This window comes from Hevea brasiliensis, chromosome 1, assembly GCF_030052815.1.
Source record: "Hevea brasiliensis isolate MT/VB/25A 57/8 chromosome 1, ASM3005281v1, whole genome shotgun sequence".
Classification (NCBI taxonomy): domain Eukaryota; kingdom Viridiplantae; phylum Streptophyta; class Magnoliopsida; order Malpighiales; family Euphorbiaceae; genus Hevea; species Hevea brasiliensis.
This window is the reverse complement of record NC_079493.1, coordinates 87,020,626-87,092,714: the sequence shown is the minus strand read 5'-3', so window position 1 is coordinate 87,092,714 and position 72,089 is coordinate 87,020,626. Positions and strand designations below refer to the sequence as shown.

General features: G+C 35.2%; 1 protein-coding gene across 3 annotated transcripts; it reads right to left on the bottom strand.

Annotated features, from left to right (window-relative positions):
- Positions 1–21,583: 21,583 nt before the first annotated feature.
- On the bottom strand, positions 21,584–64,831 carry LOC131179308 (uncharacterized). Of its 3 annotated transcripts, none has more exons than XM_058145849.1 (11): positions 64,618–64,828; positions 61,443–64,013; positions 61,133–61,265; positions 60,946–61,034; positions 53,374–53,618; positions 51,818–51,904; positions 24,021–24,120; positions 23,449–23,650; positions 23,222–23,366; positions 22,152–22,206; positions 21,584–22,046 (listed from the first exon to the last, which is right to left on the bottom strand). In XM_058145849.1, exons 1-11 carry the CDS (start codon positions 64,708–64,710, stop codon positions 21,846–21,848), a joined length of 3,921 nt encoding a protein of 1,306 aa, XP_058001832.1. In that variant the 5' UTR covers positions 64,711–64,828; the 3' UTR covers positions 21,584–21,845. The 3 variants fall into 3 exon arrangements, 2 of the variants coding, with proteins under 2 accessions (XP_058001832.1, XP_058001834.1); XM_058145851.1 differs by having other exon boundaries at positions 64,660–64,828; XR_009148307.1 differs by lacking the exons at positions 21,584–22,046; positions 22,152–22,206; positions 23,222–23,366 and having other exon boundaries at positions 23,612–23,650; positions 53,381–53,618; positions 64,618–64,831.
- Positions 64,832–72,089: the final 7,258 nt, after the last annotated feature.

Sequence of the window (72,089 nt, the reverse complement as noted above, 5' to 3'; positions counted from 1 at the left end):
TGCCATCCTATAAGGAGCAATGGAAATGGGTGTTGTACCGGCGTTGTCTCAATAGCAAATTCAACTTCCCTTTCTCGTGGCAAACCGGGCAACTCTTCAGAAATACCTGCAGGAAGTCTCTCACTGTGGGTATGTCACTCGAGTTTGGCTTAGCACCTAGCATCCACCACATGTGCTAGGTAGGCTTCACAGCCTTTTCTCATCATTCTTCTTGCAACTGTGGCTGAGATGACATTGGACAAGAAATCTGTCCTTTCCCCCACAACTGTGATCTCATTACCCTCTGAAGTTTTTAGAGAAATTCTCTTCAATTTGCAATTAACTATTGCCTGATGACGTGACAACGGTCCATTCCCAATATCACGTCAAACTCATGGAAGGGTAACTCAATTAGGTCTGCCGAGAATTCATACCCTTGAATCCTTAACGGGCAACCCTTGTATACTTTATTCAACACTACACTGTGGCCCAATGGATTAGTGACCAGAATGTCTTGGTCACTCTCCCCTACTAGTATCCCCATTTCTACAGGTAGGTTGATGCAAATGTAGGAATGAGTGGATCCTGGATCCACCAATGCATGCACAGGAGTATTGTAGAGGGAGAACGTATCCCTGATGACGTCCGGGGCATCTTGCTCCTCCTGAGCTCTCAGGGCATAATTTCTTGCTGGTGGTCTGCTGTCAGGCCTCTCCGCTGGCTCAGATGCAGGCCTCTGTGATGGTCCAACAGCCTCAGATTTACCAGATTTTCTACCTCTCTGTGGTGCAGGAGCAGGTCTGTCTGCTTGTGTTGGAGTAGTTGCAGTGGTTCTGCATGGACAATTTCTCAGCTGATGCTCTGTCGACCCACATCTCAAGCAGGCACCAGTTACTCTCCAACACTCCCCCTTGTGCCATTTAAGGCAGTGTGGACATGCAAAAGATGTTGGGGCTGGTCCCCTGAACCCCATCCCTGGAGAGCTGCCCACTGATGGTGTGGACTGACCTCTCCTAGGGGTGAACTGTGGCCTGGGCCCGAGGTGACCACGACCATGTGGTGAGCTGAACTCGTGCGGTGGACCCTTGAACTTCTTTCCAAATGCGTGAGCCGAGCTAGACCGACGGTCCCCTCTTCTGTCTCTCCCTTCTAGTCCGCTCCCGATTTTCACTTTTTCAACTCTTATTGCAGCTTCCACTAGCTTGCTAAATTGCAGTGATTCCCAAGGCAGTGAGCTGGATCTTGATGTTGTCATTTAGTCCCTCTTCAAATCTCTTGCACCTTTCAGCTTCATTAGGGACTATCTCCCTTCCATAGCGGCTCAATCGAACAAATTCCTTCTCATACTCGGCCGCGACAACCGCCTGCCTCAGTTAATGAACTCTCTTCTTCTCTCTTCCGGTATACAGTACCCACATATTTCTTCTTGAATTCGAGAGAAAGAAGTCCCAAGTTCTGACTTTTGCACTTCACTGAACACGATGTCCCACCATTCGTAGGCATCGTCTTGTAACAAGGATACAAGACTTCTAAGTTACGCTGCTGGGTGCGATGGAGTTGTTTTAAGACTTTGCCGTTCTGCTCAACCAATTTTTGCAATGAGTCATCTTCCCTCTTGCCGAAGAAATCCACCGCCCCAAACTTTCTTAGCCTTTCCAGGTGTGATTTCTGCTGTGGAGCTGGTGGTAGTGGTGGTGGTGCTGGCATTACTCCGGCCATTTGTCTAAAGAAGTCGGCCATTTGTTGGAACATGGCCTGTGGAGGCTGAGCAGGCTCTGCCTGAGCTGGCGGAGTAGGTTCTCCCCTACCCCCAGTCTCAGCTGCTACCGGTGGAGCATGACTCTCCACTTCCTCCTCAACTGCCCTCTGAGATGAAGGGTCCATATCCTATTCAAAATAAGAAAAACAAATAGATCTGCATTAGTGTCACCTCGACTCTTACAAATGCAATGCATGGTATGGACTCAATCTAGGCCCAGAAATGCCTAAACCGTGCTCTGATACCACTAAATGTGACACCCCTTACCCGTGTACAGTATACCCGAGTAAATAATGCCACACGGTGTATCGGCACACTCTAATATACCTTAATTAATTTATATCATGCTTTTGCATATAATTTATAAAATATACTTTATTTAAGCCATTTAGCAAAATTTTTATTTATTTGAGGTTCCGAAAATTTTATAGAAAATCCGGCGGAGTACCGGCTAAAAATGGAGAAAACAGTTCTTCGGAACCTGTTAAAAACACTTCCAATAAACAAATTCATTCATTCTCAACTCCAACATCATCACAAAACTCAATATCAAGATCTCAATAATTTTTCAATTTCAGGTCTCAATAACCTTTTCATTTCTCAAACATCCCTTTCTCAGGGTTCTCATATATAAACAACAATTAAATACTCAAATTACTTCCATACATAACCATAAATCTTTATTATTTACATGAACCTCAAAATACATTACATAAATCCCAAATACATGTGAGAAAATAAAAATTTAATTACAAAATGACAAAATGACAAAATGACTTCTAGTGTCCTACCAATGCACTGTAGGTGACGAGGTGACACGGACACTGTGCAGAACTGCAGGATGGACTCACCCAGTCTGTGGTCTACTGGGCTCATGATCAGGATCTCCAGTACCTACCCGTGGCAAAAGCAACGCGCTAAGCAATAATGCTTAGTGGTGCTATAATATAATAGAAGAAAATAGCAAGAAAATGAATATGTATAGAATGTGTATGCTTTCTTTGTTTGGTATTGGTATAACCATTATTACGTTAACGTTGTTCACTTTTATTCATTTGGTTGCCCCAAGTAAGCCTACACTAGGCAGACTGGATAACGGGTAAGCGCCTTTGGGTACCTAGTACCTCGGGCCGTCACACCATCGGTCACATATGCATCTCCCGGTGTGCATGAGCGCTAACAAGTCGTAAATAATATCGAGCACAAGGCCAAGTCTCAATACAAAGTCGAATGGCTACAAGCCATGAAATCCTGAATGGCATATTGCCATGTGCGATCGCTAATCGAACCCTAGTGGCATGCCAAACTATCCAAACCAATCTTGTTAGGTATACTAGGGCATTTGAAACTTTTAAATTCTTCAATTTGTGAATTTCAAATTTTTAGTGTCACTATTCACCTTATTGGTCAACAAAAATGTTGACTTTCAGAATAAAAATATGTACATTGACTTTGGCACTCCCGACATACCACATTTGGCATTCCAAACTTGTTGGCATTAAGCATTTATACCATTTCAAAGTTTAAACCAACACAAGCAGAATTTTCAGTTTTTGTGAGTCAACTTCACTGTTCCATTGGACACTGTTGCTGTGGGAATTTGAAGAAATGTAAAACATGAAAGTTGTTCCTTATTTTGTCTAGTTGAATTTCCTTTTTTGAATCACTCCATTTGGAGTTTTGTAGCTCTAGATATGGTCCAAAAACCACAGCTGGCCGGATTACCATTCTGCAGAAATTACCATATCTACAGTAACATGAACAGTGACTGCCACTGCCATTTGGGTTAGGTTCTGGCCATAATTTGGGGTAGGTTCCTTCATGAAAGTTGTTTGTATATGTCTTAACTTATTGCTGTAAAAATTTCAGGTCAATTGACCAAATCTACAGTGAGTTATGGCCAAATGAACAGTTACTATTCATTTGGTCAATTCTGCAGGGGCTGTTGCAGTGTGTCCGGATTGGGGCCAAGTTTTGGTCCCCTTGCTTTGGTCTTTTGGGCATGGTTTCTTCAGCAAAAATGTGCCATTATAAGCCTAGTTTCATGTCCAATTGGCCAAACATCAATTGGACTAACACAGCCAAGGTTATGGCTGTGTAATTGGACTGAAATTTTAGTCCATTTCTGCTGTCCTAGGGCAGCTTACACCTTGACTTTGCCATACCATTTTTCAGTCCAAATTGTGGTCAACATACCTCAAATGGTCACTTATTGACCATTAGAGTGTTCTTTAACAGTTTGATAAGCCAAGTCAATTTTTACTTCTCAAAACCCTAGCTTCCAACCCATGAATCATGCAACACATCCCAATTAAGGTCATCAATCATTCATATGTCATTTTCTAAGCTTGTGTTTAGATTTTAGCCTAATAAAACTCATCAATTCCTCATCCTATAAGTGCTGCCCGAAATTTGCTTCTCAATTTCACACATGATTTTCTTCAATTTCTTAATTATTTATTCATTTTCAAACTAAATTTCAATAAGTAAACAAGATTAGGAAGTTAATATGCACTAACCTCTTAGTGAGCAGAATTTTTTCTCATCAAATCTGAAATTTTCCTTTACTTTCTTAACTTTTCTTAGTAACCAAACACTTCCCCAATAGGTGTAGACAATTTTTAATGAAGGCAATTTAGGTTTTAATGGTGAGAATTCATGGGAATGAAAGAGAGAAGAAAGAAAATTTTCATAGAGAGAGATGAGAGATTTTCGGCTAAGCTCTTTGTGGAAGAAGATGTGCAGATTTTTAATTTCATTTTCAGCCTTTTTTGTGTTTAAGTGTATTTGGTGAAAGGTGATTGGTGGAAGAGGTTTTAATTGCATCATGGTGATGTCATAAGTCCCATTTTCATTCATTTTCTTTTCTTTTCTCCACTACTCATCTTCAATTTAATTTCTAGTAATGTTTATTTATATTTTATGTCATATTAATTATTTACTCAACTGGACAAGTCGGCCAAAAATCACCTCTGAAGGCGAAAAATCACTTTCTCCTCAGTCTGTTTCACCAGGTCTGGCCCTACCAGCTTATCTTCGCCCAATTCAGTCCAGCACACTGGAGTTCTACATTTTCTCCCATACAGTGCTTCATATCGGGCCATTTGAATGCTAGCTTGGTAGCTATTGTTGTATGCAAACTCCGCCAGTGGGAGATATCTATCCCAACTTCCCTCAAACTCAATGACACAACTCCTCAGCATATCCTCAAGGACCTGACATATATTTCATGTTATTGTTATCATTTCAATTCAATATTTGTATCAATTTCATTGGTTTCAATTGTTTACCTGGATTACTCTTTCTGATTGCCCATCCGTCTGAGGATGGAAAGTTGTGCTGAAGTGGAGTTGTGTACCCAAGGATTCATGCAACTTCTTCCAAAATCTCGATGTAAACCTTGGGTCTCGATCAGATATGATGGAAAGTGGAATTCCATGCAGTCTAACTATCTCACTGATATACAATTCTGCTAACTTCTCCAGTGAGTAGTCAGTCCTAACTGGCAGAAAGTGTGCTGACTTGGTCAATCTATCAACTATCACCCATGCTGCATCATGTTTCTTCTGGGTGAGAGGTAGACCACTTACAAAATCCATGGTGACCCGATCCCACTTCCATTCAGGTATGCGTATAGGCTGTAGCAAACCCGATGGAACTTGATGTTTTGCCTTGACTTGCTGACATGTCGAGCATTTAGTCACATAGTCAGCTATGTCTTTCTTTATACCAGGCCACCAATACTGAAGCTTCAGATCATGATACATCTTTGTACTTCCTGGGTGCATAGCATATACACTAGTGTGTGCCTCTTTTAGAATATTGACCTTCAATTCCCCATCATCTGGTACACACAGTCTTCCTTTGTAATACAGACACCCATTTACCTTCACCTCATAATCAGTTGCTTTTCCTTCTGGGATTTTGCTCATAATGGCCGTTAATTTTCCATCTGCCATTTGCCCATCCAAAATCTGCTGTAGCAGGTTTGGCCTCACTTGCAACTCAGCCAAAATAGCTCCATCTCGAATCAAAGTTAGACGGGCATTCAATGATCTCAAAGCTGTGATGGACTTTCTGCTCAAAGCATCAGCAACTACATTTGCCTTCCCAGGATGATAGTCAATTACACAGTCATAATCCTTCAGGAACTCAATCCATCGCCTCTGTCTAAGGTTGAGCTCCTTCTGGGTTGGCAAGTATTTTAGGCTTTTGTGGTCTGTGTAAATGTAGCATTTTTCACCATACAGGTAATGCCTCCATATCTTCAGTGCGAAGATAATTGCAGCAAGCTCTAGATCGTGAGTAGGATAATTCTGTTCATGTGGCCTTAGCTGCCTGGAAGCATAAGCGACCACCTTCCCTTCTTGCAGGTGTCTTTGGAGACATCTCTTTAGAAAGATGGATACCATGTCTCACTGGTAACAATCCTCTCTTGGAATCAAGCATGTTAAACCTCTTTAACACCTTTTCCAAGTATAGACTTTGGGATAAACCAATTATTCTTTTTGCTCTATCTCTATAGATGCGAATCCCAAGAATATAGGTTGCCTCCCCTAAGTCTTTCATGGAGAATGTATTTGACAACCATACCTTTATAGTCGTCAACATACCTGTGTCATTACCCATCAACAGTATGTCATCCACATATAAGACAAGGAAAGTGATAGCACTGTCACTAACCTTCTTATATACACATGGCTCATCCTCATTTTTGATAAAACCAAAGGATTTAATGGCTTCATCAAAACGAATGTTCCAACTCCTTGAAGCTTGTTTCAACCCATAAATGGATTGCTTTAGCTTGCATACCTTGGAACCATCTTGGGATTCAAATCCCTTAGGTTGTTCCATGGAAATGTTTTCTTCAATGTATCCATTGAGAAAAGGCTTTGACATCCATCCGCCAAATCTCATAATCATAGTACGCAGCTATTGCTAATAAAATCCTAATTGATTTAAGCATGGCAACAAAGCAGAAAGTCTCCTCATAGTCGATTCCTTGCCTTTGGCGAAACCCTTTCGCTATTAGCCTTGCCTTATAGGTCTCTACCTTTCCATCAGAACCAATTTTCTTCTTGAAAACCCATTTGTTCCCTATAGGTATAATACCTTCAGGTGGGTCAACAAGATCCCAAACTTGATTCTTATACATGGAATCAATCTCGGATTTCATAGCATCAATCCATTTTGAAGAGTCTATATCTGATATAGCTTCTTCATAGGTAAGTGGATCATCTCCATGATCTACTTCTTCATGAGTAGACAACTCTTGTTCTTCTTCATGAAGAAAACCATATCTCACCGTGGGTGAGATACCCTGGTTGTTCTACGAGGAACAGTGTAGATGTTTCATCAATGGGTATAGGTTGACTAGATGGATCTATATCCATCCGATGCGTTGGTTGATCGAATTCTCCAATTCTAACTCTATTTGCCTTCCTTTGCCTCCTTCTTGAACAAACCGTTGTTCAAGAAATGTGGCATCTCTACTTATCACAACCTTTTGTGAAGTAGACAAATAAAAATAATATCCAAAACTATCTTTTGGATATCCAACAAATTGACCTTTTTACGATCTGGTCTCCAATTTATCGTTGTTGACTTTTGATATAAGTTGGACAACTCCAAATTTTAACATGCTTAAGACTTGGTTTTCTTCCATGCCATATCTCATAAGGTGTGGAAGAAAGCGATTTTGATGGAATCCTATTCGAATATACAAAGTGATTCTAATGCAAATCCCCAAAAGGAGATTGGCATATCGGTATAGCTCATCATACTACGTACCATATCCAATAGGTACGATTTCTCCTTCGGATACACCATTCAACTGTGGCGTTCTTGGAGAGTCACCGAGAAACAATGCCATGCTCTCTCAAGTATTCATCAAATTCGATTTCAAATATTCACCTCCACGATCGATCGAAGAGCTTTAATACTCTTTCCTGTTTGATTTTCTACTTCAGATTTAAATTCTTTGAACTTTTCAAAAGATTCATGTTTGTATTTCATCAAATACAAATACCCAAACCTTGATTTATCATCAGTAAAGGTAATAAAATAATGAAAGCCCCCTCTAGCCATTTCTTTAAATGGACCACATACATCACTATGTATTAGCTCCAAAATATTTTCAGCTCTTAGCCCTTGTCCAACAAAGGGTGATCTAGTCATTTTGCCCTGAAGGCAAGATTCAAAAGTTGGAGTAGGCTCAGAGCCCAATGAGGATAGAATCCCCATTTTCTCCAGTTTTGCAATCCTATCTTCTACAACATGACATAACCTTAAGTGCCAAATATATTTTGAACTTGAGTTGGTTTTCACCATGGCATTGTATTTTTTTTTAGATTGCTATACTCTTGCTAGTGGAAACACTTTCTTACTGGTAATGGAAACACTTTCCTATTGGCAATGGAAACACTTTCCTGTTGGCAGTGGAAACACTTTCCTTTGCCTTTGTCAGCTTTGGTCTTTCCTTTCAATTTAGCTATTTTCTTGGAAGGATCAGGAATCTGAGGTTTCTTTTTCTTATTGCCCTTCTTCTTGTTGGACTTTCCAGAAAAAGATGCAATCAAAGCTACCTCTTTTCCTTTATTGCTGGCATATTCTTTTGGGCAATAACCGATGTTGAGTAAACCAGCTAAGGTGCATTCTGTTTAGTCATATGAAAATTTGTCACAAAATTCCCAAAGACTCGGGAAGGATCAAGGATCAAATCCGTCTATAGTTGGAAATCCATGTTGAAGTCGAGATGTTCCAACTGCTCAATCAGCCGAATCATCTTGTGGACATGATCCCCAACATTCTGTCCCTCAGACATCCTCATACGGAATAGCTATCTAGATATCTTATATCTAGCATTCCTGCTGTGCTCACCATACAACTCTTGTAGGTGAAGGAGGATCTCACTCGCACTCTGCATGTTCTCATGTTGCTTCTGTAACTCATTACTCATTGAAGCAAGCATGTAACACTTAGCTCTCATATCATGCTCCTTCCACTTGTCCAAAGTTTCATGTTCCTCTTGTGTGGTCTCTGGAGGTAAGGGACCAGGAACATTTGAATCTAGAACATATCCTATATGTTCAAGGTTCAGGACAAGTTTCAAATTTCTTAGCCAATCAGACAGATTAGGTCCTGTCAACCTATTGTGATCAAGTATGCTTGCAAGGATATTGGATGGTGGTGGTTGTTTTGTGCTCATTTTTATCAAAAAATTAACTGCATAAAATAACTAGATTAATTAGTAAATGTATCATGTAATTAACCAAAATGATTATGGTCTTTTAATCAAATTGGTCCTCCCACTAACTTAGCGAATCCTACACTTCCAAAGTAGGAAACGGAAATCCTAGTTGGATGGATTTCTAGTGGGTGATTGAATTCTTATAATTCTATTGATCATCCTCAGGTACATCCATTATTGGAATTACAATAAACTATAAGTGAGCAACTCCTTGCCCATCACATCTCATGTGAGGTTCAATCATTTACCTAGCCCCATAATGCTTAAAATCTCAGGTACATCTATTATTGACTTATCTTGCATTAGTTAAGTTGATCCCATTGAGCCAGTAATTATGCAAATAATTTTAATGTCCTCAGGTACATCCAATATTGGCCACTAAACCATTTACATATTTACAACATCTCATGCTTAACAATTATTCTTAAGAAAATCTCTTAAATTAATTGCATCTTATGCAACTATTTAAAATTTCTTAAAATAATTGCCCCAATGGAGGGCCTGTGTTATAATTACTTTAATTATAGCATTTCTAACTTAATCATTTGTTTGGAAGATTTTATGGTCATTCTAATTACTATTAAGGTCTCACTTTGCACATTATCCATTTAGCATGCATATATCATATAATTGCATACATTCCCATACATCTCATGCATTCATGGATAAGCAGTAAATATGGTATGATCATGGACTTTCTAAGGGATTCAATTCTGAGCCACCAAGAATTGAATCAGGACATTCCTAGGTGCATTTCATTCATTCATTTTACAAGAGTTGCTGAAGGAGTACATAATCAACACTTGATCTTGAATTCCTCCCACTGGTCCCACCAATGCTCTTGACCTCCTTGAACTTCTTGCAATCCAATATTACATAGTAATCCTTGGCATACCAAGGCAAATTTACAAGAACTTAAATAAATGAAATTACAACCCAAAAATTATTACAAACTTAATAATACATGCCCAAAATAAATTAAAATAAATTAATTAATTTACAATCCCAAAGAAACATAAAAGAAATAAATCCAATCACATTGGTCTTTTATAGTCCATGATCATCCATCATGCATATCACTATTTAACAATTAAATAAAACATACATACTTAAATTAAATTGAATATCTCATATTCAACTTAAAAATCCAGATTTGAATATGATTCAAATAAATTTAAAAATTCAGATTTGAATCTCATTCAAACAAATTTAAAAATTTAGATTTGAATCACATTCAAACAACTTCAAAATTTCAGATTTGAATCACATTCAAACATTTTTTAAAAAATCAGATTTGAATCACATTCAAACATTTTTTAAAAAATCAGATCTGAATTTTATTCAATCAATTTTAAAAAATCAGATTTAAATATGATTCAAATAACTTTAAAAATTCAGATTTGAATCACATTCAAATAACTTTTAAAATTCAGATTTGAATCACATTCAAACAATTTTTAAAATTCTGATTTGAATCAAAATTTAATTGTGTGATAAAAACTACTAATTAAACACTTTAATTAGTCAAAGAATAGGCCTTAGATCATACAACAATTGCAGAATTAAAAGCCAAACCTTAAACCACCCATGGAAGCCAAACCATGCGCACCATTGATGGTGTTTTTTTTTCAAGTATGCCACCAACTTGCTTTGCAACCAGCAATGAACTTTTGATCTCATGATCAAACACACAATTAAATCATATAATCAACAATCTAAATGGAAAATATAGTGGCTCTGATACCAATTGAAGGAACGGAAGCGTGAAAAACACAAGTTTATACCATTGAATTCAAAAATTTTCACCTAGGGTCACATGCATTATGCAAGATTTTTTTTTATCTATTTGATTTCAATGATAAACAACATATTAAAACTCTTTTAATATGTTTTTGGATCTGTATTTGCCATTTAAGATTTTAAAATTAATCAAATTAATTTTAGAACCCTAGATTAAATCAAGAACAATTACACTAACCTCTTGATGCAATTGCAGCGTGTGCGCCTTTGATTCGTCTTGAGACACCGGATGTTGTTATCCCTCTAGCTTGTCCACACCAAGAACACCTATGGCAGCCCTTGAACAGCTTCTAAAGCCTTTTCTATTAGTTAGAAATTCAAGTTCTGCCTTTTAAGAGATTAGAGATGTAAACAGGACACTAGAAACAATTTCTAGTGTTCTTAATTCAAGAGATTGATGGCTAATCTCTTTGAATTGATGAGAGATGAAGAAGAATAGAGGGAGGGCTGCAAAATGGCGTGACAAAGGAGTGTGGCTGCTGGTTGTATTTTATTTTCTCATAACAATACTTAAATAGCTAGGTTAACACATTAAACCCTTGCCACATGTCACCCTTTGATTAGCTCTAGGTTTAAGTGACCCAATCACATTGTGCCAAGTGTCAAACCTATATTTAATCTTGATTTTAATCATCTTACATGATTAAAAAAAAACATTTGGCAAGCTTATGTGTTATGCCATGTGTCACCATCTCATGGTGCCACGTGTCACACTGCAAAATGACCAAAATGCCCCTGTGCCTTAATTTTGAGTTCTCAACCCAAAATAATTATTTTTCTTCTTCTAATTAATTTATATCAAATATAAATTAATTAATTAATCTCTATTAATTAATTTCTCATTAATTAAATTCATATTTAAACACTTTAAATATAAATTTAACTTATATTATACATCCAATAATCTAGATTTGGTTTCAAGTCATGCTAGGGACTTTGCAATCTAATTGCAAACCAAACCTATTTAATTAATCAATTAAACTCTTTAATTAATTAATTAAATCATATTTAAATAGGTGATAACTTGTGTATGTGTGTGACTTACTAGGCTCATCACTAATTGGCAATGAGATATGATATCAACTCTTAATATCATCAGAACTCTTTCTTACCATAAATGATTTCTCTAAATCATTTTATGAATCTCATAGACCATGGTTAACACCTAGCATAGCATGCCATAGCCACCCAATTAGTAATAAGGTTTACCTTAAATGAACCTATAATCATATGTTACCATGCACTAAAATCTCTGTTACAAAATCCCAACTCAAGCCGAGTCATGGTTTATGTCAAACTCCATTTTCTATGAATATTATGTTCTCTTTTAATTCCAGTTCTTGATTAAAAGATTTTCTCATCGAAACTCTTTTGAATAAATCTATCTGTCTTGGCAGAACTTGAAACATCAAGAACTATTAAATGAACATGGGATTTTATCTCTATTTACTTAGAGGAACAGATTCCATCTTTATCAACACCTACCTCCATATATAACTAGTAGGAGCCAACATATGCCCATATACACATACATAGTACAAGTTTGAAAGCGAGATCAAACTCAAACTACCTATATACAAGATAAACTGTGCTATCTCAGTCTAAAGATTATATGCAGATATGATTTATGACAAAACATTGACAAGAGTAAACTCCATGTGCTTGTCATAAGTGTCACTGGTTCAGCCTACTTATCATTTATAAGTGCCTATCATGTTTGTTATATGGCATGAGACTCACCATTCCATCTTATTTATATCTCATATAAATAACTTGGTAACAAACATGAATACAATCTTTCTGGATAAGTCATGTCCTTATTATGAAGTATCCTCGATTATGAACCTATTTATGATACTTTGTGCTAGAAATATTGTCACTCATATTCTTAACAACTTAAGAATAATATTTCTAACAAAATATCAATGGACCTTTTCTATTACACATAAATATATTATGTAAACGGAAAAGTGGAAATGCCTTTTATTAATAAAAAATGTACAAGATACATACTAAATGATATGCTCTAGGGCATACTACTAACATGAAGGACCAAACTGAATTTCGGCTAGCAGGTGTATGGGAGTATATTTGTATGGTTTGATGGATTTGAATGAGTTTATGGACCTCTATTAGTTGAATGATTATAGTTAAAAGCTTTGAAATTAGCTAAATGCAACAATCTAGTGTGGTTAGGGTTTGGACTTAGGGTTTAGAGACAAAAAATGTAAGGAAGTGATAAATGATGTCTTTGACCTAATGGGAAGTGAGAAATGGTCATTTGTGACCAAATGAAGTGTGTTGGAATGGTTAGAGTTAAGGCCAAATTCATATGGAGTGTGGTCATGCTGCTAGCAGCATGACCAAGTTACCTTTGAGGGACCAAAAATGAAATTTTACAAGTCCAATTGGTATGAGACCAATTGAGAATGAAAATAGACACTAAATGACACAATTTTCATTTAGGAAGCATGCCCAAAAATTGACCAAAACCTAGTGAACAATTGACCAAACTTGAAAAATCACAATCTGCTCTGTACAAACTGACCAAATGAACAGTGTTTGTTCATTTAGTCATAACTTGAGTTAGGAAGGTCTAAATGACCTGAAATTTTACCAGTGGTTAGATGAGATATAGACCTAAAACTTTCATGAAGAATACAAACCCAAATTATGTCATTAACCAAGTCATTTGGCTACCCCAAGTTGGTGACCCAAAACTGCCAGCACCAAAAATTGCCCAGAATTCTGGGTTGAGTCCAATCCGGCAGCCATGATTCAAATGACTATAACTTGAGCTAAAAAAATCCAATTGGAGTGATTTAAAAAGGAGAATAAACTTAAGACAATATGGAACATTTTCTATGAAGAAAGTTTTGCCAAATTCCAATAGTAAAATAACCAATGGAACAGTGCAACCTAAGGCACCAAAACTAAAAATTTGCAATTTTGCCTAAAAGACTTAAGTTTTGAGAAAATGACCAAAACCAATAAGTTTGGTGACCAAAATGTGGTATGTGGGTGAAGTTGGAGTTCCCATACCTATTAAGCCTTAGAAAGTCAACAAATTGACTTGAATAGTCTAGTGAATAGTAACCCCAAAACACAAAAATTATAAAACGTCAAGTTTAGCACATTAGAGCTAAGTAAAAGTGAAGTTAAATTTATTTTTGGATTTATGCCAAGTTATGGTACTGAAACACTGTGAAATTGTGTGTTTCAGCTAAAAAAGATTTGGAAGGTCTGAGAGACTGAGTCAAGGCCTAGAGGCGACTCACGTCAGGTCTATGCACAATAATTCTTGTTTAAATATTTTATTCTTGAAAATTTAACTTCTGTGATTAATTATGTATTGTGTTGCCATTTTTTGATCGCAAATATGACTTTGGAAATTGATCAGATTTCTCACAAATTATTTGATTAAATTTTTTTGAATTGATTTTCTAATTCACACTTAACATGACAGGGCCTTATTATTCCTCCTCCATTTATGGGGTGAGATCGATTATTTTTCCTCCCTCTCTGGTTTACCAGTTGAGGTTGTAGATTGGATGAGTACTCATTAGCTAGCTAGCCACCTCCCTCATTGATTTCGATTAGTGGGGTTGTAGATTGCTTTGTCATGGTGTACAACACGGCATTGATCGTAAATTTTGTGTCATGGCTTAAGTTGTGTATGACTTGGCAACACTGTGTTTATTGAATTATTTGTCTAAATTGTGTTATTATGAGTTTTGATAATTTGTGAAATGTGATTGAGAAATATTTAAATTGTGTTTTGTTAATGAATGATTTATGTATTGTATTTAAAATTTTTATTGTGCACTACTGAGTATTTTTATACTCAGCGATAGCTTATTTCTTGTCATGAGATAAGAGCAAGGAGAAAGCAGCAGAGTGAGCTGCTATTGAATTGAGGACCACACTGATCTTTTTGTACGGGTATTATTTTATACCCTTGTAGTTAATTTTGATGTAAATATTGTAATGTTTTATGTATCAATGTAAAGTTGTGCATTTGTATAATAAATTGTAATAATATTATTTTTGGATTTCCTTCTGTAAATTAAGATTTGTATTTGTCAATTTCATATTATATGCACTATGGATGGAATTATGAAATATTTTAAGTTGATAAATTTTTGGTTGAATTGTGGAATGATTTGAACTGTGTTGATTTGAGATTAATTGGAGGTTGGGAGTTGTGGAAAATTATTGGAAGTGTTTTTCTTAGGTATTTGAAGAACTATTTTCTCAAAATACAGACGGTACTCTGCCGAAATTTTTATAAAATTTGCGGAAAAATAAAAATGAACAAAAATTTTTACTAGTTTATAAGCTTTGAATAAATGATTTTAATTCCTACCAAAATGCTCACCACTTCCAAAATGCAAGAAAATAGTTTTAAAATCCCTTTGTAGTGTACTTAATGAATTATCGATAGGTGAAGTTCGGTAGTTTATTAGGTATTCTACGGGATCATGTTATGCCTTACAGAGGGGTAACGTGTGACAACCCCAGTAAAAGAAAAATCAGAGAAAGCTGAGAAATCAGAAAAAGATAAGGGGAAAAAGTTAGTAGAGCCAAGTTCTGGTGGTACCTCTGGAAAGAAGAAGAAATTTAGTGGACCCAGCAGAGGTCGAGGTGAAAGATTTGGAAGGGGCAGATTTTCTGGACAGAGACCCCCTAAGTCTGGTCAGCAGTCAAGTAGGGGTTCATATCCTGCCCGCTCTTGTGAGACTTGTGGCAAGATTCATGGGGGAGAATGCTATTGGGCAACAAGAGCCTGCTTTAACTATGGAGGCAAGGGCTATTTAGCTAAAGACTGTACTAGTGCTCCTAGATTCGGTCTAGCTCCTACTATGAAATTGGTTTTGACACTTTGAAATGAACTTGTTTTGATTAAAATCTCATAATTCATGTTTTGTATTTAATTCTCATGTTCATTCCAATTTTCGAATAAATGTGATTTAAATTCTGCATAAAAATTATTTTAGTATGTTGTGCACCACTGAGTCCTAGTACTCAGTGATAGCTGTTATTGCTGTCGCAGATATAGATACTAGAGGAGCAGCAGATTGAGCTGCTGAGGATTGAGGAGCTACCTGCTTTGAAACTATCGGGTATAATTTATACCTTGACTGTAAAAATTTATTTTGATGTATATAATGTATGTAAAGGTATGGACATGTAAAACTGGTATTTAGCAGTTTGTATAAAGTTTGTATAAAGTTTGTAAGAAATTTTAGTTTGAATTTCTCTTAGTGTAAATTTTTGTAATGATGTATATAAATTGTTTTATCTTTAATGAAATATGAATGGAAGTATTTTGCTTAAAATTGAATTAAATAGATTAATGGTATTTTGATGATTATTGAATATTGGAAATTGTGGATTTGAATTTTTGGAAATTGGTAAATGATGTTGAAATTGATTGGGATGGTTATGAATTTGAAGAAATTGTTGAGACAAATTATTGGAAGTATTTTTTTTTAGGTATTTGAAAAACTGTTTTCTCAAAATACAAACGGCACTCTGCCGAAATTTCTATAAAATTTGCGAAAAAATAAAATGGGCCAAAAATTTTAACTAGTTTTTAACTTTAATTAAATATTTTAATACCTATTAGAAAATGCTCACCACTTATAAAAAGTAAGAAAATTGTTTTAAAATCCCTTGTAGGGTACTTAATGAGTTATCGGTAGGTAAAGTTCGGTAGTTCATTAGGTGTTCTACGGGATCATGTTATGCCTCACAGAGGGGTAAGGTGTGACACAGCACCCACAGCTGTTCAGAAATTAATACCAGGTAAAATTTCGAGACAAAATTTATTTTAAGGGAGGGAGAATTGTAACACCCCTATTTGCATAGCCTAGTATATTTCACTGTTCTGGTAACCGGTGTCGGTCCGGACAATTAAGAGAAGTAGAACCACGTCTAAGACACCTAGAGAAGCTCTGAACGCAAATAATTAGTAATTGTCAATTAGTTAAGTATAAATAAGAAAAATAAAACACGAGAAGTTAAATGAGCCGAGAGTCACAGCGATGGGTGACCTTTTCGGGAACAACTGCGAGGTCAATTTAAACTCAAATTTCGAATCATAAAATGTGACGCTGCGGTCCTTAGGACTATTGCGAACACAGTGGAAAAGAGAAAATCACAAAAAAGAATTGTTAGACCGGTCAAATAATTAATTCAGGAATCCGAAAGAAATATTAAATTATTTGCAAACTGGATCGAACTGGCGAGGGGCAATTTGGTCAATTGACCTCTAGAGCTGACTCTTGACCTGACTGTCAAATAAAATCGGAGAAAAAAAAATTTGGGATCAAAAATTAAATTAAAGAACTAAAGAAAAATAAATGAAAAAGGAAAAAGAAAAAAAAATTGAAAAAGTTTATTACATCATGCATGACATCATGCATGATGCAATAAACTTAATAATTAAAAAAAATTGAAATTTTTATTGGATAATTGTGAATTAAAGTAGATTAAAATAACAAAATAAAAGAACATTTTTTTTGTCTTCTTCCTCATATTGCCGCCCCATCTCTCTCTCCCAAGCTCTCTCCCAAAACTCCATTGGAGCATCACACCCAAGCTTCATAAACCATAAATCCCACCATAGAAAACTTACTTACCATCATTAAACATTGTTAACTTCACTTGAAAAGAAGTTTGAGCAAGAAAAGAAAAGAGGAAAAGGAAGGAATTGAGGAAGAGGAACTTCAAGTGAGGTAAGCAATCTAAATTGAAAATTTTAGTTTATTAGTTGTGTTTGTGGTTTGAGTAACCTAAAAATTAACTTACAATCAAAAGAAAACATCTTTGGAGGACCAAAGGGAAATTCGGCCAGCCTATGTGGGGGTATGATTTGCATGAGTTTGATTGAGTTAAAAGTGTACATGAGCTTGAATGAGTTGAGAAATTATGTTTATATGTTTTGATTTAGCAAAATGTAACAAAATTAGTGAGTTAGGGTTTTGGACCTAGGGTTTGAGAGACAAAATTTTGAGAATTGGTCATGTATGACTAATTGTGGTATGTTAGAAGTGTTGGAATCAAAGGGAAATTCGGATTGGTTATGGACATTCTACAAGCAGCAGGACCAAGGTCCATTTCACGGACCAAAAATGAAAATTTACCCGCCCAATTAGTATGAGGCCAATTAGAAATGAAACTAGACACAAAATGTCACATTTTTTATCTAGGAATCATGCCCAGAAAGTGACCATAGCATAGTGAACAAATTGGCCAAATCCGAATTAGGCAATCTGACCTATACAAAAATGACTAAATGAACAGTATTTATTCATTTGGCCATAACTTGGGCTAGGTAGGTCCAAATGACCTACAATTTTACCAGTAGAAAGCTGAGACATAGCTCTACAACTTTCATGAAGAACAAAAATCAAAATTTTGCCCTTAACCAAGTCATTTAGCCACTCAAAATTAGCGACCTAAAACTGCCAAAACCAGGTTTTGTGCCCATAAAATCTGGGTTAGACCAATCCGGCAGCCATGTTCAAATGGCTATAACTTGAGCTACAAAACTCCAAATGGAGTGATTTAAAAAGGGAAATAAAGTTAAGACAATAAGGAACAATTTCTATGAAGAAAACTTAGCCAAATTCTAATAGCAACATGACCAATGGAACAGTACAAAACAGGAAACCAAAATTAAAAATTGGCAATTTTGCCTAAAAGACTTAAGTTTTGAGAAAACAACCAAAACCAACAAAATTGGTAACCAAAATGTGGTATGCTATAGTTGGAGTCCCCATACCTTTTAAGTATAAGAAAGTTAATATTTTGACTTGAATAGTACCATGAATAGTAACCTCAACATGAAAATTTTCAAGAATATAAGTTTAAGCATATTGGGATTAATTATTAGAAATATTGTAAGGCAAAGATACTGAGATACTATAAATTTCGTGCTTCAGCTGAAAAAGACCCGGAAGGTCCGGAAGGTCTAAGAGACTGAGTCAAGGCCTAGAAGCGACTCACGTCAGGTTTGTGCACAATAAGCCTTATTTAAGCATTTTATCATTGAAAAATTGAGTTAGTACGCATTATGAAATTTCTGTGTTAATTATGAGTTTAAGAATTTTTGTGTTGCCACTTTGTGAATGAAAAAGTGACTTTGGAAATTTAGTGTGATTTGCATGAAATATTTGAACAAATTGCTCTAAATTGATTTCGGATTCACACTTAGCATGACAATGCCTTATTATTCCTCCTGCATTTATGGGATTGAGATCGATTATTTTCCTCGCTCTCTAGGGTTATAGATCGGATGAGTACTCATTAGCTAGCTAGCCACCTCCCTCATTGATGTCGATTAGTGGGGTTGTAGATTGCTTTGTTATGGTGTATAACGTGGCATTGATCTGAAATTTTGTGTCATGGCTTAAGTTGTGTATGAATTGGCAACACTGTGTTTATTAAATTATTTGACAAAATTATACTATAATGAGTTTTGATAATTTGTGAAATGTGATTGTGAAATATTTAAATTGTAATTTATCAATGAAAGTTTTAAGTACTGCATTTCGAATTTTTATTGTGCACCACTGAGTATTTTTATACTCAGCGATAGCTTATTTTGTTGTCGCAGATAAGAGCAAGGAAAAAGCAGCAGGGTGAGCTGCTGAATTGATAAGGACTTCACTGATCTTTTTGTACGGATATTTATTTATACCCTTGTAGTTATTTAATGTAAATATTGTAATATCATATGTATTAATGTAAAGTTGAGCAGTTGTCCAGTAAATTGTAATATTGTTATTTGGATTTTCTTTTTGTAAATTAAGATCTGTATTTATAAATTAAGTACTATATGCAATGTGAATGAATTTATGAAGTATTTGAGATGACAAATTTTGATTGAATTGTGTTGACTTGAGTTGTTTTGGTGTTGGGAGTTGTGAAAACAATTATTAGAAGTGTTTTTATAGGTTTTTGAAGAACTATTTTCTCAAAATATAGACGGCACTCTGCCGAAATTTTTCCAAAAATTACGTAAAAATAAAAGTAGACAAAAATTTTTACTAGTTTTGAAACTTCAATTAAATGTTTTTAATTTCTACTAAAATGCTCACCACTTCCAGAATGTAAGAAAAAGGTTTTAAAATCCCTTGTGGGATACTTAATGAGTTATCGGTAGGTTGAGTTCGGTAATTCATTAAGTATTTTACGGGATCATGTTATACCTTACAGAGGGGTAAAGTGTGACAAAACAACTTCATAGAAGCTTCATAGAGAACCTACACTCTCCAGATTTTTACTCCACTTACAAGATATTTTGAGGGGATAATTCTACTTGTTGGGCATTATGGAAACTGAGTTTGAATATTTGTGTTCTTGATTTATGAATGATTGATTTGAAGTTGGTATTCCTAATTTTTATTTATGTTCTAGGTTTGTTGGTCATTTTCATTATTTTTATTAAAAATGCTAAATGATTTTTGTTATTAAAAAAAAAACTTTATCTTATTATTAAAAATTATTTTAACTTTTGTTTATAAAAAAATTATGTTAATTTAAGCTTAAATAAAATTTTTTTTTTTAATTTAACTAAAAAGATCAAATTTATCTTAAGGGATAGATTTTAAATTTGTTCCAAAAATTTATTTATAGGATAAAGTTTAAAAAAGCCAAAAGTTATTTTTGTCTTAATGTTTAAGTTGGATCAATTAAATCCCATTCTATTCTAATTTCAACTATATTAGCCTAAAACTCTAGTGTAACCATTACAGTTAGGGCTCTGCATGGTTCTTAAAATTTTGAACCGAATCGAAGAATTATATTAAACTAAATTTATTTTCATATTTTGATTCAATTTTAATTCTTCAATAAGAATTATACCAAAACTGAACCGAAAACTAAATTTATATATTTCTATTTTTTTCAAATATATTATATACCTTAATATAATTATATATATTTATATATATATATATATATGTGTAATTACAAAGTAAATACAAAATAATATTATATTTTATTTTTTTATTTTTTTCTAATAATTTTAATTATAAATGCATTAGTTTATCTTATAATTCTTAATTATAAGTGCACTATTATACTATATATATGCTTAATTCATAATTATATTTATATCTTATAGTTAAATATTATATAATTAATAAATAACTAAAAATTACATTATGTGATGTACTTATATTATTATGTTTTATAATATACTTATTCTAAATTATATATGTATAATATGCTTACCCTAAATTATATATGTATTTTATAACGAAAAAAAATATTATATGATATATTATGTATTAATAAAATTACTTCAAAATTTAAAATATAATTTAAATACTTTTTATAAAAATAATTACATTTCAGAATCAAGAACCGTACCATAATTATATCAAACCAAATTGAAACTAAAGAATCAAAAACCGTATTGAACCGGAACCTAAATAATGAAAAACAAACCATATAAAATTTTGATTCAATTCTGATTTTTAGGCAGGCAGGTCTCGAATCGGAGCTGAAACCGTTTATGGTTCTGTCTTTATGTTTGTCTTTTTCTATCCCATTCCTCTCTTCTTTCTCTTCCCTCTTTTGCCATTGTGGTTGCTAACCGCCACTTACCGCACAATTTCTCTCTTGAACATAATGCTCAATAGTTTTCTAAAATAGTTAAACTATCCTAACTCACTTCTTGTATAATAATAAGAATAATAACAATTCATTTTTGCAAAACAAAAGACGAAAAAAAAAGACTGGTCTGAATGAAAAACAGTAAGCTATGAGATAGAAAGAATGTATTTGTTGCAAAATTTTAAATTTTTTGTCACTTCATTTCAAATCATGTACCATGTTTTTTCTTTTCTTTTAGAGAAAAAAAAAGAAGTTTAACTGAGCTTTGACCTTCTGTACTAAAGAATTTATTGTTAGCTTGCTAAACAAAATTTGAGGGACTAGACCCACCTCATTCGTGGCAGATGCCACTTCTTTTGTGTCTCGCCAAAGGGAACATTAGAATGTGGTCATATTCAATTTTGTAGTCATGCAACCAAAAATCAAGACTCATTTCCCACATGCTGATATCCTCCTTCGTCTGTAGCACTTCAAATCCCCATTAATATCATATTTTGTTTCCATGTTGAAAGTGTTTGAAGCACTGTTGCTATTGTCTTTGTTTTCCTTGTTGAAAGTGGAATCCTCAACTGAGCACTCTAGATTGATTTCACCAGCAAACGGTTCACATTCTAAGTCAACTGGGTTCACCTATTGATGAAAACAAGTGAAAGAGAGAAAAGAAAAATAAAAAAATTAGCCGGGATTAAATGAGTTGCAGAAAAATGCAAGACAAGAATATATCAACGGGGTTACTGGATGAATAGGCCCTGTTCCTTCGCTACCGCTACAGCTATTGCTTCCAGCAACACTAGTTAAATAGAAATTGTCAGTACTTAACAAGCATTATAAGCAAACTCAAGGACCAAAATTCTGAACAAGATAAAAAAGGACAAGACAAAATAAACCAATTTGCTAAGCAATGCAGATAGATATACATATTCCAATCAGACAGGAAGGATTTAAAGTCATGTGGTAGAAGGAAAATGAAGTTACGAGCACCAAGATTTAAGGGTATCAAACTTTCATTGGAGAGCACAAATTAAATGAATAATGCAATGTTTTTCTTTTTTTTTTTTCTTAATTTTTTCTGGCAAACATTTCATCTAAGCCTCATTTAAATAGGTGTGAATTTCTAATGATTTTTTGTAGAAGTAAATTGAGAGTTTAGGTTGAATGTTTTCATTTAAATGAGTTTATCTTTCAACAGATTATTAGGGAAAACTAATTGTATGTGCTTCTGCTAGTTTTCTTTGATTAAGAAGAATAACTTCTGTAAATAATAATGGATAAATTTTCTTTGATTTCTTGTATGTTATGGACCAAAATGTTAGAAATTGTAAATCCTAGATTCAACAGTCTTCACATATTGGAGAATATTCTAGTGAATTAATCTGTCACATGAAAAAGCATGTAGAACTAAGATTACTCTAACAACTTATTGAAGGAATAAAGCATCAGATAATCATTATTAATTGTGTATATGTTTACTATGAATTATCAAACATCTGTCTTTTCTGCAACTGTTTCATAAATAAGTATGCGTATAAAGCCTCTTCCTCTTTAAAATGCACTTCCTTTACATTTATTTTTTTTAGCAAACATCAGAGAATATTGAATTAGTCAAGAGGATTCAGAAATCATCAAGAACAAAAGTGGAGACAACAGGAGGCACATCCTCCAAATCCTTTCTCAGGTTAACTACAAATTTACCATTACTTTTTCCATAAGAGAAAAAAAATTAGATCATTGTATATAGTTTTTATTTTTCTTTTATTTCCTCTGTCAATTTTCTAGATAAAGTAAGTGAGAGAGACAACACATACTTGACTTGTCCTTGTTTGACAATTCCAACCTCAATTTGGTCTGCTTGAACTACGGCAGAGATAACACTAGATCCATCAAGATTAATATTATCACCACTTCCACTGGCATCATCATGTAGCCTAGATTGGACTTCTGCAAGATGGACTACAAGAACATGTCTGACAGTTAGTATGATAGCACCAATAATTTATTTACAGTCAACCAACGTAAGTTATACTAAATAGACCTTTTGATGGCAGTGATTCGGCAGAGGCTCTTAATATCTTGTGGCACATTACAGTATCCTGGAAATCCAAGAAAGTGTAATCTACAAATTGTAATCTCTCAGAGTCTGTCATTTTTGAAAATCCAAATGAACCAGTCCACGTGTTTAACACACTAGAAACAGCAGGCAAAATGAGTCTCTGGACTCCTAATTCCTTGAGTTTCTGAAGGAAAGAACAATGGTAAAGAGCACAGTAAGAAAATTATTCCCCAAAAGAAAAATCAACTATTGGAAACATAATAATCTTTTGAACTTGTCTTTTTCTTTTTAAATATAAACCCAATCCCTCCCAGAGACAAGGCCTTGTCCCTGGGAAACTTATTCATTTCTATTGCTTTGTAACCGGTATTTTAGTATCATCAGATTAATTAGCACACTCGCCTAAAACAAAAATGTCATCTTAATCCTACATGCCAATATAATGGCTATTTAAGCATAGAAGGTTCAAATTTCAGCAAAATTCAATATTGAAGTTTGAGGCAAAAAACGCAAGCTGAATAACACCTTACACGCTCTCATATACAGAAGGTTACCTTTTCCAGCACATTCATTAGAATGCGACACATTCCAAGCCGACGATACTGAAATCTAGTACCAACAAGTGGTATTTCAGCCACCTTCTCTCCATAGACCCTAGATCAAGAAAACAACAGTGATGCAGTCAAGGAAGATTAGATTTAGGAATTATTTTGATTTAATTGTAAATTGTGAAATTAAGATAATTAGTTCAGATTTTCTAGTACAACTAGAAAGTTTAGATTTCTACTTTTCAGGGGTTAAATTACTATTTAGTGTTATGGAAAGTCAATATGTTTTATATAATCCTAATTAGTAGATTTTACATATTCCTATTTAGTGTAGGATTTATATTCCTGTTTGGTGCAGGATTTATATTCCTAAATTGGTAGGATTTATATTCCTAATCTATGTAGCATAGAAACTGAAATGCAGACACCGGAAACGCAAAAACGGACACAGGAAAATAGCAATTTGAAAAATATAGGAAATGAAAACGTGAGGGAAATGCGTAAATATAGAAAAAATAATACATAAATAAAAAAAAATTTATGGAATTAATTTAGAACTAATAAATCTATAATATTGATAATTTACTTATATTTAACTTATCATTGTTAGCATTTTCATTTATTTTTATTGTTAATATTAATAGTATTATTGAATTTAGTTTGCTCTATTATTGAAAAAGAAATTTAAAATTAGTATAAGTAGATAGGAAAATTATTCTAGAACTTGCTATTTTATTATAATCTATTATACTTTATTAAGTATTGAAAATAAAAAGAATAAGAAAAGGAAAGAAATTAAAAAGGAAACAAACTGAGGACCAATCAAAAACAAAGAAAGTACATGGCACCTCCCTTCTCTCTTCTATATCTCCCTCTCCTCATTAAAACTAAATCACCTCACCTACACCGTTGTTGCCTCCAGGTGAGTCATCGTCACCTTATGTGTGCGACACGATGTGACTTTGTTCCTGCATCTTTAACTTAATCGATTTTTTTTTTAAAGAAATGCATATCCTAAGAGGAAACATGTGTGCACCTATAGCATATTCCGGACATGATCTTGACACATCTCTTTGTTGTGTCCCGCCATTTCCATGTCGAAAACGTTTCCAGAACAGGGAAACTTCAGATGCTGCCGTTTACATGCTTCGCAATTCCTAATTAAGTAGAATTATAGGAGATTTGTGCCCCCAGGTGAGTCATCGCCTTCTTCTTCTTCTATGTGTGACGTGATGCGGCTTTTGTCCTGTGTTTTTAACCTAATCATGTTCTTTTTTTCAAAGTGCATTTCCTAAGAGGAAACATGTGTCCACCTATAGCATATTCCGAACATGGCCCCAACATGTTTCTTTGTTGTGTACCACTGTTTCTATGTCAAAAACGTTTTCAGAATGAGGAAACTTCAGACACCACTATTTCCATGCTTCGCCGTTCCCAATTAAATAGAGTAAAAATAGAGTAATTATAGGAAATTTGTATATAAATATGTAATCTTCTATTTTATAAAAGAAAATATAATAAAGGTGTAGTCATTTGTGGTTCTCTTCCCTTTCTTTCTTTCTTTCTTTCTTTCTTTCTTATTGTTTTAGTTCTTAAATTCTTAACATGGTATCAGAGAATGGTTTGTTTCTCATTGATTTTTTCCAGTTTCTAGTTGGTTTTCTCACCAGTTCTTTAAGCTTCCTTGTTGAGAAGCTACTGTCAGAGCTGCCATAGTAATACCAGAATTTCTTCCCTTCTTGTTTTTGCTTTATTTTGCCCTATTTCTTTGCATTGCCTACTGCCACCTTAGGTGACAGACCTAGGGTGAACTACTTGCCTAACCACCTACCTGAACAAGAAGAGGGACTGCTGACGTGCCATCCACCCAACTCCAGTAACCGGAAGGCCTGCAAGTGGCCTACACACGCCTCTTTATGTTTCCAGGACCAATCGATGCGCCACACATCTTCCCATCCTCCGGCCTTCATCCCCAGCATCTACTCACTCTCTATAAGTCAACCCAATGAGCTGCTGTTTGGTTAGTGCTCCCTAAATGGTGCTTTTGGTCTTGTTTGTGGCCGTCAACACTCACACAAGGATTATTTGGCTTTGCTTCAGCTTCTTCATTGTTGTTTGGTAACATTCAAATGGTGATTTAGAGATTTGGGGTTTGTGGTGCTTTTGGCACTCTCTTAAAGTGGCACTTTTATTGCTTTCAGTCCTTAGAAAGCATTTTCCTGACTGTTTGAGAGTTGTCTTGGTTTTGGGGCTTTTCTTTTGGTAGATGCTTTGTGTTTTCTGTTGTGGAAGCTACTGCTAGGTATCGTACCTGTCACTGTGACTACTTGGTGGCACTTTGGTGTTCCTTGGGTCGCTATAACGACTGTTTTAAGGGTGTTTTTGGGTTGGTTTGTGGAAGAAACTAATCTGATTGGAGCAGGTCAGGATTATTCTATGTTTTCTTGGGCCATCAATTTTCTACCTCAATTTCTGCATCCCCTGAGCTGTTATGACTAGTAATGAGAATAAAGGGCTGTTATTGTATGGTGAAGAAAGTAGAATAAGAAGATGCAGTGGGAGGACCAAGATGAGGTAGTTGGAGTAGTCAAATAGGTGTTATAGCTGTTATAGCAGTTGTAGTAGCTGTTTTAATTGGCCGGAACAGTTAGCTAGTAGAATAGATGTTGTATAAATAACTAAAAGAGTTGTATCAGAGGACTATCCAAGAAATATGGAGACTACAGTCAATTTTCATCTCTAATTCTCTCTATTCTCTTCTGTCTAAGTTCTCGTTCTCTCTATATTCCTTCTCCTTCTATTTCTCTTTCCCTTTCTTTCTCCACTTCTCTCTAATTTCTGCTCTTCTCTGGAATTGAGAAACCTACCCCATAACAAGTGGTATCATAGCTTGATTTCAATTGGGCATTGTTTCGAATCTGCTAAGGGGGTTGAACTGATGGCTTGGTGCATGGCAGGCCCTAAATTCCAGGTTCATTTTTCTTGAAACTGCGCTTCTTCTTTTTCTTCTTCCTCTTTCTATTTCTTCTTACTTCTTTCCCTGAAATTTCTTCCCTTTCTTTCCTCTATTTCTTCTTCCTTCTCTCCTTGAAATTTCCTCCCTTTCTCCCCTCTATTTCATCCCTTCTTTACCTTTATTTTCACTTTTCCGTCTTTACAGAACCTTCTTCTTCTTCCTCTTTCTTTCTTGAATCTTGAATCAAATTCTTTCTTCTTCTCTTACTTTCTGATTTTTCTTCTATTCCCTTCTTTAATTTCTCATTTCTAGCATTTGAAGAAACCTATTAAAGCAATATGGGAATGTAGAAGTTAGGGGTTCTGTTTATTGTAAAATTAGCAAATTTAGAGTTTTTATTATTTAAGAATTTTATTAGGTTTAGTATTTTATTTAGGAATTTTATTCTTATTAGGTAGTTTATCTTATTTCTAATTGGGAAAGAATTAGGGTTTTAAAATTCTAATGTGATTAGAATTCCTATTTCTATAAATAGGATCTAGAATTTCTACTATTATTAGCTTTGGACTATAATTATTGTTGAAATTAATAAAATTATTGAGAATTAGTTCTCTCTTTTCCTAAGTCTCAGTTCCTTGTTCCTCTTTGTTCTATATCACCTATTTCTTAAAATTCTAAGAATTTTTGTTATTCCCTCATGTTTTCCTTATCCTTCTATTTTGAGAACCAAAATCTTTTCAAAATTCTAGAAATATCAAGAAAGTTACTAAATTATTTTCTCTCAATTTCTCTCTTTCTTTATGTAACTGTCAAGAACAGATTCTCTTCTTCCCTGTTTTCTATCTCTCTTCTTTTCTTCAGCTGTAACTCTGAATTATTGAGAATTAGTTCTCTCTTTTCATAAGTCTCAGTTTATTGTTCCTCTTTGTTCTATATCACCTATTTCTTAAAATTCTTGGAATTTTTATTATTCCTTCATGTTTTCCTATCCTTGTTTCTCTAGAACCAAATTCTTCTCAAAATTCTAGAGATATCAAGAAAGTTACTAAATTGTTTTCTCTCAATTTCTCTCTTTCTTTCTGTAACTGTCAGGAATAGATTCTCTTCTTCTCTGTTTTCTATCTCTCTTCTTTTCTTCAGCTATAACTCTAATTTGCATAGACCTACAAATGAGATGAATCAAAATGATCTGGAAAGCTAACACATAGACCTACAAATTTGATTTACAGACCTTACTGAAATTTTGAAGGTAAGACCCTTGAATTGGGATTACAAAGTTGATCTGAAAAACCTAGAAACCTGAAAATTCTAAACTTGAGTACTGACCGATTATGGCAAAAATGCCATAATTTTGCCTACAAAGCGCAAATGTAATGATTCAAAACCAAAATCTTCATAAGACCTAGAACTACAACTTTAATGTTTTGACCAAAACTCGTAACCAAATGCAACTTAGGAAATTGCTAAGAGAAATCAGAATTACTAATCTGAAATTCTGCACTGACATATTTTTCGCAAAATTTCGATTCACGCTAAAAAAAATTTGCAGAATTTCAGATCTGCCACGGGAGTAAAAAAAAATTGAATTGCAACAGCAAAAAAAAGAAAAAGAAAAAGGAGGCAGATTTGGTGTGGCACAAATAGGGTTCACTACACACCCTAAATTATTAAATTTTTACCTAGGTTTTTGCTTCTTTACTGTTTCATTTGTTTCAATTTCTAATAATTTAGTATCTTATTCCATTTTCTTTGAATTCTAGAGTCCTTTATCATTCTATCTTTGTATTCGTCTTTCTGTTGCTTGTTTTTATTTCGTGTCTTCAGTCTTATCTTGAATTTCAATTTTGTTGAATATTACAAGTTGGTTACTTTTAGTGAGTTTGGTTAGTTCCTTAAAGAGCTAAAAGGAAAATTAAGTAGTGGAAAAAGGCAAGAGTGTGTGTGCACAAAACAGGATAAAAGCCTAAATTGTGTGAGATACCAGTGGAGTGACATTGATTGAGGGTAAACACGTGAGGGAGTGTTTGTGAGGATATTTGCTAACATTCTTTTGTAGGTTTTCCAATTATGTCACACAAAAATAGTGAAGAAAAGAAATAAGATCAATTGTTCATGATGCAAGCTATTCAACAATAGTATGAGCAACTGACTTTGATGGTTGGAGACATGAAGAATCAAATGGAAAGGCAAGAGGCTAGACTAAATAGGCAAGAAGCTACTATAGGTAACTTGCAGAGGGAGAGGCCTAATGCTAGGAGACAAGCTAGACATAACAAGAATAACCCTCCCCCTAAAGAGCTCAAATATGAGAAGGATGAGGAAGATGAGAATAATGATGATCGGACTTCAATCACAAATGAGGACAGATTTTATCAGAGGAGAGAAAGGCATGAAAGAAGGTCGAGGAGAGATGACAGGGGTAGAGATGGTGTTGATCGAAACATTGGGAGCGTTAAAATGAAAATTCCATCTTTCCAAGGGAAGAATGATCCAGATGTTTACCTTGAGTGGGAAAGCAAAGTTGAGCTAGTCTTTGATTGCCACAACTATTCAGAAGAAAAAAAGGTAAAACTTGCTGCTGTTGAATTTACCGACTATGCTCTTGTATGGTAGAAGTGGTATTAATTGAAGATAAGTTGAGAGAAGGGAGATTAAGGTGGTTTGGTCATGTGAAGCGTAGATATACGGAGGTTCCAATTAGACAAGTAGAGAATATTACGGTAGAGGATGGAAAGAAAAGAAGGGATAGACCTAAACTGACTTGGAGGAGAGTAGTACAATATGACCTAGAAGCATTACACATTTCCGAGGATTTAATCCAAAATCGTTTAGAGTGGAGAAAGAGAATCCATATAGCTGACCTCAAATTTTTGGGATAAAGGCTTAGTTGAGTTGAGTTGAGTTGCTCTTGTATGGTGGGATCAAGTGATTTTAAGCAGGAGAAGAAATAGAGAGAGGTCTATTGATACATGGGATGAGATGAAAGCTATCATGAGAAGAAGATTTGTCCCTAACCATTATTATAGAGAATTGCATCAGAGGCTGCAGAGACTTACACAAGGAACAAAGAGTGTGGAAGAATACCATAAGGAGATGGAGATGGCTATGATTTAGGCAAATGTTGAGGAGGACAGAGAAGTCACAATGGCTCGATTCTTAGGTGGTTTGAATAAAGAAATAGCTGATTTAGTTGAGTTGCAGCATTATGTGGAGCTAGAGGACATGGTGCATATGGCCATGAAAATTGAAAAGCAGCTTAGGAGGAAAGGGATGCTGAGGTATAGGAGTAACACAAGTTTAGTTCCTAAGAGCTCATGAAAATCGAATTGGCCTAAGAAGGAGGATAAGGCTGTTTCTAAGCCTAAACATGAAGAAAGTAAGAGTAAGCATCATGGGGATAACAAAGATAAAGGTATGAACTCTTTCCAATCTCAAAGAAATAGGGATATAAAGTGTTTTAGATGTTTGGGGACAGGTCATATTGCTTCACAATGCCCCAATAAAAAGGCAATGATCTTAAGAGATAATGGAGATACAGAGACTGAGAGTGATGAAGATAGTGATTCTATGCCTCCATTAGAATATGCTACTGATGTGGAGTATGCTGTAGAAGGGAGTGCATTAGTCACTAGGAGAGCATTGAACATACAAGTGAAGGGAGAGGTTGGTGAAGAGGAGCAAAGGGAAAATATATTTCATACTAGATGCCGCATTAAGGATAAAGCATGTAGTATGATAATAGATGGAGGTAGTTGCAGCAATGTAGCTAGTACACTATTGGTTGAGAAATTGAAGTTGCCTACTTTGAAACATCCTAGGCCATACAAGTTACAATGGTTGAATGAATGTGGAGAAGTTAAGGTGACTAAGCAAACATTAGTTGTTTTTTCCATTGGTAGATATCATGATGAGGTTATATGTGATGTAGCGCCCATGCATGCGGGTCATCTGTTGCTTAGTAGACCATGGCAGTTTGATAAGCGAGTGATACATGATGGTTACAGAAATCAATATTCTTTTGAAAAGGATGGCCGAAAGATAACATTGGCTCCATTAACTCCTAGACAAGTATATGAGGATCAAGTGAAGTTGAGAAGATCAATTGAGAAGGAAAACACTCGTGAGGCTGAGAGTAAAAGTGTAGAAAAAGGAGAGGCTGAGAGTTCTAATGAGGAGAAGAGAGTGATTGAGAGTAAAAATAAAGAGAAAAATAGAGGAGTGAAAAGTCATTGAGTGAGACTGGAAAGAGAGTGAATCCAGTGCAAAAGGAGAGCAAAGAGAGAAAAATGAGTTTATTTGCAAAAGAAAGAGATGTTAAAAGTGCATTTTTTGCTAAAAAGCCAATGATTGTACTTATGTACAAGGAGGCTTATTTGAATCTTGTTGAACTTAACAATTCTTTGCCTAGTTCTGCTGTTTCTCTTTTACAAGAGTTTGAAGATGTCTTTCCTGAGGATATGCCTAATGAGTTGCCACCTATTAGAGGGATTGAACATCAGATTGATTTTGTTCCTAGAGTAGTAATTCCTAATCGACCAACTTACAGAAGTAATCCTAAGGACACAAAGGAACTTCAGAGGCAAATTGAGGAGTTATTGGCAAAAGGGTATGTGAGAGAAAGTATGAGTCCATGTGTAGTTTCGGTGCTATTAGTGCTTAAGAAGGATGGTTCTTGAAGGATGTGTGTTGACTGTCGAGCTATCAATAAGATTACGGTAAAATATAGATATCCCATTCCTAAGCTAGATAACATGTTAGATGAATTGCGTGGTGCTTGTGTCTTTTCGAAAATTGATTTGAAAAGTGGATGCCACCAAATTAGAATAAAAGTAGGAGATGAGTGGAAAACTACTTTCAAAACAAAATATGATTTATATGAGTGGTTAGTTATGCCTTTTGGATTGACTAATGCACCTAGTACATTCATGAGATTAATGAACCATGTTTTGCGTGCATTCATTGGCAAGTTTGTAGTAGTATACTTTGATGATATATTAGTGTACAGTAAAAAAATGGAAGTACATATGCGTCATTTGAGGTGTGTGTGTTTGAAGTGCTTAGAAAAGAGAAATTGTATGCTAATCTTAAAAAGTGTACTTTTTGCATAGAAAGAGTTTTGTTTTTGGGTTATGTGATTAGTGCCAAAAGTATTGAGGTGGATGAAGAGAAGGTGAAAGCTATCCATGACTAGCCGATTACTACATCTGTTACTGAGGTACATAATTTACATGGTTTAGCTAGTTTTTATGGAAGGTTTGTTAAGGATTTCAGTACTTTAGCTGCACCTTTGACCGAGATTGTTAAAAAGAATGTTGGCTTTACATGAGGTAAGGAACAAATCGTGCTTTTAACTTAATTAAAGATAAGTTATGTTCTGCCCCATTACTGAGTCTTCCTGATTTCACTAAAATATTTAAAATAGAATGTGATGCTTTTGGGATTGGTATAGGTGCTATTTTGATGCAAGAGAGATATCCTATTGCATATTTTAGTGAAAAACTAAATGGTGCAGCATTGAACTACTCAACGTATGACAAAGAGCTTTATGCCTTGGTGCGAGCATTGGAGACATGGCAGCATTACTTGTGGCCAAAGGAGTTCATGATTCATTCTGACCATTGAGTCATTGAAACACTTGAAGGGGCAAAACAAGCTCAACTGTAGGCATACCAAGTGGGTAGAATTTATTGAGACTTTTTCTTATGTTATCCAGTATAAGCAAGGTAAGGAAAATATAGTTGCTGATGCATTGTCATGTAGGTATGCTCTTATCTCTACTCTTAATGCTAAATTGTTAGGTTTTGAGTATGTGAAAGACTTGTATGCTAAGGATTCCGATTTTGCTGTTGTTTATGATGCATGTGAGAAAACTACTTTTCAAAAGTTTTATAGGCATGATGGGTTTTTATTTTGTGAGAATAAATTATGTGTGCCTAATTGCTCTATGAGGGAGTTACTTATGCGTGAGTCACATAGTGGCGGTCTCATGGGATATTTTGGGGTTACTAAGACTTTGGATACATTGAGAGAACACTTCTTTTGGCCTCATATGAAAAAAGATATGGAGAGAGTGTGTTCTAGGTGTATCACATATAAGAAAGCAAAGTCTAAGGTCTTACCTCAAGGCCTATATACACCTTTGCCTGTACCAAGTGAACCATGGGTTGATTTGTCTATGGACTTTATTTTGGGGTTGCCTAGGTCTAGGGAAGGTAAAGATTATATATTTGTGGTAGTGGACAGATTTTACAAGATGGCACATTTTATTCCTTGCCATAAAACTGATGATACCACAAATATTGCTGATTTATTCTTTAGAGAAGTTGTGAGGTTGCATGGCATTCCTAGGAGCATTGTTAGTGATAGATATGTTAAATTCCTAAGCTACTTTTGGAAAATCTTATGGGGTAAGTTGGGTACTAAGCTGCTATTTTCTACTACGTGTCACCCACAAACTGATGGACAAACTGAAGTAGTTAACAGAACTTTAACAACTCTTTTGCGTGCTATTGTTAAATAGAATTTGAAATCATGAGAAGGATGTATACCATTTGTTGAATTTGCATATAACCGAAGTGTGCATTCTTCTACTGGTTTTTCACCTTTTGAGATTGTTTATGGGTTTAATCCTTACACTCCATTAGATTAGATTCCTTTGCCTATGCATGAGATTTCAAGTTTAGAAGGAAAGAAGAAGGCTGAATTGATTAAAAGGATCCATGAACAAGCTAAACAGCACATTGAGAAGAAGAATAAGAGATATGCAGTTCAAGCTAATAAAGGAAGAAAGCGAGTTACTCTCCAACCAGGAGATTGGGCTTGGGTGCATATGGGAAAGGAAAGATTTTCAATTCAAAGGAAGTCTAAGCTTCATCCTAAAGGAGATGGTCCATTTCAAGTGGTGGCCAAGATTAATGACAATGCTTAGAAGTTGGATCTCTCCGGTGAATACAATGTGAGTGTTACTTTTAATGTTGTTGATCTTTCCCCTTTTGATGTAGGTGAAGATTCGAGGATGAATCCTTTTGAAGAGGGAGGGGATGATGGAAATCAACAAGAACAACAAGATCCTAAGAATGTTCGTGAGATAATTCAAGATGCAATTGCACAAGAAACTACAATCACAAGGACTAGAGTTAAGAAGATGCAAGAGTTGATTGAGGAAGTAGTTGCACAAGAAGCTAATATGGAGATACAACCAATAAATTGGGGTTACAAGAAGATGGGAAGTGGCTTAATTTGCTCCAAGTTTGCATGGGTGATGATCAAAAAATATTTGGATAGAATTGATGGATAGTTATGCAAATTTAGTATCTTTTTTTTTTTTATCTAGGACAAATCTGAATAGTTTTATTTAATTATTTTTTGTCAGATATATGTTTTAGGCCTTATTTATGTGTTTTTGAGTCTTAAGTAGGAGTGCAGCCCACTCCAGGATTTTTATTAGTTTTTAGGGTTTTATCTTATTGTTTTTAGCGTAGAGAATTAGAGTTTCAATAGTATATATAAGACTAACTTAATACTTTTTGAGGAGAACATTACTTTGGATTAAATTAATACAAAAGAGGAATTTTTCTTAAGTTCTTTCTTGAACTAAACTAAACTCTTCAAAAGTGATTAATCTTGTAGGATTTAACAATCTTTACATTCTTGGTTCTTGTTTGATTATAAACTTTGGGTCAAGAATCCTTAATTCTACCTTTAAATTATCTTGGTTTTCAATTCTATACAATTGATAAGTGAAGGTATTCTTTGGTGTCTGAACTTGATTTTGGCTTTCTTGGGATTATAAACCAAACCTGTTCGTGGGTTTCAAGGCATCGTTCTTGAGGTTCGCATCACAAGGTGTCTTGTTCGCATCACTGCCCCTCTTATTGGAAACCTTGGCCGCTGATTGGCCTTCAGTTAAGCTCCAGTGACCGGACGTGCAGTGTGTGGCTCTCACGCGCCGTCCATTATTTTGCGCCTTAGGTCCATGCGTCAGCGCGTGTGGTGTTCTCTGGCAATGTTTGGCGGTCGAACCTTTGCTCTCGGCGTCACCTCAACTTGATGGTTCCATCCCTATAGGTTGTGTTGGGTTTTGAGGCTTCTTTCTTAGTGGTGCTTGAAAACCTTGCTTTTTGGGTTACTGTTTCAAAGGGATCTGCTAATTGGAGGTAGTTTCTTGGGTTAAAGGACAATGGCTGAAGGTGAGAACAAGACTAATGTAGTTTCGATGATGACTAAAATCACCAAAAACTCAACGGCTTGAATTACTTGGAATGGAGCAAGACAATTCGGATTTATTTGCGGAGCATGATAAGAATGATCATCTCACAAATGATCAACCAGATGATGATACCAAGGAAGCTTGGCTGAGGAAAGATGCCCATTTGTTCTTACAGCTTCAGAATTCAATTCATAGTGAGGTAATGAGTCTTATTAATCACTGTGAGTAAGTCAAGGAATTAATGGATTATTTAGAATTTTTTTATATTGGCAAAGGCAATATTTATCGCATATATGATATTTGTAAAGCATTTTATCAACCTAAGGTGGATAAGACTCTTACAACATATTTTATAGAATTTAAACGTATTTATGAAGATTTTAATGTTCTATTACCATTCAGTCTTGATGTAAAGGTGCAATAAGCTCAACGTGAGCAAATGGCGGGTGTAAGTTTTCTTATTTGTTTACCCTCAAAATATAATACTGTTAAATCTATTATTTTCTCCAGTTCTGAGATTTTCTCTCTGCATGATACCTTTAAACGTGTCCTTCATATAGCGGGTACTCAATTTTCACAACCCACTAATGGTGCTTTTATTAGTCGAATTTTGAGCAGACAACAAGGAAATAGAGGAGGATATAGAGGAGGGGTTACTAAAAGAAATAATCAACGTAATGGGGAGGCTAGTTCTAATCAGAACTAGGGAGGAGTCATTTGTTATCATTATTATGAGCCTAGACACACAAAACATAATTGTTTGAAACTTCAAAGGAAAAATCAACGATCACAGGTAGCAAATATGACAGCAGAAGATTCTGTAGTGTCTTCCTCCTCTGAGAAAACTGTCTCAATGTCTGTAGAAAATTTGCATAGTTCTCCTAGTATCAGGCATCTCTAAAGCCTACCAATTCTTCAATCACTGCTATCGCTGAGTCAGGTAGATCCACTATATGCCTTGTGTCCTTATCCAAATAGTTCATTGATTCTACTGCTATAGATCATATGATGGGTAATTCTAATCTTTTATCCGATTTCCAATCTTTTACGGCCCCTTCCACAGTTACTTGAGTTGATGGCTTTACTTCTTGTGTCATGGGTTTTGAAATTGTGAATCCAACATTGTCCATATCTTTTTCACTTGTTTTATGTCTACTTAACTTTTTTAATTTACCTTCTGTTAGTAAACTCACTCGAAACTTAAATTGTTCCTTTTTTTTTCTAACCATTGTTTATTTTAGAATCTTACGATGAAGAAGATTATTGGTAAAGGGCATGAGTTGGGTAGTCTCTACATCCTTGATAGATGTGAAAAGTGATTTCTTACTTGCTCTAGTACCTTAGATATCAAGAACGCCTTTCTTCATGGTAATCTTAAGGAGGAGGTGTATATGGAGTAACCACTAAGATTTGTTACTCAGGAGGAGTTGGGTAAAATTTGCAAACTTCAAAAGTCTCTTTATGGCCTGAAAAAAAGTCCTCAATTTTGGTCTAGGAAATTCAGTGAAGTAATACAAGATTTTGAAATGCAAAAAAAGTAAGGGCAATCATTCAATGTTCTATAGGCAGTCGAAGGCTGGCCTAATTCTACTAGTAGTGTATGTTGATAATATTGCTATCACTGGGAATGACTCTATCGGTATTTTATCCCTTAAACACTTTCTTCAGACTTAATTTCAAACAAAAGACTTGGGCTTACTTAAGTATTTTTTAGGTATTGAAGTTATGAGAAGTAAAAAAGGTATCTTTATGTCTCAGCAGAAGTATGTTCTTGATCTACTAGCAGAAACCGAGAAATTAGATGCTAAGCCTTATAATGCACCAATGAACCCAAATTTGCAACTTTTACCAAACGATGGTAAATTGTTTGAAGATCTAGAAAAGTATAGGAAGTTGGTAGGTAAGTTAAACTATTTTACAGTAACTCATCCTGATGTTGCATGTAACCCCCTTCCCCCCCCCCTTCCCCGGGTTTGTATAGCCTGGTATATTTCACTGTTCCGATGACCGGTGCAGGTCCGAATAATTAAGGGGATTAAAACCACACTTAAGACAACTAGAGAAGCCATAAACACAAATAATTAGTAATTATCAATTAGTTAAGTATTGTTATGGAAAGTCAATCATTATATTATTTCTGTGTATATTCTGTATTCTGTATTCCTATTTAGGATTTCTTATTTATGATTTCTTCCTAATTAGTATAACACAATTATAGGAATCAATTGTATATAAATACCCATGTACAGATTAATTGAAATGAAGGAGAATCATCTCTTTCTACATCTCTTTCTACATGGTATCGTGAGCAGCCATCTAGGGTGACTATTTGTTCTCACCACCCACCAGAGAGACCTTGGCCGACCACTGCTTCGATTCCGATCAACATTGCCACGCCTCAATCCCCTCATTCCACCACTGTGTCTTGTTCGATCCAAGACACCATTAAAGGACTTCCGAGGTTTGGCTCTCGGATCCTATTTCTGTATTTACTTGATTTGTGATTTTGGATTATTTTGTTGTCACAAGACTTTGAATTAGCGTTTGGTTAGTTTCTTTGTCTCAACAAATGGCGCATAATAAGAATGTTATTTCGATGTGATTCCGATGATGACTAAGATCACTAACACAAACTTAATGGTTCAAATTACAGAGTGGAGTAAGATTAGGGTCTATTTGCGTAGCATTGATAAGGATGATCACCTTACTAAAGATCCACCCATCGATGATACACAACAAACTTGGCTAAGGGAGGACGCCGGTTGTTTTTGCGGCTGGAACTCGATTCACGGTGAGGTAATTAGTTTAATTAATCACGTGAATTTGTTAAAGAATTGATGGATTACTTAGATTTTCAGATTCGTAAAGGGAATATCTCCGTATTTATGATGTTTGTAAGGCATTCTACCGTGTCGAGAAAGAGAATAAGTCTCTCACGGCTTATTTTATGGATTTTAAACGTATATGAGGAACTTAATGTATTGTTGCCTTTTAGTTCGATGTGAAAGTTCAAGAGCCCAACGGAGCAATTGGTCATTATGAGTTTTCTTGCAGGCCTTCCTTGAGTATGAGACTGCTAAATCTCGATTCTTTCCATTCCGAGATTTCCTCTTTGCATGAAACATTCACACGGGTCCTTCGCATGCAGAGTACCCAATCTTCACACTGCCAAGAGTGCTCTTATTAGCCGTAATCCAAATGGACAACAGTGGTAATAGAAGAGGAAGTAGAGGAGGAATTACAGCAAATGTAGTAATCAGCGTAATGGAGAGGCTAGTTCTAATCAGACTCAAGAGGAGTCATTTGTTATTATTGTCATGAGCCCGCCATACAAAATATAATTGTCCGCAACTTCAGAGGAAAAATCAAGAATCACAGATGGCAAATATGGCGAGAGGATTCTACGGTATCTTCCTCTGAGAAAAGCTGTTTTGGTATCTGCAGAGGATTTTGCACGCTTTTCCCAAGACGTGCATCTCTAAAGCCTACCGGTTCCCTATCATCGCGATCACGAGTCGAGTAAATCCACTACATGCCTTGTGTCTTCCTCATCCAAATGGGTTATTGATTCCGTGCAAATGCATCACATGACGTAATTCTAGTCTTCTATCCGCTTACCTAATCCCACTTCCTCATCGTTACTTTAGTGATGGTTCTACTTCTTGTGTCATGGGTTCTGAATCGCGAATCCGACTTCGTCAATTTCTTTGTCATCTGCTTTGTGTCTACCAAATTTCTCTTTAATCTACTGCTAGTAAACTTACTCGTACCTTAAATTGTTCTATTTCCTTTTTTCGATCGGTGTTTGTTTCGTGATCTTACGACGGCGATTATTGGTAGAGGACGTGAGTCGTGGTCTCTACATTCCGAAAATCATGTACCGCGGTCACTTGTTTGCTCCAGCATCAGTAACACCTCTTGAAGCTCATTGTAGATTGGGTCATCCTTCTTTGTCTACCATGAAGAAGTTGTGTCCTCGATTCGATCTTTATCAAGATTTAGAATGTGAGTCGTGTCAATTTGCAAAACATCATCGCTTTGCCTTACGTGTTCAGAGTCAATAAACGCTTCATCCCCTTTTGAGTTAGTTCATTCGATGTTTGGGGTCCTTGTTCTCACATTTCTAAACTGGATTTCGTTATTTTGTTACTTTTGTTGATGATTACTCGTGTTACCCGGTTATATTTAATGAAGAATCGTTCGAGTTGTTTTCTATCTTTTGTGCCTTTTGTAATGAAATCAAAACTCAATTTAATATTTACATGCGCATATTAAGAAGTGACAATGCTAAAGAATATTTTTCAAAGATAATTTCAGTCTTACATGACACAAAATGGCATTCTTCATCGATCTTCTGTGTGGATACCCCATCCCAAAATGGCGTGGCGAAAGAAAAATCGGCATCTTCTTGAGGTAACTCGTGCTCTTCTTTTGGATGAAAGTTCCTAAACACTTTTGAGCGGATGCGCTTTCTACGGCATGTTTTTGATCAATCGTATGCCGTCTTACATCCTTAATGGGGATATTCCTTATACCGCTTTGTTCCCTACAAAATCTTTGTTTCCTGTTGAACCCCGTATTTTTGGTTGTACTTGTTTTGTACGTGATGTTCGTCCGCAGATTACTAAATTGGATCCAAAGTCTCTCAAATGTGTCTTCCTTGGGTACTCTGATTCAAAAAGGGTACCTGCTTTCTCCTACTCTTAATCGTTATCTTGTTTCTGCAGATGTCACATTTTTGAGTCCAATCCATTTTTTTCTAAATCATCTGTGTATGAGAGTCAGGTGGAGGAGGATGATATATTAATATATAATGCCCAATCAATGTCTAGTCCTCTCTCACAGCCTGTTTCTTCTGTCTCTAGACCTACTCGGCCTCCGTTGTTCATGTTTATTCCAGAGATTGAGATTACCGACTCAGATCCTCCACCACTACTTCTGGGAGATTCAGACCTCATACCGATCATGATTCTCGATCTAGATTTACCCATTGCTCTTCGTAAAGGTAAACGCTCATGTACTTACCCTATCTCTTCTTTTGTTTCTTATAATCAATTGTTTTCTTGTTCTCGGTGTTTTGTTACTTCTTTAGACTGCTCCTATCCCTAATCATGTTGGTGAGGCACCGTCTTATCTCGGCCGTGTGTCGCTATGAAAGAAGAAATGGAGGCTTTAGATGTTAATGGTACATGGGAACTGTTGCCTTTGCCCACCGTAAGAAAGCTATTGGTTGCAAATGGGTATTTACTGAAAGGTAAATCCTAATGGTTCGTGGCTAGGTTAAAAGCACGCCTTGTAGCAAAAGGATATGCTCGGACATATGGGGTTGATTACTCGACACTTTTTCTCCGTAGCTAAACTTACCATTCGCTTGTTTATCTCTTTAGCAGCTACATATGACTGGCCCCTGCACCAATTGGATATCAAGAATGCTTTCCTTCATGGTGATCTTCAGAAGAAGGTGTATATGGAGCAACCACCTGGATAAAATTTGTAGGCTTCGAAAGTCTCTTTATGGCTTGAAACAAAGTCTTAGGGCCTGGTTTGGGAGATTCAGTGAAGCAGTACAGAAATTTGGTATGCAAAAGAGTAAGTGTGATCACTGAGTATTTTACAGGCAATCTGAGGCTGGTCTAATTCTCCCGGTAGTCTATGTGGATGACATTATCATCACCGGGAGTGACTCACAGTATTTCATCTCTTAAAACCTTCCTCCAAACCAGCTGCACCAAAGAATTGGGATTATTTAAGTATTTCTTAGGTATTGAAGTTATGAGAATTAAGAAGGGTATTTTCTTGTCTCAAAGAAAATATGTCCTCGATCTATTGACAGAGATAGAAAAATTAGGCGCTAAGCCTTGCAGTGCACCAATGACTCCAAATTTATAACTGTTAGCAGAGAACAGTAAGTTGTTTGAAGATCCAGAGAGATTGGTAGGAAAATTGAACTACTTTACAGTCACTAGTCCTGACATTGCTTATGCCATTAGTGTGGTAAGTCAGTTTATGTCATCCCCAACTCTTGATCATATGGAAGCCTTGGGACAAATCTTGTGCTATCGAAGGAGCTCCAGAAGAGGTTTGTTATATGGTAATCATGGGCATTTGAATGTTGAATGTTTTTCGATGCCGATTGGCCGGATCTAAAGTTGATAGGAGGTCAACTTGGATATTGCGTTTTGTTGGAGGAAATTTGGTGTCTTGGAAAAGCAAGAAGCGAGTGTAGTTTCTCGATCTAGTCTTTGAATCCGAATATAGAGCCATGGCACAATCGGTATGTGAGGTAATGTGGATATTTCAATTACTAGATGAGACAGTTTTAAGACCCCAACTGCGAAATTGTGGTGTGATAATCAAGTCGCTCTCCATATTGCTTCTAATCCGGTATTTCATGAGCGGACCAAACATATTGAGATTGATTGTCACTTTGTTCGTGAAAAGATTCAACAACAGATCATCTCAACAGACATATCAAAGCGGAGAGCGATTAGAGATATTTTCACAAAAGCTCAATGGAGCTAGGATTGACTACATTTGTAACAAGTTGGGCATGATTAACATCTATGCTCCAACTTGAGGGGGAGTGTTATGGAAAGTCAATCATTATATTATTTCTGTGTATATTCTGTATTCTGTATTCCTATTTAGGATTTCTTATTTATGATTTCTTCCTAATTAGTATAACACAATTATAGGAATCAATTGTATATAAATACCCATGTACAGATTAATTGAAATGATGGAGAATCATCTCTTTCTACATCTCTTTCTACAAGTATAAATAAGAAGAACAGAATATAAAAAGTTAAACGAGCCGAGAGTCACAGCAATGGGTAACCTTCTCGAGAACGACTGCGAAGTCGATTTAAACTCAAATTTCGAACCGTAAAATATGACGCCGCAGTCCTGAGGACCATTACGAACACAGAGGACCGTAAAATATGACACCGCAGTCCTTAGGACCTCCACTTAACAAAAGTAAGAAAATTGTTTTAAAATCCCTTGTAGGGTACTTAATAAGTTATCGGTAGGTGAAGTTCGGTAGTTCATTAGGTATTCTATGGGATCATGTTATGCCTTACAGAGGGGTAAGGCGTTACATGTTTTAGTAGTATCAGAACAAATTTTTGAAGTATGTTTTAACTTGAGATTTTGTGTCTTTTCCTTGTTAAGTACAACTGCTCAATGTCCATATTTGTTACATACAGTGCATTACATCATAAATATGAACTAACAGAAGGTAATCTCCTTGTGTTATTTGTTCAGGAGATACCCTAACTTCAGACTGAAATGGAAGAAGGGGATCGCTCAGTTGAGCAGTCTGTTGAAGCTGAGGCACAAGGGGAAGCCCCAGCTCTACAGAATGTTAGTGGATCAGTAGCACCAGCCCCACAAATGCCGCAGTTTCCTGCACAGTTCACACATCAGATGACTGCGATGTTTCACCAAATGGCTAGAGGTATGCCTGCTCAAGCTGCACCCCAGACACCCGTAGCACAACCATTGCCTCCAGCTAGACAGTATGATAAATTACTGAAGCATGGGGCTACAGAATTTAAGGGTACAATGGACTCTTTAGAGGCAGAGCAATGGCTTGAAAGAATGGACAGAGTGTTCAAGAAGCTGCACTGCCAAGATGAATTGAAGTTTGAGTATTCTGTGTCGCTACTGCAAGAGGATGCGTATGATTGGTGGAAGACCATCCCTCACAGCTTAGCTGAACCACCAGTGCTGACCTGGGATGACTTCATCAGAGAATTCAGATAGAAATACATCCTAGATGCATATGTTGATCAGAAATTGCAAGAATTTTTGAGTTTGAAACAAGGGAATAGATCAGTGGCAGAGTATGAGAGGGAGTTCTCCAGCTTAAGTCATTATGCTGGGAGTCTCCTTTCCACCAGCAAGGCTAGATGCAAGAGATTTGAGACTAGTTTGAAGCCCAGTTTGAGAATGAAAGTAGTGGGATTCAGACACTGTAATTTTTTAGAACTCATGTCTCAAGCACTCGAGTTAGAAAGGATTGAATCAGAAGCGACCCTAATAAAAGAAAAATCAGAAAAAGTTAAAAGATCAGAGAAAGACAAAGGGGAAAAATCAGTTAAACAGAGTTCTGGTGGTACTTCTAGGAAAAAGAAGAAATTTAGTGGACCCAGCAGGGGTTGAGGTGGAAGATTTGGTAGGGGCAGATTTTCTGGACAGAGACCCCCTAGGTCTGATCAGCAGTCGAGCAGGGGTTCATATTCTGCCCGCCCCTGTGAGACTTGTGGCAAGATGCATATGGGGGAATGCTATTGGGCCACTGAAGCCTGTTTTAATTGTGGAGGCAAGGGCCATTTAGCAAAAGACTGCACTAGTGCTCCTAAATATGGTCCAGCTCCTACTATTGCCTAGGGATCTATTCAGAGTCCTGCTCCTAGAGGTTCACAGTCAGTTGGCAGAGGTAGAGGCACTGCTTCTGGCAGTCAGGGCACTGTTGGTCAGTCAGCACAAGGAAGTGCTTCAGCCAGAGTCTACACAATGAGACAGCGAGAAGAGGCTGAGACTTCTGATGTGGTAGCCGGTACATTCTCTACCTCTAATCAAGATGTATTTGTGTTGTTTGATCCGGCTTCAACCCATTCATATGTTAGTACTAGCATAGTCAGTTCACTTGTTGTTCCATGTGTCCAAATGGGTTTTGAAGTGCTAGTAACTAGTCTATTAGGACAAGTGGTCCGGGTCAACAGAATCTATAGAGACTGTCCTTTGGTGATCCAAGGACATGTTTTCCTGTCAGATTTGATTGAAATGCCCTTCAGAGATTATGATATTATCTTGGGCATGGATTGGTTAGCCAAGCATTACGCCATGATTGACTGTAGACTGAAGACAGTCACTTTTTGTCTCCGTCTGTACGGTGATGTGGTAATACATGGGGAGAGGCATTTACTGCCATCAAACATCATTTCGGCTGCACTTGCTAGAAGAATGATCAGAAAGGGGTGTGAAGCATATTTGGCACATGTGATAGACACCTAAGTGGAGAGTCCAGCATTGAGGGACATCCCTACTGTATGTGACTTTCCGGATGTGTTTTCTGATGAATTGCCAGGATTACCTCTAGAAAGAGAGGTGCAGTTCGAGATTGATGTTATGCCTGGTGTGGACCCAATCTCCATAACGCCATATAGAATGGCACCAACAGAATTGAAAGAGTTGGAAGTGCAGTTGCAAGAGCTGCTTGACAAGGGCTTTATCCGCCCTAGTGTGTCACCTTGGGGAGCGTCGATGTTGTTTGTAAAGAAGAAGGATGGCACTCTCCGTTTATGTATTGATTATCGGCAGTTGAATAAGGTGATAATAAAGAACAGATACCCATTACCCTGCATTGATGACTTGTTTGATCAGTTGAGGGGTGCAGCTGTGTTCTCCAAAATTGACCTGAGATAAGGTTATTATTAGCTGAAAGTACAAGAGCAGAGTATTCCTAAGAATGCCTTTAGAACTTGCAATGGCCATTATGAGTTCTTGGTTATGCCATTCGGGTTAATTAATGCTCCGGCTGCTTTTATGGATCTGATGAACACTATCTTCAGACCATACCTTGATCAGTTTGTTGTGATATTTATTGATGATATATTGGTCTATTCGAGGAGTGCAGATGAGCATGATAAACATCTGCGGATTATACTGCAGACTTTGAGAGAGAAACAGCTATACGCCAAATTATCGAAATGTGAATTTTGGCTGAAAGAAATATCTTTCTTGAGGCATGTAGTATCAGAAGAGGGTATCAAGGTAGATCCAAGTAAGATTGAAGCTGTCCTTAATTGGAGACCACCCAGAAATGTCACAGAGATTCATAGTTTTCTAGGTTTAGCTGGATACGGCCGTCAATTTGTGAAGGGATTCTCCATGTTGGCATCTCCATTGACCAAGCTGCTTAGAAAAGATGTGAAATTTCAGTGGACGGATAAATGCCAACAGAGTTTTGATGAATTGAAGAAATGTTTGACTGAAGCTCCAGTCTTTACTTTACCTACTCCGGGTAAAAAATACACAGAATATAGTGATGCTTCTCACAATGGGTTAGGCTGTGTATTAATGCAAGATCGAAATATCATTGCCTATGCATCACGCTAGCTAAAACCGCATGAGAGGAATTATCCGACATATGATTTGGAGCTTGCAGCTATAATATTTGCTTTTAAGATCTCGAGACACTATTTGTATGGGGAAAAGTGTTACATCTACACAGATCATAAGAGTTTGAAATATTTTGGTACCCAGAAAGAGTTGAATTTGAGACAGAGGAGATGGTTAGAGTTGATAAAAGACTATGATTGTCTGATAGACTATCAGCCAGGGAAAGCTAATGTTGTGGCTGACGCCTTAAGTCGCAAGACTATGGCGAGTCTAAGGATTACTCCTTTATCTATGGTACATGAGTTAAGATCATTGCATGCTAGCTTAGAGATTAATGATAAGGGGCAGACAGCAGTTGCATAGCATGTACAGCCAATGTTGATTGATCAGATTAGAATGGCTGCTCAGAATGATCAGAAGTATCAGAAGTTGTTGGAAGAAGTCCGGCAGGGCAAAAAACCAGAATTCTCAATCAGAGATGATGGTCTACTGCTACACCAGGGCAGGATGTGTGTTCCTAATGATGTTGAATTAAGGAAGATCATTTTGAATGAAGCACATGAGTCTCCTTTTGCCATGCACTCTGGTGGCACAAAAATGTATAGAGGGCTAAAGGAGCATTACTGGTGGATGGGTATGAAAAGGGATGTGGCAGAGTTTGTATCCAAATGCCTAACTTGTCAGCAAGTGAAGGCAGAACATCAAGTACCCGCTGGGTTGTTACATCCACTACCAGTACCAGAATGGAAATGGGAAAGAATAACGATGGATTTTGTGATGGGACTTTTGAGGACACAGAAGAGTCATGATGCAGTATGGGTCATTGTTGACAGACTGACCAAGTTTGCTCATTTTCTGCCAGTTCGGATGGACTACAGTTTAGAAAGATTGGCCAGGTTGTACATTGATGAAATTGTGAGACTACATGGAGTGCTAGTATCTATCATATCAGACAGAGATCCTAGGTTCACTTCTAGATTTTGGGGTAGTCTTCAGAGAGCCCTAGGAACTAGATTGAACTTCAGTACTGCGTTCCACCCACAGACAGATGGCCAATCTGAGAGGATAATTCAAATCTTGGTAAGACATGCTACAGGCTTGTGTGATTGAGTTTGAGGGCAGTTGGGACACACACTTGCCTTTGATTGAGTTTGCTTACAACAATAGCTACCAATCAAGCATTGGGATGCCTCCATATAAAGCTTTGTATGGCAAAAAATGTAGAACCCCGTTGTGTTGGCAGAAAATGTAGAATCCCGTTGTGTTGGGATGACGTGGGTGAAAGAAAGATGATTGGACCCGAAATTGTTCAACAGACTGAAGAGAAGATTAGGGTTATCAGAGATCGACTTAAGACTGCATCAGACTGTCAGAAGTCCTACATTGATCTGAAGAGAAGGGATATTAAGTATGCAGTGGGTGAGAAAGTATTCCTCAAGGTTTCCCCTTGGAAGAGAATTATGAGATTCGGCAGAAAGGGGAAACTGAGTCCTCGTTTCATTGGGTCATATGAGGTTCTGAAAAGAGTGGGTCCTTTAGCTTATCGTTTGGCACTACCTCCAGAGTTGGAGAAGATACATAATGTCTTCCATGTGTCTATGTTGAGTAGGTATCGATCAGACCCATCTCATGTACTACCAGTAAAGGAAATTGAAGTGAATCCAGACCTCACATATGAGGAAGAACCCATAGAGATTCTGGCTTATGAGGTGAAGCAGCTACGAAACAAGCAGATACCGTTGGTAAAAGTACTATGGAACCATCATTCGGGCCAGGAGGCTACTTGGGAACGAGAGGAGGACATGAGGAGACAGCACCCACAGTTGTTCAGAGATTGACTCCAGGTAAAATTTCGAGATGAAATTTATTTTAAGGGGGGGAGAATTGTAACACCTTCGTTTGCATAGCCTGGTATATTTCACTGTTCAGGTAACCGGTGTCGGTCCGGATAATTAAGGGGATTAGAACCACACTTAAGACAACTAGAGAAGCCATAAACACAAATAATTAGTAATTGTCAATTAGTTAAGTATAAATAGGAAGAACATAATATAAGAAGTTAAACGAGCCGAGAGTCACAGCGATGGGTGACCTTCTCGGGAAAGACTGCGAAGTCGATTTAAACTCAAATTTCGAACCGTAAAATGTGACGCCGCGGTCCTTTGGACCATTACGAACACAGTGGAAAAGAGAAAATCACGAAAAAGAATTTTTAAGCCAGTCAAATAATTAGCTCAGGGAGCCGAAAGAAATATTAAATTATTTGTAAACCGGGTTGAACCGGCGAGAGTCAATTTGGTCAATTGACCCCGAGAGCTGACTCCTAACCTAACTGTCAAATAAAATCGGAGAAAAGAAAATTCCGGAATCGAGAATTAAATAAAGAACTAATAGAAAAAAAAAAAAAAAAAAAAAAAAGAGAAAATGAAAAAGTGAAGGGAGGTGACATCATGCATGATGCCATAAATCTTATAATTAATAAATTTAATTAAATAGATTTTTGGGTGTTCCATAAGACAAAATACATAAAAGAAGAAAGAAAAAAAAAAAGACAAAAAGTCATCTTCCTCACATGTTGCCGTCTCCCATCTCTCTTCCCTCTCCATTGTTACGCCTCCATCAAAGCTTGCACTCAAGCCTAAAATTCTTCACTAAACCTTAATAGCTTCCATAAAAACCTTATTAGAGCTTGTTTTAATCACTTGAGAAGAAGATTGAAAGAGGAAAGAAATACAAAAGATAGAGATTTGAAGGAATTGAAGTTCTAAGAAAGGTTAGTATGCTAACTTTCAATTTTCTACTTTAAATGCATGTTTAGTTACTTAAATGAACTTAGAAACTAATGAAATGAAATAAAATATGTGTGGAGGACTAAACTGAAATTTCGGCCAGCATGATGGGGAGTGTGATTTGCATGGTTTGATGGATTTGAATGAGTATATGAACCTCAATTAGATGAGTGATTATAGTTAAAAGCATTGAATTGGTTAAATGCAACAATTAGTGTAAATTAGGATTTTGGACATTAGGATTTAGAGACAAAAATGTGAGAAACTTCTAAATGATGTCTTTGATCTAGTTTGAAGTGGGAAATGGTCAATTGTGACCTAATGAGGTGTGTTAGGAGTGTTTGAATCAAAAGCAAATTCAGATTGAGTGTGGTCACGCTGCTGGCAGCATGACCAAGTTACCTTTGAAGGACCAAAAATGAAAATTTGCAAGTCCAATTGGTATGAGACCAATTGGTAATGAAAATAGACAATAAATGACACAATTTTCATTTAGGAACCATGCCCAAAAAGTGACCAAAACCTAGTGAACAAACTGACCAAACTTGGAAAATCTCAGTATGCCCTGTACAAACCGACCAAATAAACAGTGTTTGTTCATTTGGCCATAACTTGAGCTAGGCAGGTCTAATGACCTGAAATTTTACCAGTGGTTAGATGAGATATAAACCTAAAACTTTCATGAAGAACACAAACCCAAATTATGCCATTAACGAAGTCATTTGGCCACCCCAAGTTGGTGACCTAAAACTGCCAGCACCAAAAATTGCCCAGAAAATCTGGGTTGAATCTAATCCGGCAGCCATGGTTCAAATGGCTATAACTTGAGCTACAAAACTCCAATTGGAGTGATTCAAAAAGGAGAATAAACTAAAGACAATAGGGAACAGTTTTTATGAAGAAAGTTTTGTTAAATTCCAACAATAAAGTAACCAATGGAACAGTGCAACCTTAGACACCAAAACTGAAAATTTATCAAATTTGCCTAAAAGACTTAGAATTTGAGTAAACAACCAAAACCAATAAATTTAGTGACTAAAATGTGGTACGTGGGTGAAGTTGGAATTCCCATACCTATTAAGCCTTAGAAAGTCAACAATTTGACTTGAATAGTGTAGTAAATAGTAACCCCAAAACACAAAATTTAAAGAATGCCAAGTTTAGCACATTAGAGCTAGGTAAAAGTGAAGTTAAATTTATTTTTGGATGTATGTTAAGTTATGGTACTGAAACACTGTGAAATTGTGTGTTTCAGTTGAAAAGAACACCGGGAAAGAACTCGAAGAATCGAGTCAAGGCCAAGAGGCGACTCGCTTGAGGTTTGTGCACAACGTATAATTTCTGTAAATTATTGTTTTGAATAATTTGAAAAGTGAATTGTGCATTATTTATGATGCTTTGATCTAAATTGCTGAAAGTTATTGTGTATGTTCGAAATGGCAATGTTTAACAAATTATTAAGATAAGTTTTGAAACCACAATGTCATGACCATATATTTGAACACCTCACTAGCATTACTAGTGGGGGTAATCAGTTTCGAATTTTGATTCCTTTTCTGGGTGAAGTGTTGAGGTGTGCCAGTAGAAGAGGAACTTGAATGGATATCCATATATTTGAGCTAGCTAGCCTTGTGAAGTGATTTCTCCTTAGCCTCTGGCTATTGAGTTTATATTTGTTTCGAATGGCATGATATAACTGTGGGTTTTGTAAAATGTGTTTTGATACTTCGAAATGAACTTGTTTGCATTAAAAATTTCATAATTCATGTTCAGTCCAATTTTTGAATAAATGTGATTTAAATTCTACATAAAGATTATTTTAGTATGTTGTGCACCACTGAGTCCTAGTACTCGTGATGGTATTATTCGTGATTTAAAGACTAGAGGAAGCGTGATGAAATGCTAAGGATTGAGGATCTATCAGCTTGAAGTTATCGGGTATAATTTATACCTTGACTGTAAATATTTCTTTTAATGTATGTATTGCACATAAATGTATGGACATGTAAATTCGGTCTTGAGCAGCTTGTACAAAGTTTGTATAAAGTTTGTAATAAAATTTAGTTGAATTTCTTTTGATGTAAATTTTCTTTGCAATGGTGTATATAAATTATCTTTAATGAAATATGAATGGAACTATTTTATTTAATTTGAATGAAATGGATTGCTAGTATTTTGATGATCATTGAATAGTGGATTTGAAATTTGAAAGTTGATAAATGTGTTGAGAAATTGGTTGAGATTGAGTATGAATTTGAAGCAATGGTTGAAAAATTATTGGAAGTGCCTTTTTTCAGTTATTTGAAGAACTGTTTTCTCAAAATACAGACAGAACTCTGTCAAAATTTTTATAAAATTTGCGGAAAAATAAAATGGGCCAAAAATTTCAACTAGCTTCCAACTTAAATTAAATGTTTGATACCAACTAGCAAATGCTCACCACTTAACAAAAGTAAGAAAATTGTTTTAAAATCCCTTGTAGGGTACTTAATGAGTTATCGGTAGGTGAAGTTCGGTAGTTCATTAGGTATTCTACGGGATCATGTTATGCCTTACAAAGGGGTAAGGTGTGACATTGCATATCTAGTTAATATGGTAACTCAGTTTTTGTCTTCCCCAACTATTGCTCATATAAAGCTTTGAGACAAATCTTATGTTATTTAAAGGGAGCTCCAGGGCGAGGCTTATTATATAGTAAGCATGGGCATTTGAATGTTAAGTGTTTTTCAGATGCAAACTAGGCAGGGTCTAAGGCTAATAGAAGGTCAACTACCAGATAATGTGTCTTTGTTGGAGGTAATTTGGTATCTTAGAGAAGTAAGAAACATAGTTTAGTTTCTCGATCTAGTGCTTAATCGGAATATAGAGCTATGGTATAATCAATGTGTGAGATAATATGGATACTTCAATTATTAAATGAGATGGCCTTAGGACCTCTCTGCCTGCGCAATTGTAGTGTGATAATTAAGTTGCTTTCTATATTGCTTCTAACCCTGTGTTCCATGAACGGACCAAGCATATTGAAATTAATGGTCATTCTTTCCATGAAAAGCTTCAACAAGGGATCATCTCAACACAATACATCAAAATTGGAGAGCAATTAGAAGATATGTTTACAAAAGCTCTGAAAGGAGCTCGAGTTAATTACATTTGTAACAAGTTGGGCATGATTAACATCCATGCTCCAACTTGAGGGGAGTGTTATAGATGTCAATCCTTATAGGAAGTCAATCCCTATAGGATATCCTTGTTAGAAAAGATTCCTAATCAATATAGAATTCCAATTCAATGTAGAATTCCTAATTAGTATAGGAAGTATAGGAGACAACTATACACACATACATACATATATATATTTGTATATAACATATTCAGAAATCAATGAAAAAACACCTTTCTCACAAGTATTCCTAATCTTAGTACTAGTCAAACTCTAATCCTATACTAGTAAGACTAGTTACTATAAATACCTATGCCATCTAAGTATCTTACTAGAGCTTATTATTATTGATATTGATATTGATATTGACAATTGAGAATTAATAGAATTTGAGAGTTTACTTCTTTGTCCCTTCGATTTTTCTTTGTAGTTCTACATCAAACTGTTAATGTCCCATTATCTACCAAAACAAAAATACAACACAAATAAAACTGCACAAGAAAGATCTTTGACATTGTGCAGCTTATAATCTTTTAGACAATGAGATCTAACACAGTTTACCTCACAGCAGCCACTGTAATAAATTCATCATCCTTTTGCAAAAGTACTGTATAGAATCCTCGAAAGTTAAGACGGTTGAGTTCTGACCTACAAAAGTTGGAAATGGAATAACAAGAATCAAACTGAAATGTACAATACCCATTTTCTAGTACAAGTAAAAATCCAAGGACCTTAACATAGACAAGATGTATTACTCAAATATATGAAATAGAGAAGCAAAAAATGCAAGCTAAATTACTGATAACTTGAACATTAAGAATGAAACACTGCAAAAGAGGTGCAACAAACGATAGTGATTTCCAGCAGACTGGCAGGAGGTTATTGAAGCCAATGACATGATGAAGTCTCAGCTAGTCATGTGCTTCTAAAGCTGCTTAGATCCCCCAGCATCCCTGAATACTGATGTGGAAGACATGAGACTTCAGCACAACATGAGCAACAGGAGACTCCTGCCTTTTTGTAAGGAAATCATTGTTTTCATAATAGGCCTTCCCAGTGAATTTTAAATATAATCATATCCCAGGAAACTGGGAAATCTAGTATGTTTTTTTTATCAGGGCTTGTCACTTGAAAGAAGAAGAAAGTGCAGAAAGACCTTGACATTCGGAATATAGGGCTTTTAAGAAAGCATCAATTTTAGAAGTTGTGTCCAAGTCTTTTGCTTATCATTAGCACAAGAAAATCTAGTCAAATATGTCACTCTCCTTTTTCAACCCCTAATAAGCAATATGAGGCGGCCAGAAGACCCTAAGACTCTCACTAGAACACGAGGTCAATATGAGATGACTTTTGCCAATCATAAGGGCTACGTATAATCCAACTGAAAAGGGTCTTATGAGGAAAATTTAACTTAAAACTTAATGCAAAACCCAACCTAAGTTGAAAATAAACATAAACCAACCCACACAATCCCAGATTTTTCCTTTAGTGGTGTTAGCCAAGCAACTATATTATGCTACAAATACTAGAACCAATAAAATAAAAACTAACGATTAATATTCTTGTTTTGATAACCTTCTCATACAATTAATAAAAAATAAAAAATAAAAAAAAATAAAAAAAAAAACTGAAGAACACATCATAGTACCAATCAACCAGATTAGATATAGGCATGGCAGTAAATCAGGCCTAGATCAAGATTCTGAACCAGAAAACCACATCACCCAAGCCATTATTAAGTGGACCAGAGAAATTGGCCATCAGCTGCCACCAGTAATAGGAAACCTCACCCTCAAAATCAAATGATAATGGGATATGAATTACAATGCACAAAGAACCCACAACCAATCTGCTTATCAATAAATGAAGTGGAAAAGGTGTCCATTATACAAGATAAAAGAAACATAGGAAATGAGAAGGAAAAAGGAGATTTTTTAATTAAAAGAAAGGAAGAAAATTGGAAAAAAAAAGATGGGAAGAAAATTTTTAGCTATTGATAACTGGTCTTCCTCTATACCATTGATTTTTTTAGTTGCTTTTAATGTAGAAAAAATAAATTAAGTTCCTAACAGAAATGGCAAGCAGTAAGGTAATTTGTTCTAGATAAAAATTCTTACTCCTTACTAAATATAACATCTTTAAGAAGATCTCTCTTGGTGTGAGGTTCTTCAACAGGCTCAAAACACTCGTGCATCACATCAAGTGCAATACTGAGCTTGCTGTAGATCTCAGTCAGGGCCTCAATATCAGAAGAATCATGTTTCTGACTATCAGACTGGATGAATTTTAACAGTGTCCAAGAAAGATTGTTTGAACCCACTGGAATTGGTTTTCCTAGAAGCTTATGGAGGCCCAAGAAAATCTGCAATAATCACACAATCATTAGCAGTACATTGAAGAAATGGAGCCCTAGAGCACATTATAAGAAGAATATGCATGCATGATAGGCACTGAGTTGACTTAAAATCTTGACAGGAAACATGCTAATTGATAATGTCCATTTATCGTCACATGGGCAATACAATAATTACAAATGCAACCAGGAAAGCTTGCTCAAAATAATATAAAATAATAACAGATTTTGCAGGTCCTCATAGAAAACAGCTGCCGGGTTTCTAGACGAGCAAAGAAAGATGAAGAAAATAAGAAAATCCCAGCTGCTCAAGAGTCCGTTACAGCAGAACATGGAGAAGTTTTCTGTTGGAGAAATTCTTGCAAGGTAGGACACGTCTATGCAAAAGGGGAGGGGGGTAAGTGTTTTGCTTGGGACGTATTCTCCTGGACTGGTCTATGTAATTTCCTTTTGCAGTTAATTAACATTTGAGTCCTTATTTATTCTCTTGTACATTCTCTGAAAATTTGAAATGCAATGAGAAGTATCCCTTGTTATTTTAATTACATTGCTCAATCCCTTTTAAATACAAAAGTTTAAGATTCTTTTATCAAATTGGTCTGACCTGCTGTCTGAATGCCCAATACTGGAATGGAGAACCATGTTGAAGCAATAGATGAATTTGGCCTTGATAGATGATGGCTTCGCAAAACTTCTTCTGGATAATGACCAACTCTAGATTATCCTCTATAGAATCAGAATGTGAGTCATGTTAGCCTAGAAAACAAAATCGTGCTTCTTTCCCTAAGTGAGTCAATAAGGGGGCTCATCCATGTTTAATATTTGTTATGGAAAGTCAATCACTATATTATTTCTCTGTATATTCTGTATTCTGTATTCCTATTTATGATTTCTTATTTAAAATTTCTTCCTAATTAGTAGAACACAATTATAGGAATCAATTGTATATATATACCCATGTACAGATTAATTGAAATTAAGGAGAATCATCTCTTTCTACATGGTATCAGAGCAGGTCATCAATCTAGGGTGACTATTTGTTCTCACCACCCAGCTCAGGAGAGACCTTGGCCGCCGACCGGCCGTTTCGACCCCGATCAACATCGCTGGCGTCGCCTCAACCCCCTCATTCCACCACTGTGTGCTGTTGCCTGATCCAGTACACCATTAAAGGACTTCTGAGGTTTGGCTCTCAGATCCTATTTCGGTATTTGCTTGATTTGTGATTTTGGGTTATTTTGCTACTATAAGCACTTTGGATTAGCATTTCGGTTAGTTTTCTTTGTCTCAACAAATGGCAGACAATAAGAATGTTATTTCTGATGTGATTCCGGTGATAACTAAGATCACGGAACACAAACTTAATGGTTCGAATTACCTGAAGTGGAGTAAGACTGTTAGGGTCTATTTGCGTAGCATTGATAAGGATGATCACCAAAGATCCACCCACTGATGATACACGACAAACTTGGCTAAGGGAGGATGCTCGGTTGTTTTTGCAGCTTCGGAACTCAATTCACAGTGAGTTAATTAGTTTAATTAATCACTGTGAATTTGTTAAGGAATTGATGGATTACTTAGATTTTCTGTATTCTGGTAAAGGGAATATCTCCTGTATTTATGATGTTTGTAAGGCATTCTACCATGCTGAGAAAGAGGATAAGTCTCTCACGGCTTATTTTATGGATTTTAAACGGGTATATGAGAAACTTAATGTATTCTTGCCTTTTAGTCCTGATGTGAAAGCTCAGCAGGCCCAATGGGAGCAACTGGCTGTTATGAGTTTTCTTGCAGGCCTTCCTTCAGAGTATGAGACTGCTAAATCTCAGATTCTATCCAGTTCTGAGATTTCCTCTTTGCATGAAACGTTCACACAGGTCCTTCGTACAGAGAGTACCCAATCTTCACAGCCTGCCAGTAGTGCTCTTATTAGCCGTAATCCAAATGGACAACAGGGTAATAGAAGAGGAAGTAGAGAATGAATTACAGACAACAGAAGTAATCAGTGTAATGGAGAGGCTAGATCTAATCAGGACTCAAGAGGAGTTATTTGTTATTATTGCCATGAGCCTGGTCATACAAAATATAATTGTCCGCAACTTCAGAGGAAAAATCAGCGATCACAGATGGCAAATATGGCAGTAGAGAATTCTACAGTATCTTCCTCTGAGAAAACTATTTTGGTATCTGCAGAGGATTGTGCACAATTTTTCCAATATCAGGCATCTCTAAAGCCTACCAGTTCCCCTGTTACTGCAATCGCCGAGTTAGGTAAATACACTATATGCCTTGTGTCTTCCTCATTCAAATGGGTTATTGATTCTGGTGCGACAGATCACATGACAGGTAATTCTAGTCTTCTATCTGCTTTTCAGTCTAATCTCACTTCCTCTACTGTTACTTTAGCTGATGGTTCTACTTCTTGTGTCATCAGTTCTGGAACTGCGAACTCGACTTCGTCAATTTCTTTGTCTTCTGTTTTGTGTCTACCAAAATTCTCTTTTAATCTACTTTCTGTTAGTAAACTAATCTCACTTCCTCTACTGTTACTTTAGCTGATGGTTCTACTTCTTGTGTTATGGGTTCTGGAACTGCGAACCCGACTTTGTTAATTTCTTTGTCTTCTGTTTTGTGTCTACCAAAATTCTCTTTTAATCTATTTTCTATTAGTAAACTTACTCGTACCTTAAATTGTTCTGTTTCTTTTTTTCCTGACCAGTGTTTATTTCAGGATCTTACGACGAAGCAGATTATTGGTAGAGGACGCAAGTCAGGTGGTCTCTACATTCTGGAAAATCATGTACCGCGGTCGCTTGTTTGCTCCAGTACCTTAACACCTCTTGAAACTCATTGTAGATTGGGTCATCCTTCTTTGTCTACCATAAAGAAGCTGTGTCCTCAATTTCAGTCCTTATCAGTACTAGAATGTGAGTCGTGTCAGTTTGCAAAACATCATCGTTTGCCTTCTGTGTCTAGAGTCAATAAACGGGTTTCATCCCCTTTTGAGTTAGTTCATTCTGAAGTTTGGGATCCTTGTTCTGTTACTTCTAAAACTGGATTTCGTTATTTTGTTACTTTTGTTGATGATTACTCTCGTGTTACCTGGTTATATTTAATGAAGAATCATTCTGAGTTGTTTTCTATCTTTTGTGCCTTTTGTAATGAAATCAAAACTCAATTTAATATTTCTGTGCGCATATTAAGAAGTGACAATGCCAAAGAATGCTTTGCAGTACAATTTCAGTCTTATATGACACAAAATAGTATTCCTCATCAGTCTTCCTATATGGATACCCCATCCAAAAATGGCGTGGCCGAAAGAAAAAATCGGCATCTTCTTGAGGTAACTCGTGCTCTTCTTTTTTAGATGAAAGTTCCTAAACACTTTTGAGCGGATGCAGTTTCTACGGCATGTTTTTTGATCAATCGTATGCCGTCTTCTGTCCTTAATGGGGATATTCCTTATACTGCTTTGCTTCCTACAAAGTCTTTGTTCCCTATTGAACCCCGTATTTTTTGTTGTACCTGTTTTGTGCGTGATATTCGTCCACAGGTTACTAAATTGAAACCAAAATCTCTCAAATGTGTCTTCCTTGAGTACTCCCGGCTCCAAAAAGGGTACCGTTGTTTTTCTCCTACTCTTAATCGTTATCTTGTTTCTGCAGATGTCACATTTTTTGAGTCCACTCTATTTTTTTCTCAATCATCTGTATATGAGAGTCACGGGGAGGAGGATGATCTCTTAATATATACTGTCCAACCAATGTCTAGTCCTCTCCCACAGCTTATTCCTTCTGTCTCTAGACCTACTCGACCTCCCGTTGTTCATATTTATTCCAGGAGATTGGAGATTCCTGACTCAGATCCTCCACCAGCTACTTCGTTGGGAAATCCTGTATCTCATACTGATCATGATTCTGATCTAGACTTACCCATTGCTCTTCGTAAAGGTAAGCGTTCATGTACTTACCCTATCTCTTCTTTTGTTTCTTATAATCAATTGTCTTCTTGTTCTCGGTGTTTTGTTACTTCTTTAGACTCTGTTCCTATCCCTAATACTGTCGGTGAGGCACTGTCTCATCCTGGCTGGTGTGATGCTATGAAAGAGGAAATGGAGACTTTAGATACTAATGGTACATCGAAATTGTTGCCTTTGCCCACTGGTAAGAAAGCTATTGGTTGCAAATGGGTATTTATAGTAAAGGTAAATCCTGATGGTTCTGTGGCTAGGTTAAAAGCACATCTTGTAGCAAAAGGATATGCTCAGACATATGGGGTTGATTACTCTGACACTTTTTCTCCTGTAGCTAAACATACTTCTATTCGCTTGTTTATCTCTTTAGCAGCTACATATGATTGGCTCCTGCATCAATTGGATATCAAGAATGCTTTCCTTCATGGTGATCTTCAGCAGGAGGCGTATATGGAGCAACCACCTGGATTTGTTGGTCAGGGGGAGTTGGGTAAAGTTTGTAGGCTTCGGAAGTCTCTTTATGGCTTGAAACAAAGTCCTAGGGCATGGTTTGGGAGATTCAGTGAAGCAGTACAGGAATTTGGTATGCAAAAGAGTAAGTGTGATCACTCAATATTTTATAGGCAATCTGAGGCTGGTCTAATTCTTCTGATAGTCTATGTGGATGACATTGTCATCACTGGGAGTGACTCTGCAGAAATTTCATCTCTTAAAACCTTCCTCCAAACCCAGTTTCAGACCAAAGACTTGGGATTGTTAAAGTATTTCTTGGGTATCGAAGTTATGAGAAGTAAGAAGGGTATTTTCTTGTCTCAAAGAAAATATGTCCTCGATCTATTGACAGAGACAGGAAAATTAGGTGCTAAGCCTTGTAGTGCACCAATGACTCCAACTTTACAACTGTTAGCAGGGGATAGTGAGTTGTTTGAAGATCCAGAGAGATGAAGGAGATTGGTAGGAAAATTAAACTACCTTACAATCACTCGTCCTGACATTACTTATGCCGTTAGTGTGGTAAGTCAGTTTATGTCTTCCCCAACTGTTGCTCATTGGGAAGCCTTGGAACAAATCTTGTATTATCTGAAGGGCGCTCCAGGAAGAGGTTTGCTCTAATGGTAATCATGGGCATTTGAATGTTGAATGTTTTTCAGATGCCGACTGGGCTGGATCTAAGGTTGATAGGAGGTCAACTACTGGATATTGCATTTTTGTTGGAGGAAATTTGGTGTCTTGAAGAAGCAAGAAGCAGAGTGTAGTTTCTCTATCTAGTGCTAAATCCGAATACAGAGCCATGGCACAATTAATATGTGAGGTAATGTGGATACTTCAATTTCTAGATGAGACAGGTTTTAAGACCTCCTTGCCTGCGAAATTGTAATGTGATAATCAAGCTGCTCTCCATATTGCTTCTAATCCGGTGTTTCATGAGCGGACCAAACATATTGAGATTAATTGTCACTTTATTCGTGAAAAGATTCAACAACAGATCATCTCAACAGGACACATCAAAACTGGAGAGCAGTTAGGAGATATTTTCACAAAAGCTCTGAATGGAGCTAAGATTGACTACATTTGTAACAAGTTGGGCATGATTAACATCTATGCTCCAACTTGAGGGGGAGTGTTATGGAAAGTCAATCACTATATTATTTCTCTGTATATTCTGTATTCTGTATTCCTATTTAGGATTTCTTATTTAGGATTTTTTCCTAATTAGTAGAACACAATTATAGGAATCAATTGTATATATATACCCATGTACAGATTAATTGAAATTAAGGAGAATCATCTCTCTCTACAATATTGTTCACTTAAATGTTTGAGGTCCAAGTCATTTAACTTCAACTTTGGGCTTTCATTAATTTGTTATATTTGTTGATGATTATTTTCAATGCACTTAGTTGTTTCTAATAGATGTCTAGACAAGCCTGAAATGGAAATGCAGCAAGAACACCGGGAAATTCAACTGATACTAGGCTTGACCCACTCTGATATCATATTAGAATTTTGAATTGAAGGCTAGTGATGAATAACTGGGCTGGAGGATAGAATCCATGAAGTATGAAATTTTGGCTTACTTGGGCTTCGACCAAGCTAAAACGTTAGAACTAACCAATTAGTTAGTAGGCCTTTCACCTTTATATACCCTTTACACTTGGTGTTCCTGTTAGATGTGGGATTCTTAATAAATCTGATGGGCCCAAAATCCATAAAGCAAGAATTTTGTGGCAGAGCAAGCTACAGTTGTATGCTATGTGACCACAAACTAATTTGGTGACAAGTTTGGTAAACTAGACAACAATTCTTCATAGCCTAGAGAACACACATGAATGTGGAAAGCAGGTCACCCATAAATTGAGAGCTAAGTTTCAATGCCTACAAATACATGTAATTGGATAGCTAAAGAGCATGTCTTGCATTGAGAGTGAATCACAAGTTAGAACAAGTAATCTTCTAAGTGTTTGTGAAAGTGAGATTTTGGTGTAGTGGGCTAAAGGCTAGAAAGCAAATTTGTTAATAGACATAAGCCTTAAAGCCAAACCAGATTAACATTACTATGTGCTTGAGTTATTAGTTTCTTTCACTGTTCTATTTCCTCTGTTTACTAATTGATAAGCCCTAAGGGGTGTTAAGAATGATTTCCACCCAATAAAAGAGACTGAAAGTGGCCATAGCCATAACAAGAAATAAAGCAAGAGAGGAAAAATGCATTCCGTAAAGAACAAAACATGTTATCTTTATCTTGCAAGAAAGGCTATATTGCAATTCTCAATTGATAACTGAGGAGCATAATAAATACTTATTCTTGTCTTGTCCCAAACAACATGGACTGATAACATTTCTAAGGAAGCAGCATAAACTTACTTTTCAGAATTTAGCTTTCTGAATGTACTGCAGGATGCAGGCCTATTATTCAATGATTTTTCCCTGGACATATCTTCATCAACTGCGTAGGTAATGCACATTTGTTTTTCTTTGAAGGGATGATATCAGCACTGACAATGTGCAAAATATCTACCTTGTTAAATTAAAGGTGATGAAAACAGTTCATTTTCCTTCTAATTGTTTTTTCCTAACATGCATTAAACAATTTGGAAATAGATTGAGAATACTCATTGCAGTAAACATAGATGCAGCTAAGCATGGCAGGGAAAAAGAATGCAATGGATGAGTTTTTAAGTCGTAGCTCAAGTTTCCAAAAACTATAAACAACGAAAGTGATACAAGTCACTGACAATGCTATAATGCTAAATTGAATTGAGCATAGATGAAGTAGATGCTCCTGATTGCTGTTCTGTAAGCAAAAATAATTAACACAAAACTTGTAACAAAAATTATATTAAGAGACGAAGATTTTGTTACCACTTCACACTTTTTGCTGCAAAACCAATGTTCGTTGGGAAAGCATTCCAAGCTATCTTCATTTCTAATCCTTAGGCATCCAATGTGATCTGCACCAAATAGGCAAAAAGCACAAGAAATTCCAAATGTTCAATTGAAAAAATTTTCTTATTATTAGCTAAGCTAAAAAGAGATGCAGTTGACCAACATTTACGCTCGCATTGAGTACAACAAAGAACCAGATCATCATCCAAAGAAAATACAGTGTCTCTTTTCAATTTGTTTTGGCCACAGATTTTACAACAGCATGATGGGCAAAACCAATCTCCATCTGGAACATCCTATGGAAGGCCAAAAGGGAAAATAATAACGAAAGGGAAAAGAAAATTAGTCAAATATGAGAAGTCAAATATCTGGATCATAAAATACAATGAAAAATTATGAAGGGAAGAGATGGAGAACAGGAAATTCTAGAAAGTTTTAGTAAGTACAAACTAAAGACCAATCGAGTGACTTACCTCCATACCAAGGCAACTTTTATGGAATGAGGAAGGACATTGATCGCATAAAATCAGTTCACCGCCATAATGACAAACAGAACATATGTGATCATTCTCACCTTGATGACAATTGTCCTTCAACCTTTCAGGTGGCTCCGCAGCAAAATTTTGAATGTCATCATGCATTATTTGCATCTGGCAATCTAATAGAGACCTTCCATCTTCCAGAAAGATGCTGATAGCTGGTCTGCAGTATTTGCCACTTACATGAAATTCAAAGTCACTTAGAGCATAAACCTCCCCACAACAATTGCACTTGATCCCATCACGATTTATGCGACCTGTAATTGGATGCCTACCCTTTGAAGTAGAATAATGCACTTTTTCCCTTGGCAACACAACATTGTTATCTATCAACCAAGACAGGACAGTCCGAGGCTTCTGATGCGAGGGATTAGGGATCACAACCTGCTGCACTCTTTTGCTTGATCGGAGAACACGAGTAGGACAAGTACCTCTTTTATTATTTTTTAATTTGGCCAAACGTCTAGTTTTCCTTCCTTTCCTCATCTCTGAGAGGAAGTTGTAATAGTCTGAAATGGCTTTTTGTTGATTTAAGGAAAATGCAGGATGTGACTTTTCCTTTCCTTTCTTTTGGATTTTTCTAGTCCCTCCAACTTTTAATTTTTGATGCATAGCAACTTTTCTTAACATTGAGATACAAGAAGTCTGAGCAGAACAATTTTCAAGCTTCAGCAACTGCATTTTATTTAAAGCAGGAGATATTTTCTTGCTGGCCGACTGTATCTCTACAGTCTTGCTAAGAGTTTTCCTTTCAAGATGTGTAGTTGTAGAAGCAGGACCCCAGGAAGCTCTTTCATTTCTAGAATCCTTGCAGGCTGCTCGAAGTGAATTATAACATCTCCCTTCTGGTGATATATAGTACAACTCCTGCTTGCCGTTATGGATCTTATATCGAAAACTCCATCCCAAAGCTGAGAGATGCTTCTTTGCTCTCATGGTCATTTGTGTTATATCTTCTTTCTTCATCTTGCTCCTTAGTCTCACCTCATATCCAAATTTATACCAGTCCACAGCTGCTTCAGGGCAATATTCAGGTTTGATAGCAACTATATCTGACTGAGAAGAAACACCATATTCCTGAGTCTCTGGTGGTTGTTCAATAAGAAGAGAAGGCGAATTAGCTGGACAATTAAACAGATTTGTATCCTTATCTTGGGACATTAAGGAAAGAATATCTGCATGAGATTTAGTCAAATTTAAACAGACCTCACGAAGAGAGTAGAAGACCTTCCCATCAGGTGAGATGTAACGAAGTCTAATCATTCTTTCTCTCAAGTACTCAATTTTCCACTTCAGATACGCAAGATGCTTCCTAACATCAACACGCAGATATGAACTTTGAGGCCTTTTTCCACACATATTTACATATTTTGTAATAGCATCTGGGCAAAATTCAGCTCCAGGAACCAGGTCTGGCCCAGCAGGTAGCCAACTGGATTTTCTGCATCTTGAACTTCCATTAATTTTATTGCCATTGTAACTGGAAAAACCTTCCTCAATGCTTCTAGAATTAGCAACAAAAATTCCATCCTGTTTAGAAGGCAAAACTGATGAACCCTGAGGTAACACACATGCTGTTTTTTCATAGCAGGATACATTTGATTCAGTCAGAAGACTCATAGCTAACCGATCATTCAATGAAAGACATTCTACTTGGTGCACATTAGACCTTTCTTTAACAGAATGCACGCTAGAAGATTTGGGGTAGAACATGTTGCGATTTAATGTGTTTTGAACAAGTGGCATATGATGATTTTGGGCCAAATCTGCTTCAGGATTTGTATTAATATGATTTAAAGGTTTCACAGACTCCAACAGCCTCTGTACATCTTCTGGAAGGCCTATTACCTGGAAAAGATGATTCATAGCAACTTCAAGGTTATCACCAATTGCCTCTGACACTAAATTTTTCCACAAATCTTTATCAGAAGAAATCCACTCGCCAAGCTTATTAAAATTGTCTTTCTCTCGCAAATCATACCAAAGTTGCTTTGTAGAAATAGGAACATAGTGTTCTTGCTCATTTTCCTCAATAACCTCAAGAAACAACCATTTCCCACGACTCTGCCAAGTTCCTGTGACCTCACTCCAGTCCTGAGTAATCCTTATATCATCAATGGGAGCCATCATTTCATCACCCAAATCGGGGAAAAAGATCTTCCTCTCCTCTGAACCATCTTCATGATCGAAAACCACACCTTCCCACCAACCTTCATTGTAACACACATCCACACACATTCCATAATGGAGGTCCCATTTGCCAAACTGAAGTGGGGGTGGTAACGGCCTAATGCGACCACGATAATCACACAGGTTAGCAGTGGTATGATCATTCTCATCCACAAGCTGTGAAACATGCACACCATCGATAAAATGGTCAGACCCATCATCCACAAGTATACGATCGTATTTGACAACATATTTGAGATCCCAGCCATTTTTAAAATGATCAATAACAGTTCCTGGGTGCCATGAACCTTTAAACCCTTCTTCCACACTCCTTACCTACAAAGTTTAAAATTTTAACACTAAGAAAAGGTCTGGAAATAAAGGCTTTAATGCAAATGAAAAGAAAGACTCCTGACCAGAACTTGATATCCAAATTAACCAGATAAAAAAGGGTGACCCAATGCACCAAGCATCCCACATTTATGGGCTCGGGGAGGGTTGATATCCCAATTGAACAGAAAGCCATACAAAAATTAATGGCTGATTTCAAGGAACCATTAAACTTTTTTTTTTTTTTAAATTTAGATATGGAGAATTCTATGTTACAATTTTACAGAACAGAGAAACTCTAATCAAGAGAAACTCCAATCAAGCCTCGCATGCATGCCGGATAGAACATGAAAGAGATACAGATAGACAATTATAATGGAGTAAACAAATAAAAACCATAATGCAGCTCCACTCAAATTGAAAATATCTTTGGGAACTTAACATGGAACCCATAATTCAATAAACAAATACAGCAACATGAAAAACAAATTGAAATCAAAACAAAACCAACAAAAATATATATTTAAAAAAAAACTTTCAAATAATAATAATAAACCCTGAAAAAAAAAAAACCAAGAAAAGAACATTAGTAAGATAAGAATGGCATTACCTCTACTCTTTCATGATTAGAAAACTTAATTGTTTTGCTTACTCTGCGGTTTCTTGTTGTAATAGTGTCTTGTTCTTGAAACCCCAATGCCATTGAAAAGAATGAGATTGAAAAGGATTGCTGATAAACAAAAGGAGAAAGAAACTGTAAAATCGCAGAGCAGAGATACTTTGTTAACAGTGGTAGTCACTCAATGCTTTCTCTCCAAGTAAAAGGAGGTTGGAAACCCTTAAAATATAAATAAATTCCAGTGTGGGCTTGTGCATGGTTAGGCCAAAATATTCGAAAATTAAAAAAATATCGACCCAACTTAAATTAACCGAAATAAATTTTTTGGGCTTTTTTAACATTATTAGTATTATTATATAATATATTACTAAAAGGGGAGACGCTTTGCCTTTCCGCCTCTCTCTCTCTCTCTCTCGCGCGGCGCCCCCCCCCCCCCCCCTTTTTTTATGAAAAAAAAAAATAATTTTCAAATTAAAAGAAGCAAGATTACATAATCGAGATTGTATTTCTCAACGCATAAAAAAATATATTTCTTTTTCTATATGATCATAAATTATACGTTTTTAGCAGTTTAACAATCTAATAATAATTAAGTAATTAATAATCAATTCAATTTATTTTTCTCATTTTAATTATTTTAAATTATTTAGTATTTATTATTATTGACATAATTTTAAAATAATTTTATTTATAATAAAGTGTAATTAACTGTTTAATAACAGTGTAATTAGCTGTTTAATAACAGTGTTGTGATTATTTAACCTTCTTATAGTTATTTATTTTCGGTATCTTTATTTTTTTATTATTATTTAAAACAAAGACTTTATTTTATTTTCCACACAAGATATTTTGGAATCTTTTGAATTGCTGTAATATATTTTTTTTCCTCTTCAATTAGAAAGAATATTTAAGTTCACTTTAAATTTCTGTTTGGGCATTTTATTTTATTTATTGAATTTTTAAATTTTTATTTATTTATTGATATATGAGCAATATTTTTGACACTTTTTCTACTTACTAATTTTTAATTTAATATACGTTGCACATTATATATACTCATTTTATATTTTCATACTTTATTTTTATATATGTAAATTTTTATTAATTTTTTATATGATATACACAATATTTTAATTTTAAATAGATAATTAAATTTAATTATTTACTACTATATTACAAAATTATCATGACACAATACCCTTATATGTATAAATCTTTGAAAATTTATTTTTATTATGCCTTATGTTTAGAATATATTTAAATATAATGTTTTAGATTTGAAACGGTAAACATCTTTAATCATATTATTTAATATTTTTTTATTATATTAATCTAATATTTAATATTTCATATTTTGAAATATTTTATAAATACATAATTTATAATATGTATAAATAAAGAAAATAAAAAAAAATTAAAAATCGTGGTTTTTTTATTAGTTGTAATAAAATTAAAATTATTTATTTTTTTTATTTAATGAAACATTTTTTAAAATAATGATTTTCTGAACTTTCAATTAATCCCTTTTCTTCTTATTATTTTAATATTGTTTCAACATTTTTTATTCATTTAATATATATTTTACGTTTGTTATTAAATTAAATTATATTAATTTATTTAAAAATAATTATTGACAAAATAAATTTTATTTTATGGAAAAGCAAAGTTATGATTAAAATTCTCTTTTATTTTCCTTCAAAGTTCAAACCTTTTAAAATTTAGTCTTGTATCAATTAAAAGAATTTTTGTTAGTGTCCATTACTATGTTAAAGAGGCAAAACTATTTTTTAAGAAAAAAATTTAATATTATTTAAAAAAGCAATTTAAAAAATATTTTTTTTTGTTATTTTCTAGTTTTTCATTAACGTGTAATTGTCTTTAAAACAATCTCATAAATTTTATGTTGATTTTCTATATGATATATAATTATTGTAGTATTTTAATTTTAAATATTTAATTAAATTTAATTATTTTTTGTTATAATACGAAATGACCATAACATAACTATGTATTTAAATTTTTATAAATTTATTTTTATTATACCTTGTATTTAGAGTATATTTAAACATATATATTATCTTAATTTAGTGTTTTGCATCTATTAATAAAATATAAAAAAATAAAATAAGCATTCAACTACAAATGATAAGAAGAAATACAAGCAGGCACATGAATTAAATCTAGCTAGATTCATAATTATACATAAATACATATTTGTAATTACATAATTAAGAAGCCTAACTTAACTCTTGAAGAAGAGATAACAATAAGTGAAAAAAGCAAACCACCATATATTTCAAGCACCACCATATTTTTCAAGCAGGCACATGGTTTGCTTTTCTTGCTTCTCGAAGAAGAGATAACAATAAGTGAAAAAACCAAACCACCATATTTTTCATTCATTAGTATATACGGGGTATCCATCTCTATTATTATCCCATATCAACTTTATTTTACACAAAATAGAACTATCAAATAATTAATATATATAATAATTTAAATAAATATATAAATATCATCACAATTGAATCGTGTCACTATCGTCCATAATTATGTAAATAATAGATCTAATCCTACTTTAATTAGTTTTGTTTCTAACATTAAATAATTAATAATTCATAATTATATAAATAAAATAAAATAGTTCTTTATTAATAAATCCAATCCTAATATTAAATATTAAGCAAAAATTTGATTCAAATCTTAAGTTCCATTCATATATTTATCTATATTATAGATTATAAGTTATAGATTAATTGTTTATTTTTCACTTATTAATTTTTTATTTTAGTTAATTATTTCTTGTAAAATTTTATATTTAATTAAAGTTAAGTATAAGTAAAACTAAGAATTTTAAATTAACATGAACTCTAAAATTAAAAATTTTAAATTTATATAAATATTAAAATTAATTTAAATAATAAAAATAAAATTGTAATATATCACAGCATAGTGCAGATTTTAAAGCTTTTCATCCTAAACATACACTTTTGGAACTAAGTTAAAATCTAAACTTCTTTTTTTTTTTTCTTTTTTGTTACCAAAAAGTTTAGATGAGGGGAGGCTCTTCCAGTCCAAGGTAATTTCATACCACCAACGTCAGGAGAGATTGCAGTAGAATTTACATATCACCCATCAAGAGGATGGTTAATAAGGCTCGAATCTTAATCTAATGAAACCCTTGATTGAATTTCACTAACTAAACTAACCTGCATTAGCTAAATTTGAACTTTTTTACTTAAATTACATCACACTTTTTTTTTATTTAAGTTCAAATAATCTAATTTTTTATTAAAAAAATTTTAAATAGTATTTTTTTAAAAAAATAAAATTAATAATAAAATATTAATTTTATATTTTCAATATTAAAAATTAGTTACCATTTTAATAAAAGTGAAAAATAAAAAAAAATGACCTACCAACCTAGAACACAAACAAAATCAAGGATACCAACATCAAATCCATCATTCAAATCTAGATGATGAAAAAACAACACAAATATTCAAACTCAATTGTTTCCATAATGCCCAACAAGAAGCCTCCATCTTCACTCTCTTCTCAATCTAAACCTTACTCCACCTCCCACGCTAAGCCTAATTCCCAAGTCTCATGATTGCAAAAAGAAGACTTGGTGGCCGAAGAAGGAATATAAATGATATTACTAGTGACATCCCCCCTTACCTATAGTTGATAGACTATTGCTTGCTATCTTTTCTCCCTTTCTTTTCAATTCTCACACACCTCGAACCCTAACTCCCGGCAAACAAGATTTAGTCTCTGCCTTTCTAACCCCAACTTGATCTACCCCACCCCTATTGTCTTTTTGAATGATCTATAATAAGTGATTAAAACCCAAGTTCCCTTTCTTCTTTGTTGAATCAAGACTAGAATGAGAACCAAGAGTAAGGGATCTGCCACCACCGTGATAGTTACATTTATGGCTTAATATCATTGGCACCAATCTTCTATTCAGAATCAGAAACTCTCCCTCAACTTCCCCCTTATAATTCAACAAAGCATTATTGTTCTTGAACTTAAGCCCCAACTTATTTGGGCTTGTGATGGTAAGATCCATACCCAATGTCATATTTAGATCAACACCCATCCTAACCACATTTAAGGACACAACAAGTTATCTAAAGTGATTAATATTAGTAGAATACCCTAAAGCATAACTTTTAATTGTATCTTGTAAATATTAATTCCCTATTAATGGCAAATATCTTTTCTTTTAATTTAAATAATTTATATTTGATTGAAATTACCTATTAGTAGCTTGTTAAATATTCTATTCTTAAGATGTTATGAATATGAGTGAAGGAATAATCTGACGCAAGTATTATAAATTATGGTTCACAGTCAATGATACCTCATTGGGCATGATTTACCCGGATAGACTATCACCTCAATTTGTTTCCATTGATTAGTATAGGATACTAATAAAAGTGGAATAGTAAGTCTCATACCATTTGACATTATAATGTTAGAACAAACATAGTGGGCACTTTTAAAGATAAGCAGGCCAAACCAGTGATGCATAGATGACATCTACATAGAATTTATTCTTGTCAATATATAGTCATTTAGATCATAATAGAGAATATAGTCCCTTGATCTGAGATAACATGGTTATCTTATATATAGGTGGTTTGAGTTTGATATCGCTTACATACTTATACTAGGTATGGGTATATGGGCTTATATTGGCTCCGACTAATTATATATAGAGATAAGTGTCCAATCAAGATGGGATCCATTACCCTAAGTAAATAAGGATAAAGTCATATGCCTATTTAAATTATTCTTGATAAATAAAGTTCTTTCCTATGATAAATAGACTAAGTCAAAAAAGGGTTTTTGATGGAAAAGTCTTATTAATCAAGAATTAAAATTAAGAGGAGGACATATGATTCCAAGCAATTAGGGTTTGACGTAAACCATGGCCCTAACTAGAATCAAAATTTTGTAACAGAGAGACCTTAATGCATTGTATGTATGATCAAGATTCAAAGGTAATGGATGAATTTAATTTATCAATAGTTGGATAGTCATGGTACACTATGTTAGGTGTCAACCATGATTTATGAGAGCTAATAGTGGAAAGGGAATTTCACTCGAGGTTTGGAAAGAGTTTCAATAATATTAAAGAGTTAATATTATTCTCATTGTCAATTAGTAATGGACATAAGAAGTCATACACATAAGAACAAATGATCAAGGCATAATTAATTTGATTAATTAATTAATTAATTAGTTTCATTGATTAATTAAATTAATTAATTTAGTTTGCAATAAGATTGTAAAGTTTCTAACATAACTTGAAACTAAATTCAAGCAATTGGGCTTATTATAAGAAAATAAGCAAATATTTAATATAAGCTTAATTAATTAAAAGAGTTTAATTAATTAGTAATTTATTTGGGATATAAATTACAAGGTAGGAGAATTAATTTGTCTAATATGGCTTATAAAGCTATGAGAGAAAAAGTGGCTTAATGGTTTAGTAGCTTTGTGGCTTCGTGGAGATATGGCATGGATGCCAAGTGGCACCATGATATGGTGACAACTCATCTAATTGATTTGATGGGAAGAAGACATTTGGAAAGGTTGTCTTCTTAGTGGAGAACAAATAATCTCCACCAACAATGTTTAAGGATTGGAAATCTCTAAACTTTAGAGAATTCCACCTACTTTAGGGATATGGGAATCCCTAAAGTATATAAAAAGCCATCTTCCACTTTTATTTGTGGAATCTTTTTGCAAGAAAATTTTCTCTTCATCTCTTCTCTCTAGCCAAAAAGTTTTTCTCTACCCTTTCTTCATGTAATTGATTCCAAAGGTATTAAAAGTTTTTTACTCCTAAATCAAAGTTAGAAAAGTTTTTTCTCTTATTATCCAAAAAGGAAAACCAATTTAACCCTTCCTTCTCTTATGTGTTGCTTGGTATAAGCAAGGGAGACCATAAGTAGAATTCGATTCAAGAGTTGGGTTACCTTTGATCATGTGTTTGTGTGGAAGGACAAGAGGATCGAGGTTAGGAGGTCTTAGCTACTCGGATTGGTGGTGGATATTAATTGCGCCCATTTGGGTAAAATCCTTAAAACATTAGTGTGACACCCCTCACCCGTCTACAGTCTAGCCGAGCAAAACATGTCACACAGTGTGCCGGAGCACCTTATCTTATCATATTTCAAGTTCTAATTCTTAGTCTATTTATTAAAAGCCTCTAAGTGAAGTTTATGTCATTTATGCCATTTATTGAAATTTTGAATTAACTTGGAATTTTGAAAATTTTATAGAAAATCCAGCAAAGTGCCGGCTAAAAATTGGGAAAACAATTCTTCGAAACCTGTTAAAAACACTTTCAATATTCATATCATATCCGCAACTCCAATAAACCTCAACACAGTTTTATCAAATCACAATATTTCAAACTCAAATTCGCAATTTTCATTCATACAAAACCAATAAAATTGGTACTTATTCATAAATGAAATACTAAATGTCATTAATGTATATAATTACAAATATTTACATGGTTCCATAATTTACATAACAAAATAAATATCTAACATAAAATATAAAGTACAAAATACATGTTGTAGCTTATTGTCCTACCCAAAATACACTGCAGATGTGGTGACACTGGAACACAATGCAGATCTGAACACTCACTCAGTCTGAGGTCTGCTAGGCTCTTTATCGGTCTCACCAGTACCTACGCGTGGCAAAAAGCAACGCGCTAAGCAATACAGCTTATTGATGCCAATATAATGTAAAAATAAACTAAATGAATAAATATACAGATATTATGTTGATATATTATGAAAATTGAAATATTTGGTAATTATTAATATTTTTATTAATTTAGTACTTTTATGTTCATTATTTGATAATAATTTATTTAGACTTATTTTAATTGCCTAAGTAACCTATATCAGTTGACTGGACTAGATAAATGAGTAAACTGGCATTGAGTACTAAGTATCTTGGACAGTCACATCATCGATCACAAAGTGTCTCCCGGTGTGCAACAGAACAGCTAGCAAGTCATAGTAATAGACGGGCATAATGCCGAGTGTATCAAGTGTATCAAAATGGCCAAAAGCCATATTTTCACAATTGGCCATTAAGACCATAAATCACGGAATGACATAAAGTCATAGGCAGTACTGCAAATCAAAATCCTATTGGCATGCCAACCTATCCAAACCAATCATTTTAGGCATACTAGGGCATGTTATCAAGTTAAGTGGTTATTTCCTTGCATTTGATATTTGGTGGTTACTATTTAAGCATAAATGTTGACTTTTTCATACATAATAGATATGTTAGTTCTAATTACACCAAAATCCCACATTTTGGATTTTAGACTTGTTAGCATTAATGGCCAATCTCAAATCAAAGCTCATAAATGATTATTTCAAATTTTCAAATTTCATGGCATATGTTTACTATTCCAT

Coding starts and splice junctions, on each gene's coding strand:
- LOC131179308 (XM_058145849.1), bottom strand. CDS start 64,710: ATGGCATTGGGGTTTCAAGAACAAGACACTATTACAACAAGAAACCGC. Junction 51,905..53,373: donor GATGTTATATTTAGTAAGGA/GTAAGAATTTTT, acceptor CAACTTTTGTAG/GTCAGAACTCAACCGTCTTA. Junction 22,047..22,151: donor GAACAGGGCCTATTCATCCA/GTAACCCCGTTG, acceptor TTTCATCAATAG/GTGAACCCAGTTGACTTAGA.